At 43.8% G+C, this 72089-nt stretch overlaps 1 protein-coding gene across 1 annotated transcript; it reads left to right on the top strand.

The window, feature by feature from the left end:
• Window positions 1-14982: 14982 nt before the first annotated feature.
• On the top strand, window positions 14983-44696 carry LOC311241280 (uncharacterized protein; the record flags this gene model as incomplete). The annotated part of the gene is made up of 6 exons (XM_084330053.1): window positions 14983-15091; window positions 19666-19950; window positions 31057-31140; window positions 35394-35627; window positions 39647-39707; window positions 40647-44696. 5 exons carry the CDS (start codon window positions 14983-14985, stop codon window positions 39682-39684), a joined length of 750 nt encoding a protein of 249 aa, XP_084186179.1. The 3' UTR covers window positions 39685-39707; window positions 40647-44696.
• Window positions 44697-72089: the final 27393 nt, after the last annotated feature.

Below are 72089 nucleotides of genomic sequence, written 5' to 3'. Positions count from 1 at the left end.
ACAGAAGAAAGCTTGCACCTGCACCATCGAGCAGCACAAAGGCAAGTGTCATGTACATTGACCCCGCCAGCAGCAGCGGCGCCCAAGTGCTCTTAAAGGTAGTCCGTGTAACATTGAGCTACCAAGATAAAGTCATGGACACTTACGCCGTCCTTGATGACGGGTCAGAGAAGACCCTTCTGCTCGCGTCCGCTGCGGCCCAGCTGGGACTGCGGGGGAGCGAGAACCAAATGACGATTCGGACAATAAGAAGAGATTTAAAGACGATAAAAGGCGAGAATGTCTCCTTCACTATCGCAGCAAGCGGGCAGCCAGAGCGACGGTATAGGATTACAAATGCTTTCACCAGCCAAGAAATAGGACTATCACAGTACACCTACCCCATCGCCAAACTGATGGATAAATATGTGCACCTGCGTCAACTACCTATCCCGCTCATAGACGGCGCCACCCCGACCCTGCTGATAGGCTCCGACCATGCAGACCTCATAGTCCCGATAGACCGGGTCCATACAGGACCCAGAGGCTGTCCTGCAGCAGTCGAGACCCGCCTAGGATGGACACTACAAGGCCCCCTCGCTAAATCTCTTAACCGAACAGCAGCCACTAGCTGCCTCCACTCCAGAGTGACAGAAGAAGACACCACTCTCCTGCAGCATGTCGAGAGGCTATGGACACTAGAGACAATGCCCTTTAAGAACGAAAAGAAAGACATTCGTTCTAAAGAAGACATTTACGCCATAAACCTCCTCGAGCAGGGGACAAAGAGAGTCACAGTCAGCGGAGTGATGAGATACGCAACTCCACTCCTGAGGCGAGAGGGAATGCCCACCTTTCACGCAAAGAAAGACGCTACGGAGCGGTATCTATTGAACACAGAGCGGCGCCTAGCCAAAGACCCCGCTCAAGAGAGTGTGTACCGCGCTGAGATTGAGAAGCTAATCACAGCGGGACACGTGACAAAGATTGACATTAAAGAGGCCGATCAGACGACCGAATCATGGTACGTGCCGCACCACAAGGTCCACCACAACGGCAAGGATCGCATTGTGTTTAACTGCAGCTACCAGATCGGATCCCAAAATCTGAATAAAGAGCTCTTGCCCGGCCCCACACTCGGCCCCTCTCTACTAGGCGTGCTACTACGCTTCCGCCAGGACAAGGTGGCTATCAGCGGGGATATCAAAGGGATGTTCCTGCAGGTGAGACTAGTGGAGGAGGACAAGCCCCTGCTGCGGTTCCTATGGAGAGAGAGGATCGGAGATGAGCACCCCGCCATCTATCAATGGGAAGTCCTCCCTTTCGGAACTACATGCAGCCCGTGCTGTGCTACATTTGCACTACAGAAACACGTCGCAGAGGACCCAGCAGCAGATGAAGAGGTCCGACACAGTGTGAAGAACAGTTTCTACGTGGACAACTGTTTACAAAGCGTTTCGACTCAAGAAGAAGCCGAGGCTCTCCTACTCAAGCTACGCGCCTCTCTGATCAAAGGCGGCTTTGATCTCAGGCAGTGGGCCAGCAGCGACCCGCACGTATTGCGCAGCCTCTCCCCCGCGGACAAGGCTGCCAGCAGCGAGACCTGGATGGCGACAATCCCAGGAGAAGCCCAAGAAATGACACTAGGACTAGTCTGGCGCTTCAAAACAGACTCGCTCCACTATAGACACAAACCCCTGACCACGGAGCAGGGAAGGTCGACGGCGATACCGACCACCAGACGGAGTGTGTACAGAACACTCGCCAGACAATATGACCCATTGGGATGTATTCTACCTTACACCACCAGGGCAAAGATGATTGTACGAGCACTATGGGACAAGGACCAGGGCTGGGACGACCCAATACCCGCACCCCTTGCCTCCACATGGAGAGAGTGGGAGACGGAACTCCGCTCACTCCCAGGCGTCAATATACGCCGCAGCTACTTCCCACCCACAGTGAGGCCAGAGACATGCAAGATGGATCTACACGTCTTCAGCGACGCCTCCGAAGTAGCCTATGGATCAGTGGCCTACTTGCGTGCCCAAGAGAAGGGAGGAGAGATACACACCGCCTTCATCCTGGCTCGCTCAAGAATAGCCCCACGAAAGCAACAATCTATCCCGCGTCTAGAGCTCTGCGCAGCCCTAGCAGGAGCGCATCTAGCCACGTTAATCCAACGTGAACTCACCATTCCGGTGCACAGAACAATCTTGTGGTCAGATTCCACGACAGTACTCACATGGATCAAGTCTGATTCATGCAGATACAAGGTCTTCGTGGGAGTCAGAGTCACAGAGATTCAAGAGTTAACAGAAGCAGCGAGCTGGCGGTATGTGGACACCAAACACAACCCAGCTGACGTCATCACCCGGGGAATGTCCCTAGATGACCTCACCCGTCACAACATCTACAGTGACGGACCAGAGTTCCTCAAGCTCCCGGAAGGAGAGTGGCCTACGCCCACCCCACGGGAGGCGAGTAAAGAGGAGGCTGAGAACAAGAAACCTATGTTCTGTGGACTGAGCACAGTCGCCTCCACAGACCCCAACATAGATGATTGCCTCACCCTACAGAGTGCGCAACTAAAGAAATTTCTGTGGCACCACCCAGAGATTCAGCCCACTGCCGACATTTCAGCAGCTGACTACGAAGAAGCAGAACTTCTTCTACTACAACGAGCCCAGAGAGACTCGTTCCCCGACGAGCTAGACTGTCTACAGGGAGGAAAGCCCGTCCCATCAGACAGCAGATTGCTCCACCTGGCACCCGAGAGCGACGCCCATAATCTCATCAGAGTGGGTGGTCGTCTGCGGAGGGCCCCCAATCTACCGGATGACGTTAAGTACCCGATAGTCTTGAACAGCCGACACAAGGTCACAGAGCTGATCATAAAGAAATACGACGAGGATGTACACCACGCAGGAGCAGAGAGAGTCTTCGCGGAGATCAGACGTCGCTATTGGATACTTCAAGGAAGAGAAGCAGTGCGACGCTTCCAGCGAACCTGTCTAGACTGCCGAAAGTGGCGCGCGCAGCCCAGCATACCCCGGATGGCTGACCTACCTCCCTGTCGCCTCCGACTCGGCGACAAGCCATTCCACTCCACAGGCATGGACTGTTTTGGCCCGTTGTATATAAAGAAAGGAAGAGGAACCGAGAAGCGGTGGGGTATTGTATTCAAATGCATGACCACCAGAGCGATACATATCGAACTCCTTCCAACCATGAGCACAGACTCATTCCTTATGGCCTTCCGAAGATTCACATCACGGAAAGGAAAACCGTCTACATTGTTGTCTGATCACGGGACAAACTTCAAAGGCGGAGAAAGAGAGTTGAGAGAGAGCTTCCAAGCTATGGGCCCAGAACTTAAGACCCACCTCGCTCCATCCCAGATTGACTTCCAGTTTAATCCCCCGAACGCACCCCACTTCGGTGGAACCTGGGAACGAGAAGTACGTTCTATAAAGACAGCCCTGTACGCCGTGCTTGGGGCCCAGACTGTAGCGGAAGAAGTCCTAATGACAGTCCTCACGGAGATCGAGGGAGTATTGAACTCCAAGCCCCTCGGCTACGTCTCCAGTGATATAGCAGATGTCGACCCAGTCACCCCCAACACACTCTTGATGGGGCGGCTGGACCCCGCGCTACCCCAGACAATGTACAGGCCTGAAGAAGCGAACGGCCGAAGAATGTGGAGGTACAGTCAAGTACTAGCTGACAAGTTTTGGAACAGCTTTCTACTCCACTACCTACCGTCTCTACAGACCCGCCAGAAGTGGGTAAAAGAGAGAGACAATTTGACAGAAGGAACAGTCGTCATGATTATCGACCAGTCACTACCCAGAGCTATGTGGCCGGCTGGCCGCGTAAGCAAAGTGATCACCGGTGCCGATGGCAAGGTCCGAGGAGCTGAGGTGCTCGTCCAAGGGCGAACTTACACACGACCCGTGGCGAGGCTAATAGAACTGCCCAGACTCCCAGACACTATCGATGACGACCATGACCCCACGACTTTGTGAGTTGACTGACCCTTACAGCGGACCTTGAGTGGTAGACAGTGCGGTTAATCTGTCTCTGCTTAGCTAATTAGGTGGGACTAATTAGGGGGCGGCTGTTGTGAAGGATCAGATTAAACCGAATATATATATTTATTTATGGATATATATTTAATAGTATTTGTATATCGTTTGATATCCCTTGTATATTCCTTGTACATATACACTGAATATCCCTTTAGTCTACTAACAGCCCATAATAGTTTCATTCTCTCATTGGACAAGAACTTGGCGCCAGCAGCCAAGCCCCTTGGTTCAAGTTCAATCGTGCCGACGAACATGTCGTTACTAGCCTGGTTCCGCGTAGGAATACGTCTGGCGAAATACGAATGGTACTATTTGTTCACAGCGCATATATATATGGCGCAAGTAAAGTAGAACTTCTTTTAGTCCCTTAGCCCTTAGTTCTTTACCCTCCAACCTAGTGGCAAGACGTTAAGCCTCACCCACGATACACGTGTGGTGCAGTATGGTCAACTTGGCCTCAGAATGGCATTGAGACATCGTGTGGATTAATAGCTGAATTGTCATAGTTTGGCACTATACCGTCGAGTGGGACGTATTTCTATTAAGTTAATAATAGTCTATTATGTATGGTGCATCGTTCGGTTAGAGTTATACAGTGAGTAGTACCCCCATCGTTTCCTCGCGCTATCTAGAGTCTTAACCAGGCTGGGCAGACCACGTGTGGTGCTTTCATCCGAGGAGTTCTGGGCTAGGACGAGTGGACCTGCACATTGGATTACCTTACCCGGACGACGGCGAGCCCTACACGGCTTGGATTATCTACTTGCTTTGGGTGCTTTGATTTATGCCATGGATAACAGCCAACACTGGTGAGTGTTGGAACTACCCCCCGAGAGGAGTCCAGGTGAGACGGCGCTCTACCCCGAGTGAGGTCGCCTCACGTCTCTTCGTTGTGGACCGGCAGCTACCGTCTACAAGAGGGCCCAACTGTATTCATCTGTGGACCAAGGTTCTGTGGGCACCGTGTTCAGCACTCTGAATTCTCCCAAGAAATCGTTGGCCAGATGGGATATCGCCGGCGGCTCTCCTAACCCCCCCCCCCCTACTGACTTACAACCAGCAGGACCCCCCTTTAGTATATCCAGCTATAATCATTAAGTACCATCGCTATAGTTCCCTAAAGAACCAGGTTGTATACTTGCTTCCTGCGTAACCAGAGATTGGACATTCAATGTTGATTTGCCTACGAATACTCATTTGCCTTACAAGTGCATTCAAATCATAAATGTCATTAAGTGAACGTTGTATATACCCTTTGCTATATATTAAATATTCGACTTATACATTTGTGTGGACTTGGTTTCATGGTGGGAAAGTGTTCATCATATCTATATCATGTACTGTGTGGCCAGTAGTTAAAGTACATAAAGCGGTAGTGGTTTAATGATACCATACTTATCAATACAGTCAGGGAATTGTACCCCTCAGTTACAACAGGCATTTAACTCAATCAGCACCAGAGGGATATGTGTAATGTGTGGTTAAAAGGCCAGCGTTCTAAAGTATAGGAATACGTGGCAGTGTTTGCAGGGCTATAACTCTATAGCTATGGAGTATGGATACAATACTATGGCCCATTTGACATCGAGTATCTATCGTTCAATATGTGAAAAAGAAATAATTTGTTCATCCATACATTCCCGTTTTATACCGTGGTGGTGAATATAAGTATGGTTTTAGAGCGGTCTAGGGTAATTCATGGGAGGCTGGTAATAGCCCGCAACGTGTATTATACTAAATGCATTGGCATTTTTTGATGCTTTGATCGTCGCCAACGGAATATGTTATGGACTAGCGTTACACACATAACGCTCGGATCGCAATGAAGGCATGCTTTGATCAACGCAAGATTGATATCATATAGCCCTTACCTTGACTAGGATGTGCCCCAAAAAGAATATTCCAATTATCTGATCGCGAGTCCCAGTATTGGTGTCGATCGTGTCGCCAACATAATCCGCCACACATCATCCATCTGGAGCATTTGACGCTCCTCAAGTTGATCGGGACAACCGCTCCCCTTGCCCGACATAGAATAATCAGACCGGAGACTTTAGATCGACGCACAGCCCAAGACACAATGCCCAATCCTACCCATGGAACCATGATCCTGCCCTACTCTCTCTTGGCACGGAGTGAGTGTTCACTGTTCAGAATAAAATGCAGATCGGTGTCACTTTTAATGCAGGTCTATATACGCTAGGGCTGACCTTCGATTTTCTTTTGGAATTCGAAGCTTCAGGGCCGAGATTCGATTTTAATTCGAAGCTTCGAAATAAAAAATAAAAAAAATTATTTAAACTTTTAAATTTTTTTTTATGTTGTGGGACTTGTACAGCACTTTGTTCAACTTTGTCAGTGCTGTAAAGTTTAAACCTTTTAAAATCTTAGACAAACTAAACACTTTGCTTCCATGAAATATTGTAAGCCGTCATTTGAGGCTTTATAAAAGCAGCACAATGAACACAAATCTGTCAGTGCTGAGTCCGACCTCATCTTAAATAACAAACAGCATTGCTTGTTGTAGTTAACAAAGAGAGGCAGAGTTGATTTTGCAAAACGTTTTTATTTTTTATTTTTTACATAATCGAATTTTATTTTCATATTCGAATCCCATGCCCATCGAACGAAGCTTCGAAGTATTTAAGACAGCCCTAATATACGCCGAGCAGCCTTTTGTGTGGAATCCGTTCCGCCCTCTTTCTCCTGAACCTCTCCGGAATCCGTTCCGCCCGACTCTGGGAGCCTTAAGAGTGGACGAACTTGTATGGTCACTACTGTACATGACCAAACAGCACAAGCGCACACACACAGCTGGAAAAACCATGTGGTTTCAAATGTGTGCACCCTCTAGTGTAAAAATTATATTGAAATAATATTGAATTTTTGAAAAAATAATTTCTTTTTATTAGGTCTGTCAAAATGAATGCTTTAACTTTGGAGATTTATTTAAAGCATTAAAATAAATTAATGTAGATGAATCTATGGAGTGAAAAATCTTCAATCGTAGCGCCGTGGATATAAGAAAGAGGTCTAGCTGAGTCAATGTTGATGGTTTTGTTGAACATTTGTATTTCACAGGAGAGAAACTGTATTCAAAGAAAGCTATTAAAATAGTATTTGAATCTAAATATACTTTCTTTGTGTTGATTTTACATTAATTCCATGATTTTACTCAAGTAAATATCTGTTACAAGCTTCGGTTTTAAGTAGAAAAATGCTATTTTTTATCTAGATTAATCTAGATTAATTACAGAAAATTGTGAGATTAATTAGTGTGGTAGAAATATGATCATGTCATTATACACCTGTGTTACAATAAGTATTCTATCATAGAGGCCCAGACTATAGGTCACATGATGTGTGTCTCTTCAGAGCCATAACCCAAGGTTATGGGAACTTAGACAAAGCTGTTTTTCCTTCCAGGCTATAGTCATAATATAGTCGTATTATTAATTCCTCTAACCAGCCATTTTGTTCTTCCTCCTCCTTCTACGTTATTTCATGTATTTAATTGTATGTCTGACCAGAGCTTGTTCTCACTTCTTGGTCAGACATTTGTGTTACACTGTTTCTGATTGTGAACTGAGCATTTCCTTGTATGGCCATTCAGGGAATAAATCTCTGAACATTTTTATTCAGCTTTGGGACTCAGAAATAGTTGACTGCCGCTCGATTTCCTGCTCTTATAATATTTTCCATCACATTAGTTAATATTTTTTGTATCTAATATATTAAAATTTTATTTTCCCATTTGAATCCTGTGCCCATCGAACGCAGCTTCGAAGTATTTAAGACGGCCCTACTGACCACACTGTGTCCCACAGCTCCGACGGACACGATATACGTCCGGCTGGGAGGTGAGCTGAAACTGGTACCAGAGATGCTGCCTGGGACCGTCATCACGCGACTGCAGTGGAATCACGGCCCGGATCTGGTCCTTATAAACACACACACACACACTAAGGCTGTACCGAATGTCATTTTTCTTTTTACATTCGAAGCTTCTATTGAAGTATTCGAATGAAGCTTTGAATGTCTGTCGTCATATTTTATGATGTAATCATTATTATTTTTTTATATCTTCAAACTAAATCCTCAATTTGAATAAAGTGATTCATCTGATTAAATTAATCTTATTTGTCTCCCCTCCCAATGTTAGTCGTTATGCCAATTCCCAATCCCCTTTCTGATCGTTGCGCACTCTACCCCCTACCGTCGGTCTGGGAGGGCGGAGACTATCACATGCTCCCTCCGACACATGTGTAGCCAGCCCACCGCTTCTTTTCACCTGGCAGCGCGGAGGTCACACTACCTCCCTCCCGATCCTTCCCTCGCTGTGCAGGCGCCCCGACCGAACTGTAGGAGTCGCTGTTTACAACGACCCGGACCCACCCCACCGGCTTCCCTCCCGCTGACTCTGCCAGTCGAGCCAGTATGACGGCCGGCCAAGCCGGAGGCAGCGCTGACAGCCGGATTCGATACCAGTGTCTCTCGCGTTGGTGACAAGCGCTTAGTCCGCTGCGCCACCCAGCCTCCCAGTCTTTTTTCTTTTTTTATTAAATCAACTTTCTTTAGTGAATATAACTCGTCAGTTTCGTCAACATAAATAATCCAATCAGGGCTCACGGTTGGTACGAAAGTGATGGTGACGTCTTGATGGAGCGCCAAGCGGATGCAGATAGGCTACATCATTTATGATACATGTTTTATTAAAATGTTTATGACGAGTCATATACTATAATAGTATAATACTATAATATTAGTGTGTAGCCTAATCTTTATCTGCAACTGTGAAGAAAAAACCCATTGGTTTAAACAGAATGAATAGACAAAAAAAAAAATTTGATTTCGAATTCAACGTTATGAATGAAGCTTCGAAGCGTCGAACTATTCGGTACAGCCCTAACACACACACACACACACACACACACACACACACACACACACACACACACACCCAGGATTTTCTATTAACACTTTGAGTGCCAGCCACGGCATAATTTGTTAGTTCATGCCAACCGTTGAGTGCCAGCCGACGAGATATCTAGTTTTTAACACTTTAATCGCCAAGGACGCCTCACTCGTCATTCCCCGCCATGCTAATTCTGCCAATGACGCCGTAACACGTCATTGAGATCAATATTTCAAAAATCTGTGATCGCAATCATATTTCTCCCGCAGAGACTTGAGATCTACTGTTGATCCCCTCTCAACTCTCCAACGGTTCAAGAGCGCCATCTGGTGGCCGATCGGCGGATCGCCCAAACCGGAAACCGGAAACGGAAACTGGTGCTCATCCAAATTCGGCTATATGTCCCGGGACTCGAGCTCGACACAATGGATAGCGATCCGTTACCAATAACTCGATAAACAACATGATTTGGACGTATATACTATTATACAACCTGGAGATGGATCGCATATTTCAACATCCCATAATAGGAATATTTTTGCTCCACGCTCATCGCCCAACGGCCCGAGGAGACTGGGGTAAGTTTCAGCGTTTATTTTTACCGTGTTCGATACAAACTGCTCTAATGATCATATCACCTACACCAGTGGTTCCCAAAGTCGGGGTCGCGACCCAAAGGTGGGCCGCGAGCAGCCACGGATGGGCCGCGAGATGATTTAATCGTTATTTTTTTTATTAGCGAGTTCCATTAATATTTCATCAATCTAGCCTCACGTTACCAGTGGGGATCTGTCTGAACTCGAATTGGGAAAATACCGCCCCCTATCGTCTCCCGGATGGTACTGCACCCCTTTGGATTGGATTGAATGAAACGCATGGGGGAAAAAAAGAGTCCGGAATCCGAAATGAGCGTTTTTCAAAATGGTATAAAACGGAAATTAACCGATAAAAAAAACAAAAACAATCCGTTTCGACAATGTTGACTGCAAACAAGTCATTGATAAGCGACGGTCATATTAGACACATAGCCATAATTTAAGATATAGTTTATGCGTTCGCAAATATGAGAGCTCTATCATTGAAGTGGGTGGTGGCATTCAACGTAAATAGGAAACGGAGGCTGGCACTGAAAGTGTTAAGATGGTGCTTAGTCTCAACTAGGGGGTGGTCCTGTGGGTAGGGTTGGGTACCGGTCACATTTGAACCGGTACCTGTGAATCGATACCGGTACCAAACAGTACCTATTTTCGGTACTTTAGTCTCTACAAATGTAATCTATACCTACCTCAGTTGTTAATAATTTGTCCAAACTTCTAATTATTTATTATTATTATTTATTTAGAACAATTTGTTAATATATATATATATAATATATAATATTGCAGCGAGCGTTGTCTGCATCTAGCTTTGTAAAGTGTAACCACGCTTGCGACCGTTTTCGGCTTGCCATTGCCCCCGACTGCTTTGTTGTTGAATCAAGTCAAATCCTAGGTAAGCGTGTATTGTGCCGCGTGTGAATGTTGCCGTGAACGTGCGGCACACTTCATAGGTTTAGTTTCACGGTAAACTAAACGTTGACGTCATCGGACAAAAAAAAAATCATCCCAGAGGCAAAAATATTTGTAAGTAAGAAAGGCGTTTGCTGTTACTTCCAGCAAATAAAAAACATAATTTCAATAAAATTGCAAACACAAGGGTAAGAACAGGTTGCATACGGTTGCACAATACGTTGAACACGAAAACACACGCACGAAAACACACACACACACACACACACACACAGTGGAACAGAGGATATTAGACAATGATGCGTCTGTTTCTAAGCCGACTTTGCAAGCTTTCACTGCAAACGAAAAAGTATGAATTAGGGATGAGATAGAATATTCAAATTTTTGAATAGTCAATGCCAGTCTCCACATTCGGTTTTCATGTCAGTCGATTTTTTTTATATATATACTGTATAATTTAAAGGTGACATGCATTATAAATGTCATTTTTCAGTCTCTAGCATTGTATTATAGTAATAGGAGTTAGTATCAATGTGTTTTAGTGTCTAAATACCATATTGGCGGAATGCTCTGATTCAGCTCAGATCATTTCCTGCTCCAGTAAATGAGGCCATCCTGATTTGAAGGCCTGCGTGACGTTACTCAGGCTCTGGGTAGCAGACAGTGATGTGATTGGCTCTGTGGTTGTAGCTAATGCCCACCCACAATCTACCTAGACTGACTGTACACAGTCCTCATACTCTGCATGCACTCTGGAGGGAGAGAGAGAGAGAGAGATAGAGAGCATTCGGGAGCACTTGGGGGGGGGGGGGGGGGGGGGGGGGACCTGCCGCGCGGCACACGCCTCCGAACGGGAGTGAGGGAGGGAAAAAAAGGAAGAGAGAGGGAGGAAGGGAGGGCCCCCCCCCCACAAGCTGCCGCGCGGCACACCCGAGAGGGAGAGGGAGAGGAAGAGAGAGGGAGGGAGGAAGAGAGGGGGCCTTATCAATAACGGCCTGTCTTTTTTCTCTCTCTCTCTCTCTCTCTCTCTCTCTCTCTCTCTCTCTCTCTCTCTGTCTCTCTCTCTCTCTCTCTCTCCTCTCTCTCTCTCTCTCTCTCTCTGTCTCTGTCTCTGTCTCTGTCTCTGTCTTTGTCTCTGTCTCTGTCTCTGTCTCTGTCTCTGTCTCTGTCTCTCTCTGTCTCTGTCTACCAGTCGCAGACTGTGTGGACTGACTGTCACTCAAAGTGCTTATGGGCGGAGCCAGGCCATAACAGCCTGAAATCTTGAAGCTGAAAAATGATGGTTTTGAGTACCGGTACTTGATTAGAAATATAAAACAATGCATTTTTTTTTTTTTTTTAAAGTACAGATGTCTTCAATAGACTCACAGGAATTGTGCAAAGTTGCCCAAATAGTGCTAGGAATAGCAATGCATGTCCCCTTTAAAAAAAATATTTTTTTATAAAATACTTTTTTTTTTATTGAAGCAAACCATTCTTATTTAATTCCTTTTTATATTTAGAGGCAGCCTAATTTTCATAGCCCAATTGATCTAAAAGATGCATATGCTACTGTTTCTGTTTGTTTATTAAAACCGATTGATAGGCCAATGTAATGCTGTTATTATTATAGGCTACGGTGGTGAATGGTGTCATTTTGATTTATTGTCGGTCAGCTGAGCCGATCAACGTTCTGAAGGATTATCTGAAGTGCCTATTTATGTGCAATACCCTTTGATTTTAATGATCCATTCTATTAAAAAGAATAACTGAATTTAACTGAAACTGAACATTTGAACTGAATTTAAATGGAAACAGAAAATAACAATATATTTTTAATATAATATATTATATAATATTAATATAATATTAGAATATTCTGTCTTAACACATTCAGAGCCGGCCGGATATGACCAAATTAGGGCTTGTAGGCCAGCGTTTTAATCAATGGGAGGACGGGGATATTTGCGAATGCTTAAACTATATCTTAAATTATGGGTCTAATACACCCGTCGCTTATCAATGACTTGCTTGCAGTCAACATGTACGAAACGGATTGTTTTTTCATCTGTACATTTCTGTTTTATACCGTTTTGAATACGAGTATAGTTTTGGAGATTTCTAGTAATTCCAGAGAAAGACGCGATTATAGCCCTTTAGTGGAATACACAAAACATGTTGTCATTTATGAATCGTTTTCAAATAAACGCTAGATTATCGATAGTATATGTGTCCTTATGCACGCTAGAGAAGCGGGCAGAAAAATATTTTATCCGTGCCTTGCTCCGCGCCAACAGCACGCACACACACACGCACACACGTTGTGACCGCTGTGAAAAAAATATCTGATTAACCCAATACTGGTAACATAGATTCCTTACCTCACATCTGATGTTCTGCAAAAAGATGAATCCAATTCCTGATCGCCATTCCAAATATTTTTTTTGTATCCACTTTTTCTCCTTATTTTTCTCCCATCCCAATTTCGCCTCGCCAATTCTCCCTCCAATTCTCCCCTCCCCTGTCTTGAATGTTGCTAGACTATGCCTCCCACTGGTCGGCTGTAGTGAGGATAGAAGCATTGCAACACGTGTCCCCTCCGGTACACGAGGAGGCAGCCTGTCGCATCTTTTCACCAGACAGCTCGAACTCTCAGTGGCGAGGAGTAACGCGTGGGAGGCTCACGCTGCCCCCAATACTTCCTGTTTCTGCTGTACAGGCGTCACCCAACCGACCTGTAGGAGTCGCTGTCCACAACGTCCGATCCCCACCCACCGGCTTTCCCACCCTCTAACACTGCCAATTGTGTTAGTATGACGGCCGGCCAAGCCGGAAGCAACACCGAGAGCTGGGCTTGATACCAGCATCTCCTGCGTTAGTGGCGAGCGCCTTGCCCACTGCGCCACCCAGCCGCCCTTCATTCCAAATATTGATCGCATTTATTGATCCAACGTTATAGTCCAAAACACATAATCCAAGCTGCTCCCAGCCTCCCCAGTCAATGTGGTAACACGATACTGCATGCCCAAGAAGGGAAACCCGGACCGGAGTTTTTTTTCTGATGAACATCCCCAGCCAATCCAATCCAATGATGTGCAATACCGTGACAATTATTAGTATTATCTTATTTGCATATTGTCTCATTATTAGATAGATAGATAGGTTGATACTTTATTGATACCCGGAGGAAAATTTAAGTAGACAGTATTTAATGAAAAACGTCCTAATAGTGGGCTACTCACCTAATGCATGGCTGAACTGAACGTTAGAAGTGTGTCCCCGTCAATCATCACTGCCAGATCCGACTTAATTTAATTGGCTATGGTCTCTTATCATCTCTCCACATCGGACGTGGTTGTCATACGATGGACTGATATCCGCTCCGTTCTTCTTGCAAAGCAAAATTAGCGGCTTAAACTTATTGAAAGGAAGTTCTTCTTTGGCGATGCAATAGCCCATATTATTATTGAAAGGAAGATGCCACATTCAGTTTCGTTTAGATTGTTCGCTAGGAATTATGGGATTTGGTGTTGGATGTATGGACTCTACGCAGACAGGGACATGGTATTTAATCGCACGATAGACTACAACTACCAAGTTGCGTGGCCCAGATTCACTTCACACGCAAATATTTTTTTCACTCAGGCTATCGCAGTAAATTCATTCATTGCCGACAGATTCTTTCATAGCACCACAACATTATGTTGCACTGTACAGCCCTGGTTGTAGGCTAATGTTTTACAATTTTCTTATCCAATTTGTATGGAATAATTTAGGAGTGAAATGCGAATGAAGGGTTGAAATCACTACTCGCAAGGTTGCCCCCAAATATTATTTTCCACTCGCACGGGCCAAATTAAGGGGCAATTCACGATAATCTCGTCGCAGTGTACAGCCCTGCTTATGCCGCTTTTCCACTGCATCGACTCTACTCGCTTTTGGTACCTGGTACTTTGTTCGTTTTCCACTGCAGGTAGAACCCCCCCCCCCCCCCCCCGTCAGTGTAGCTGGTCGTCATAGCGAAGGCGCCGTGACATCATCTTCAACGCGACACACACAGACGATAGACCACTGCACCTCCGTGTTACATTGAGCTCATGGGAGAGAGAGCGGGGGGAGAAAGTGAATGAATGTGGATGAGAGCCTTGCCATTAAGTGGTTGTAGCTACGGCTGTGTGGGGGTGCTGGAGACATGATCCGATAAATCAAATCCTATATTTATGGCTTAAAACCAATTTCCCACAATTAGTTGCACTTTAAATAAAAAAATATCTATTTCTTGATTCCGAAATTCTTTATAATGGATGAACAAAATGTTCAATGCAAATGGTTGATTTGAATTTCAAGGACTTTTTAAGCACCTTTTTAAAATTAGCTTTATAAATGTATTCCATCTGAAGGTCTGTGTTGTTGTGAACTTCTGTGTTGTTCTCAGGCGGCAGCCTGGGGTACATTCGGCGTGTTGCCGGATTACTACAGCCAATTCAAAGGCCATGCAGAATTGAACGAGATGACTGGTGTACTGCGCGTCAAGGATTTGACCACAAAGCACATTGGAGTGTATTGTGTGTGGTTAAACCGCTTCCTGCAGCCTAAGACCTACAGCGTCACATCAATCGGTAAGTAGACATATGATGCTGTCTTGTGCGTGTGTGTGTGGAGTCAGTAATATATCGGTATATCAATATATAATTTGTTTTATTGTACTAGCCGGCGTGGCCGTTCATTGTTTGGTTCCCGGTATGGCTGCTTACAGGGTTGTGGAGACCTGTGGGATGGCTGCTTACAGGGTTGTGGAGACCTGTGGGATGGCTGCTTCTAGTGTTGTGGAGACCTGTGGGATGGCTGCTTCTAGTGTTGTGGAGACCTGTGGGATGGCTGCTTACAGCGTTGTGGAGACCTGTGGGATGGCTGCTTACAGGGTTGTGGAGACCTGTGGGATGGCTGCTTACAGGGTTGTGGAGACCTGTGGGATGGCTGCTTACAGCGTAGTGGAGACCTGTGGGATGGCTGCTTACAGCGTTGTGGAGACCTGTGGGATGGCTGCTTACAGCGTTGTGGACACCTGTGGGATGGCTGCTTACAGCGTTGTGGACACCTGTGGGATGGCTGCTTCTAGTGTTGTGGAGACCTGTGGGATGGCTGCTTCTAGTGTTGTGGAGACCTGTGGGATGGCTGCTTACAGTGTTGTGGAGACCTGTGGGACGGCTGCTTACAGGGTTGTGGAGACCTGTGGCATGGCTGCTTACAGTGTAGTGGAGACCTGTGGGATGGCTGCTTACAGCGTAGTGGAGACCTGTGGGATGGCTGCTTACAGCGTAGTGGAGACCTGTGGGATGGCTGCTTACAGCGTAGTGGAGACCTGTGGGATGGCTGCTTACAGCGTAGTGGAGACCTGTGGGATGGCTGCTTACAGCGTAGTGGAGACCTGTGGGATGGCTGCTTCTAGTGTTGTGGAGACCTGTGGGATGGCTGCTTCTAGTGTTGTGGAGACCTGTGGGATGGCTGCTTACAGTGTTGTGGAGACCTGTGGGATGGCTGCTTACAGTGTTGTGGAGACCTGTGGGATGGCTGCTTACAGCGTTGTGGAGACCTGTGGGACGGCTGCTTACAGGGTTGTGGAGACCTGTGGGATGGCTGCCTCTAGTGTTGTGGAGACCTGTGGGACAGCTGCTTACAGGGTTGTGGAGACCTGTGGGATGGCTGCTTACAGCGTTGTGGAGACCTGTGGGATGGCTGCTTACAGGGTTGTGGAGACCTGTGGGATGGCTGCTTCTAGTGTTGTGGAGACCTGTGGAACGGCTGCTTCTAGTGTTGTGGAGACCTGTGGAACGGCTGCTTCTAGTGTTGTGGAGACCTGTGGAACGGCTGCTTCTAGTGTTGTGGAGACCTGTGGGATGGCTGCTTCTAGTGTTGTGGAGACCTGTGGAACGGCTGCTTCTAGTGTTGTGGAGACCTGTGGGATGGCTGCTTCTAGTGTTGTGGAGACCTGTGGAACGGCTGCTTCTAGTGTTGTGGAGACCTGTGGGATGGCTGCTTCTAGTGTTGTGGAGACCTGTGGGATGGCTGCTTCTAGTGTTGTGGAGACCTGTGGAACGGCTGCTTCTAGTGTTGTGGAGACCTGTGGGATGGCTGCTTCTAGTGTTGTGGAGACCTGTGGGATGGCTGCTTCTAGTGTTGTGGAGACCTGTGGGATGGCTGCTTCTAGTGTTGTGGAGACCTGTGGGATGGCTGCTTACAGCGTAGTGGAGACCTGTGGGATGGCTGCTTACAGCGTAGTGGAGACCTGTGGGATGGCTGCTTACAGCGTTGTGGAGACCTGTGGGATGGCTGCTTCTAGTGTTGTGGAGACCTGTGGGATGGCTGCTTCTAGTGTTGTGGAGACCTGTGGGATGGCTGCTTACAGCGTTGTGGAGACCTGTGGGATGGCTGCTTCTAGTGTTGTGGAGACCTGTGGGATGGCTGCTTCTAGTGTTGTGGAGACCTGTGGGATGGCTGCTTACAGCGTAGTGGAGACCTGTGGGATGGCTGCTTACAGCGTTGTGGAGACCTGTGGGATGGCTGCTTCTAGTGTTGTGGAGACCTGTGGGATGGCTGCTTACAGCGTTGTGGAGACCTGTGGGATGGCTGCTTCTAGTGTTGTGGAGACCTGTGGGATGGCTGCTTACAGCGTTGTGGAGACCTGTGGGATGGCTGCTTCTAGTGTTGTGGAGACCTGTGGGATGGCTGCTTCTAGTGTTGTGGAGACCTGTGGGATGGCTGCTTCTAGTGTTGTGGAGACCTGTGGGATGGCTGCTTCTAGTGTTGTGGAGACCTGTGGGATGGCTGCTTACAGCGTTGTGGAGACCTGTGGGATGGCTGCTTCTAGTGTTGTGGACACCTGTGGGATGGCTGCTTACAGGGTTGTGGAGACCTGTGGGATGGCTGCTTACAGCGTAGTGGAGACCTGTGGGATGGCTGCTTACAGGGTTGTGGAGACCTGTGGGATGGCTGCTTACAGTGTTGTGGACACCTGTGGGATGGCTGCTTGCAGCGTAGTGGAGACCTGTGGGATGGCTGCTTGCAGCGTTCTCAGTAGGGATGCACCGATCCAACTCTTTCAGTCCCGATACCGATACCTGGGCTTTGGGTATCGGCCGATACCGAGCAGGGTTCGAAATTAACGGGGGCTTGGGGCAAAATGCACTTGAAAATGCACCAAATGCCCTCGAAAACCAGTTAAGGGGGGCAAAAAAATCCCCAGACAGTTTACTAATTATATATATAATATATGCTCTACACAGTGCGAGCATTTCACTCGCATTTTCCCATAAACATAATGTGTGTGCGAACCTGAAAAATCATTTACTCGCAGTGTGCGAGTGAAGATTACAAACTCAGTCATGCTTTTTTCCCTCCGCTGCAAATCGTTCAGAAAGTCCCACATTCCACAAGCCGCATAAACGTTCCAATCACAGTAGAGTTTCCTGTGGTGACGCGACTGGTTTCATGCGAGAGAAATGAAACGATAACACAGTACGCGCTGGAAAAGAAAGTCACGGTACCGGCATAGGCAAGTTATACATTCAGAATCAGACAACACTAAAAATTCAGCCAGCCATGAAGTCCATTAATTTTTATTTTGAGCGAAAGAGGAATCCGGCGAGGCAGCTAATGTTACTGAGGCGGATAACGCTAGCAAAGTTAGCACACGCACACTGTGGGCCAGCCAGTGACTTTGGTGGTGTGTGCTATTGCACAGACGTGTGTCCCGTTCCCGTTTGCACATGCACGCACATACACACACACGCACACGCACACAGTAAGCCATCACTGGGAACGGAGGCATAGTGAGGGAAGGGGGGGCTAAGAATATCTGTCTATCTGTGTGTCTCTCTACATCTCTCTCTCCTGAACCTATTTCATTCAAAAGGAAGCTATTGATGCACAGTAGCTATAGTATAAATTATAGCTCAGTAGCCGTAACAGAATAATTGCATTAGCTATTCATTAATTAACTATTATTCAATAGCATTTCAATTATAATTAATTAAATAATTGTATAAATAATTTTCCATGTTCTGTCATCTAATAATATATTTGGTATCGTGACAACACTACAACATACAAAAGGAGCTTGACAACCGATATCCTTTGCGTCTAGTAGGCATGGGCCAATGTGTGATTTTGGTGTTATGTGCTATTTGCACAGATGTTTGGCCCTTACTATACACACGCACAGTATAATATGCATGTAAATGTAATACATAGTTTGTTAATAAACTTACTTGAACAATTTTCACTGTGCTCATACATTTCTTTGTGTGCTCCTAAATTTTGATTGATTTAAATTATATTTAGGAGCACATGTGCTCCTGGGGAAAAAGGTTAGCGTAGAGCAGCGGTTCCCAAACTTTTTTGGCTGTGCACCCCCTGTCACCTCCCGACCTAGCTGACGCACCCCCCAATGGGTTTCCGTTAGAAAAAAATTGTTGCTGGTCTCCGTGCACAGATGAAGCACACCTGTGTCAGACACGCCCGAGACATTATTGTTTATTATTATTATTAAAACCTTTCTTGAATTTCATGATTTACACAGTGAAAATCCCCATTTGAAATAATGTATATTAGTTATATTTATTAGTAAAATAACACCATAGCACCGCCATTAGCCTTTTCATGTCACGCACCACCTAGAGGCCGAGGGCGCTCGCGCACCACAAGGGGTGCGCGCACCACAGTTTGGGAACCACTGGCGTAGAGCCCTATATATGGAGATATTAACGTTACGTTATCAAACATAGGGACGAAGACTGTAAACAAAAATACAGCGCTTTGCTCTCTACAGTAAGTTCTCTCTCTCCTCTCTCTACAGTAAGTTCTCTCTCTCCTCTCTACAGTAAGTTCTCTCTCTCCTCTCTCTACAGTAAGTTATCTCTCTCCTCTCTACAGTAAGTTCTCTCTCTCCTCTCTACAGTAAGTTCTCTCTCTCCTCTACAGTAAGTTATCTCTCTCCTCTCTACAGTAAGTTCTCTCTCTCCTCTCTACAGTAAGTTCTCTCTCTCCTCTACAGTAAGTTCTCTCTCTCCTCTCTACAGTAAGTTCTCTCTCTCCTCTCTCTACAGTAAGTCCTCTCTCTCTCTCTCCTCTCTACAGTAAGTTCTCTCTCTCCTCTCTCTACAGTAAGTTCTCTCTCTCTCTCTCCTCTCTACAGACCCCGTCCCGAAGCCCACGGTGTCCATGAGCCCGCTGGCCTGTGGTCCCGACACGCCCTCCTGTCTCCTGAGCTGCGCCGGAGGCGTCGGCAACGCCGGACCGGTCAAGTCTTTCTGGAGGACGGACGAGGGACAATGGGAGGAGTTTGGGAAGGACAGTCCTCCCAACATCACCAACTCTGGGGCGATGTGGGCCGTGAAGACCGTCTCCTGTAGGCTGACCAACCCGGTGAGCGAGGAGCAGAGCGACCCCATCAGGAACCCCTTCCACCGTTCTGCTGAAGGTTAGTGATGACTTGAGACAGCTCTTCTACTCCACTGCGGATGCCAGTTAGTGATGAGAGAGCTACATACTAGGGATGCACCGATCCGACTTTTTCAGTCCCGATACCGATACCTGGGCTTTGGGTATCGGCCGATACAGAGTACCGATCCGATACCCATTGTTTTTTTTTCATCCACTTTTTCTCCTCATTTTAAATTTTTTTCTCCCATCCCAATTTCGCCTCGCCAATTCTCCCCTCAATTCTCCCCTCCCCTGTCTCGAACGCTGCTAGACTATGCCTCCCACTGGTCGGCTGTAGTGAGGATAGAAGCCTTGCATCACGTGTCCCCTCTGGTACACGAGGAGGCAGCCTGTCGCATCTTTTCACCTGTACAGCGCGATCTCTCAGTGGCGAGGAGTAACGCGTGGGAGGCTCACGCTGCCCCCGATGCTTCCTGATTCTGCTGTACAGGCGTCACCCAACCGACCTGTAGGAGTCGCTGTCCACAACGTCCAATCCCCACCCACCAGCTTTCCCACCCTAACACTGCCAATTGTGTTAGTATGAACGACCAGCCAAGCTGGTAGCAACGCAGAGAGCTGGGCTTGAACCCAGCATATCCTGCGTTAGTGGTGAGAGCCTTGCCCACTGCGCCACTTAGCCACCCGCCCGATACCCATTGTTCAATTAATAAACTGTATGCCTCACTGTGTGGAAGAGACTGGGATCATTCTTTTGTGCAAGGCAACATCAGGCTTGACTTAAAACATTACTTTCCTAACTTAGTGAAACAAAATGTAACAAATTAACACATAGATATAAATGTACTGAATTGTTATTTATTATTTAATAAATTATTATATAATATTATTATATGTCTTTTATGTATTATTGTGTTGTGAGTTGTATGGTTTCATGTTTGAAAAATGAAAAATAAAAAAAGATTTGATCACAAAAAATATATATAATATTATTATAAAAAAAAATGTTATCCGATATTATTATAATTCTTTTACCGATACCCGATCCAGCTATTTTAGTCATATCAGGGCCGTTATCCGATATCAATATCGGATCGGTGCATCCCTACTACATACTCTACCATAATATTATTGCTGGTGATGGTTAGTACAGGGTACAGTACAGGGCAAAAATGGGGCTAGTTTTGCAGAACACGCCTGACGATTGAATACCCAAAGTAAATGTTTCTTTTTTTTTTGCGATTTATTATACTTTATACGTATAGCACATGCATAGAGTCTGGTCTCTTTTGAAAGGAAACATTCTGATCTTTCTTCCACAAAGAAGAATCACCCTGAGTGCTAATGAAATAGAAGAGGTTTGAACACACTGAAGTAAACGTTTTGTGTGTACTCTCATTTCTGTTTACTTGTTGCCAGATGCCTGTTTTTAAGTTCCAGCTGAGAGGTAGGAGCTGGAAAACATAACGGTTCCATAGCCTGAAGTCCTATATAGTACATGTCCAAAGTTTATAACAATCCCACGGGAGATGTTTTACAAAGGTTTTTGTAACGTGTGTACCGGCCTTAATTCGGCGTGGTTATCCAAAATGGCCGTCCGCTTCCATTCGTTCCGAGGCTCTAGTCAAAACAAAGGACTTCCCTGGCTTCTTCTAGCCCTTTCTCGTTGCCATCAGCCCCCGCATGGGATGGCGTTGGCTCCGGAATTTCATTGGCTACAAAGGTGTGGTCAATCATTGTCGCCATCAGCAGTGACTGGGTCCGTTCAGGACCCGACCAAAGCGGACGTGGTCACTTGTCCGAAATGGCTTGTCAAATGACGTCTTGTAACTCGAGACTGGAAGCACGCAATGGGTTGAGTGGGGTGACGATCGAAAGGCGGCAAATACAACTTTCCAACAATGTATTGGTTGATCGGAGAAAACGCAGACCGGCGTCGGCACACGAGGGCAAAGTCGGGGCCGTCCGATGCTTAAGTGGTTAATGAATCTTTAAAACAAATATGTAAATTGTACACCTTTTTAAAAATCTTAAATATGATTTTGATAGGTCTTAGACATGTATTGGATTAGCCAGTAATAAAACAGTAATTTCCTCCCCAACAATTCATATGGAATTCTTTCATAGTCATTTTCCTTTTGTTGACAGTACGGTCGTTAGGGATGGGTACCGAATTAGGCACTTTTAAAGGTACCTGCCGAATCACGTCGGTACTACCGAGTACCGATGCACGTGAGATCCGTCTGTGCCACATTTCGGTACTGCAAAAAATAAAGTGAAAGTGTGGTTATTTGAAGTTTGGATTTATTTTTTCACAACTGAGGTAGGTAGATTCTATTTTTAGAGACTAAAGTACCTAAAAAGAGGTACCGTTGGGTACCGGTATCGAATCAAATGTGAACGGTACCCAACCCTAGCGGTCGTGAAATAGGTATTCAATTCTATTCAAAGTGGTCTTAAAAAGGTCTTAAAAAGTCTTGCATTTAAACCAGCAGAAACCTGTTGTTTATTCTTGAAAAGCGCATGTGAACGCATAAAAAATTGCTACATTTATGCCTTGATCGTTTTATAAATGTGTTATACAGAAACAATTCCGTTTGATAATATTCATTAATTTCATTAATAACATTCTTGTCATTCTTGTAATTCCTACACTACACCGTTAATGATATATAAAATATCATATTATATTATATACCCATTCAATATGCACATGACAGAAAATATTATATGCAATATAATATCTTCTGTCATGTGCATATTGAATGGGTATTATTAATCTACTATTACTACTAATACTAGCCCGAGAGAGTAGGTCAAATTTGGGCTGGTAGCTCTCGTCTAGGTGGCAAATTAAAAAGTAGATCTTGGTTCAAAAAAGGTTGGTCACCCCTGCTGTAGACGGTTCTGGTTTTAAGTAAACAGTCAGAGCCTCTGTATTTGGTTGAGGAGAATTAATGTAGCTTTTCTTCTCTATTGTTGCTGTTTCATGTGTGATATATTGGTATCGGGAATTGTTCTATTTTTTCGAAGATAGGATAACACAAGGAAGTCTGGCGTGTCAATATCATGGACAATGAGAGCTAGTAGCATGGAGGGGGGGGGTTGTTCTGGGCCGCTGGAACTAACTCGAGGTGTCGTGGGTCTAACTTGGTGAAACACCAGTGAAGGGAGGTGCCCACTTGATAACCCTGGTGATATTTAGATTTGATTACGGATCCCCATTAGCTGGTGCCATAGCAACCAGCTGGTCTTCCTGAGGTCCACACAAAAAAAACATACAATTATTATTGCAAAACCAAATTATTAAAAGTCAGTACTCAACACACAATGCATAATGAAACTAACAATTAAGATGGCTAAAATTACATGCAAGCACAGAAAACAAAAACAAAACAAAATACTTTACAGTGTTAACCCATTAATTGCCAATAACGTCGTACGACGGGTTTCAAGTTCATGCGAATTCTGCCAATAACGGCGTGTTTCAAGTTCATATTTCATATTTTCGCCATGGTATTCATATTTCACTCACGGAGGCTGGTCTGATGCTGTTTGAGCCGGCACAACTCTGCAACGCTTCAATACTGCCACCTGGTGGCTGATCGGCGAGTTGCAACCGGAAGTGGATCTCTTGTGACCCCGGTGCGTCTCCCTATTCCGTCCGGCCACTCGTTTATCGTTGCAGGACTCTAGGCATACACCGTGGATATGAATCGTTGCCATAACTCAATAATCTACATAATTTGGGCGTGTATTAGTAATATACAAACCGGAAATGGATCGCCTCGATCCCCACCACATAACTGGGATCTGTTTTTGCTCCACTCTCATCGCCCAACGGTAAGAGGAGACTGACGTGAGTTTCAGCGTTTTTGATTATTATTATCCATACAAACTGCTCTGATATATATATATCACCCATACTACATGAAGCATTTAACGACGATCACGGAATTATAAACGACCCCCCCCCCCCCCCCATTCACCCGCGCATGATCAGTCATAATGTTTAGGACCATGTACAGATGACATTTTTTATATAGCGTCGATCGGTATCAAACGACATTTGATAATCTAATATATGCATTTATGCCTATATCTCACGTTCTAGTAATTACTGCAGAAAACGATAAAAACATCTTTTTTAGATGGTATTTTCGTATGAATGTGTGAATGAAAAAGTAAAACGTTCCTACATCCTGAACGATAGATAATCGATGTTGAATGGGCCATAGTAATGTCAATTTAGCAATACAATTTAAAAAGTTATAGCCCTGCAAAGAAGGTGAACATCTCCATAGACTTACAGCGCTGGCCGAGAGGGGCATTAGATGGTACTTTAAGACTAAAATGTTGAACCATATCATTTACTGAGGAAGATTCAGGTAGGGCGGGCGCACCTACCAGATGACTAGGGAACTCACTGGCTGCTGACGGGCTAAAGAAACGTTTTTTAATAGTATAGTCTGTACTGTTTTTCTCAAGATCAGGGACAGTCATACTAAAACATAGCAGATGGTGGTCAGATAGCTCCGGCCTTTCAATAATTTTGTCGACAGTGATTCTCATACCTCTAGAGATCACCAAGTCCAGGGTGTGGCCGTGTTTATGTGTTGGGCCGACAACATGCTGAATAAAATCAAAAGAGTACAACAACTGTAGGAAGCCCACAGCTTCAGTATCTGATACATTCTCCACATGAAGGTTTCCGTCGCCTGTTATCAGGGTTCTGTCGTAGTTCTGTGGAACAGATAGATAGAAGTTCAGCTATTTCTGTTAAAAATAAGGTTTTACTGAGCTTTGGAGGACGATAAATAGTAATTATTAGCACAGGGGATTTACTCTCAAGTATGGTGGCCTGGTATTCAAATGATGAATATTTGCCAAGAATCAGAAGTTTACATTTTAAAGTGTCTGAGAAAATATTTGCCAGTCCACCTCCTTTCTTGCCCTCACGTATTGAGTGCACAAAACTATAGCCCGCGGGGCAGGCAGCGGCCAAAGTTACCGCTCCATCAGAGCCAAGCCATGTCTCCGTTAGAAAGATAATATCTAATTTCTCATCGCAAATGATGTCACTAACCGATGAGGACTTGTAGAGAAGTGACCTAATGTAATTTGCATATATAAACATAAAACTCAGAAAACTTGTAATATATTTTTTCTTAGTTTATATGTACATAACAAACTGGGAAGTTTCATAGTGATATCTATTCAAGTATTTTTTTTCCCTATTAGGGGGTGCTGTCTCACCTTAACACTTTGGCTGCCTAAGGTTAAATTCATGATATACCATAGATTGCCAGCGCTATTTGTCTATGGAGAAAGTCCCCTTCTTTGCAGGGCTATAACTTTTTAAATTCTATTGCTACATTGCCATTATTAGGGCCCATTCAAAGTCCTATATGTATTGTTCATTGTGTAGCAACGTTAAACTTTTTCATTCACATATTCATAGTAAAGTATGGTCTAATGTATAAGTATGTTTTCATCTCTTTCTGCAGCTTTCTCCAGAACGTGATATATAGCCCCAAATGCATTATATTGATGATGAAATACAGTTTGATGGCAATCAGCGCGATATAAAAAATTCCAACTAGACGTACTTCTAGAAGTTACTACACGTCATCTGATGTTGACCGGATGGGCGAGGGGGCGTTTATAATTCCGTGGGCAGCGTTATACCAATCATCTAATGTGGGTCAAATGTTGATAATAGAAGTTAGTATCGAAGACGGTAACGTTACACACTGAAACTCACCCCAGTCTCCGCGCGCCGTTGGGCGATCATCGTAGAGTAGAAATCTTATCATTATGGGATATATTTTTACCCGGTCCATCTCCAGCTTGTATAATGGTATATACGTCCAAATCATGTTGTTTATCGAGTTATTGCCAATCGATCACCGTGTAGCGTGACGAGCCAGAGTCCCATGACCTATAGCGAGCGCCCGGAAGTACTATGGACGTCTAGGACAACCTCTATGCCACATCCTGTTTGGCGATTGCGCCGATCGGCCACCAGATGGCGCTCCTGAACCGCCAGAGAGCTCAGTGGGTCCTGCTGGTGGATCTCAGGCCAGCGGAGGGGACATATGAATCCGATCGCAGATTTTTGAAATATTGATATAAGGACGACGTAACGCGTCCTCTGGCAACTTTAGCATGGCCAGCAAAGACGTCTAAAGACGGTTCCCGGCAGTCAAAGTGTTAAATACAATTTAAGTTTTTTTTTTTAAAGTGAATCTACTGTAAATGTAGCAGAGGTTTTGAGGCAGGTTATTCCAAAGAGTTAATGCTCTAAAAATAAAAGATCTCCTTAAAGCAGGGGTCTCAAACTCAATTTACCTGGGGGCCGCTAGAGGTAGAGTCTGGGTGAGGCTGGGCTGCATCAAATATTATATACCGGTATGTATATAATTAATATTTTTATTTCTTTTTTTACTTTGATGTCAAGTAGGGGGCCACAAAATATCATCCAGCGGGCCACAATTCTCGAGTTTGAGACCCCTGCCTTAAAGTGTTCCTTTTTGGACCTGGCAATTCAAGCTGCCCACTACTGGTGCTGCTCTCACTGTCTATCTGTCTACACTTTATAACCCTGGTGATATGCTGCTCTCACTGTCTATCTACACTTTATAACCCTGGTGCTATGCTGCTCTCATTGTCTATCTATCTGCACTTGTTAACCCTGGTGATGTGCTGCTCTCATTGTCTATCTATCTACACTTTATAACCCTGGTGATATGCTGCTCTCACTGTCTATCTATCTACACTTGATAACCCTGGTGATATGCTGCTCTCACTGTCTATCTATCTACACGTTATAACCCTGGTGATATGCTGCTCTCACTGTCTATCTATCTACACTTTATAACCCTGGTGATGTGCTGCTCTCACTGTCTATCTATCTACACTTTATAACCCTGGTGATATGCTGCTCTCACTGTCTATCTATCTACACTTGATAACCCTGGTGATATGCTGCTCTCACTGCCTATCTATCTACACTTTATAACCCTGGTGATGTGCTGCTCTCACTGTCTATCTATCTACACTTTATAACCCTGGTGATGTGCTGCTCTCACTGTCTATCTATCTATACTTTATAACCCTGGTGATATGCTGCTCTCACTGCCTATCTATCTACACTTTATAACCCAGTGGTGATATGCTGCTCTCACTGCCTATCTATCTACACTTTATAACCCTGGTGATATGCTGCTCTCACCGTCTATCTATCTACACTTTATAACCCTGGTGATGTGCTGCTCTCACTGTCTATCTATCTACACTTTATAACCCAGTGGTGATATGCTGCTCTCACTGCCTATCTATCTACACTTTATAACCCTGGTGATATGCTGCTCTCACTGTCTATCTATCTACACTTTATAACCCAGTGGTGATATGCTGCTCTCACTGTCTATCTATCTATACTTTATAACCCTGGTGATATGCTGCTCTCACTGTCTATCTATCTACACTTTATAACCCTGGTGCTATGCTGCTCTCACTGTCTATTCAATTCAATTAAATTCAAATAGGCTTTATTGGCATGAAATATTAACATACTTATTGCCAAAGCAAGTTCAACATACAAACAATAACATATATATTAAGCAATAAAATATCATAATATTAGTAATAACAGTAAGGACAATCAACAAGAAACATATTAATTTACAAAATAGTCACTCGATCGGGTAGTCATTTTTCAAGTGTGGCCACTCAGATACATTTACAAAGCTTGTTCTCTTATTTTGTGACAACCGTCTACATATTTTGCAGCTAATGCTGTACACTGACTTTTCTCCCCACACATGTATAGTAGCTTTTGGTGATCAGGGAGATGGATAAACTTTGCATCAATTTTGTTTATTTTATCAAAGAAGACTTCTCTTAGGTCCTTGTATTTCTCACAGTATAGCAGGAAGTGAGGTTCTGTCTCAATGTCCCCCTGATGGCAAAGTGAACACAGCCTGGCCTCTCTGGGCAGCCAGTTCTGCCTGTGACGGCCTGTTTCTATGGCTAGACTGTGTCCACTCAGTCTGTACCGTGTCAATGTTTTTCTTAATTTTATCTCATTCACAGTAGTCAGGTATTCTGCCACCATGTACTCTCTGTTTAGGGTCAAATAGAATTCTAATTTACTTTGAGATTTGGTTGATTTGTTCCAATATTCTATATCATTTTCTTTTTGTTTTGAGATTATTTGGTTGGGCCAGATTTCTTGGTATCTGTCCTGAAGCGTTTGTGGGCAGATATTTCTGACTATCTACACTTGCTAACCCTGGTGATATGCTGCTCTCACTGTCTATCTATCCACACATTGGGTTGTGGTGTCATTGGGGGTCATGTGGTAGGGTATGTATGTAGCATCTATCTATCTACACGTTGGGTTGTGGTGTCATTGGGGGTCATGTGGTAGGGTATGTAGCATCTATCTATCTACACGTTGGGTTGTGGTGTCATTGGGGGTCATGTGGTAGGGTATGTATGTAGCATCTATCTATCTACACGTTGGGTTGTGGTGTCATTGGGGGTCATGTGGTAGGGTATGTATGTAGCATCTATCTATCTACACGTTGGGTTGTGGTGTCATTGGGGGTCATGTGGTAGGGTATGTATGTAGCATCTATCTATCTACACGTTGGGTTGTGGTGTCATTGGGGGTCATGTGGTAGGGTATGTATGTAGCATCTATCTATCTACACGTTGGGTTGTGGTGTCATTGGGGGTCATGTGGTAGGGTATGTAGCATCTATCTATCTACACGTTGGGTTGTGGTGTCATTGGGGGTCATGTGGTAGGGTATGTATGTAGCATCTATCTATCTACACGTTGGGTTGTGGTGGCCAGTCATGTGGTAGGGTATGTATGTAGCATCTATCTATCTACACGTTGGGTTGTGGTGGCCAGTCATGTGGTAGGGTATGTATGTAGCATCTATCTATCTACACGTTGGGTTGTGGTGGCCAGTCATGTGGTAGGGTATGTAGCATCTATCTATCTACACGTTGGGTTGTGGTGGCCAGTCATGTGGTAGGGTATGTATGTAGCACAGGGTTCGAAATTAACAGGAGCTTGGGGCAAAATGCACTCGAAAATGGACCAAATGCCGTTGTTTACGTTTTTTAGGTGATTTGACAAAGTTGTTGTAGAGTTGTGATATGCCATTTTCTTCTGGCATATCTGGCACTCGGCTTTTTGGGCATTGTCTTTGCATATTTTAAAGTGTAACCACACGTCTGATGACTTCTTCATCGACATGTCTGCTGCACATGTCCTTGTTGTTTTCAACACAGATAATCTCCACGTGCTTGTTGTAGAGAGGTGGAGTCGAGGCGCCACTTACTTTCGTTTCATTGGAATGGAGGCACAAGATTTTGGAGAAAAAAAACGTTTACATTTTTTTTTTTTACTTCGAAGCTTGTGCCATTGAACGAAGCTTCGAAGTATTTAAGACAGCCCTAGTTGTCAGCATGAAAATGACAGCCAAACATGGTACTGCAACTAAATAACACAAATACAATAGGCACATTTGTGACTGTTACAAATATAACACGTTTTATACTTGTGCTACAAGATTTTGGCCTGTGCTACAAAACTATCAACCTCTGTAGCACCAGTGCTATGTGCAAAAAAAGTTAACGTACAGCGAGTAGATCAAGCATCTGGGCAAGTATACGTGCCCTGATGCCTCGGTGTATGGCAGTGTAAAAAGGTTGGTTGCCCTATAAATAAATATATATATATATATATATATATATATATATATATATATATATATATATATATATATATATGCGGTAATTAAATATATAAATGTAAATATTATTATTATTAAATGGGTTACAATTACAAATATGTGGAAGTGGAACCATATGGAAGGAGTAAGCCTGACGCTAAAAAGAAAACCCAACACGCCTTTCTCAGACGAAAAAGAAAGTTTCGAGAGGAGTGGAAGTTTGAAGACAGACTAGACTACAATATGATGCGGGGGTGGTGAGGTGTGTGTGTATGTGTGTGTGTGTGTCGACTTCTATGTTTCAATAAATTATTTGCATTTAAAACTATTACCGCTGACTCATTCCTTCAGTCCACTAAAAATTATGCTAATATTCCTTATGTTGTTTATGATATTAATTGAAAATAGCGTATGAGAGTATTATATAGTAATAATAACACATGGCGATATACTAAAAAGCTATTTATAATTTTTGGCTGGTAAAAAATCTGCCTGGCTGGTAGTTTTTAAAATCTACCAGCCGGATGGCTGGCAAGTCAAAAAGTAAATTTTTTTCCCTGCTTCCTTTGCTGAACTCACTCTGATTAAAATGACAATACTCCCCATGCTTGATTATGGTGACATAGTCTACAGATCTGCATGTAAGACCTCACTCCACAAACTTGAGGTCCTCTACCCAGTGTACCCACTCTGCTATCCGGTTTGCCACCAGTGCCCCTTTCAACACTCACCACTGCACCCTTTACTCCTCCGTCAACTGGCCATCCCTGCACACTCGTCGCAATATGCACTGGTTCATGCTTATTTACAAAACCCTCTTTGGGTTGTCCCCCTATGTCACTTGTTGCAAATGACATCTGCCACTTACAACACTCGTTCTGCTCAACACATTCTCCTAAAGAATCCAAAAACATACACTGCACTCGGTCTAACATCCTTCAGGACTGCTGCTGCCAGGGACTGGAACAACCTACAGACATCTCTCAAACTGGTCACCTTTATGCCTATAAGTCAACATTCAAGCGCTCTCTGATGAACATTCTCACTGATTCCTGCAACTGCTTCTCAACCCAGTAACATCCCCAGCCCCCTGTCTGTCATGGTGCCCCCTCTCACTGCTACATTGCTTGTTGTATGTATATTTATATTGTATACTAATAACATATGTATGTCGGAAATGTTTAATCCTGAATTCCAATTTATTATTCAATGTTCCATCTCTGTGTAGATGATCTGGTGTCTAATTTATTATTCAATGTTCTATCTCTGTGTAGGTGATCTGGTGTCTAATTTATTATTCAATGTTCTATCTCTGTAGAATCGATCGGGTGTCCAATACGCTGACACCAGAAGACTCGGTGGTGCTAATGACTGAACCTTGTCTTACAGGTGGTGGGCTCGGCTGGATCGCTGCTGTCGTTGTGGTGGTTCTGATTCTGTTCTGCTGCGGTGCCTTTGCTGTTTATAAACGTGGTGAGTACCGCCTCTACACATTAGACGTGTCACGTTGGAGCTCATTAGTCATCCAGTTAGTTGTTAGCAGACAAATGAATCGGTGAAGGTAGTAGTAGGAGCAGTAGCAGTATTAGTAGCAGTATTAGTAGTAGCAGTAGCAGTAGTATTATTAGTAGCAGTATTAGTAGTAGTAGTAGTAGTAGTAGTAGCAGTATTAGTAGTAGTAGCAGTAGTAGCAGTAGTATTAGTAGTAGTAGTAGTAGTAGTAGTAATAGTAGTAGTAGTAGCAGCAGCAGCAGCAGCAGCAGCAGTAGTAGTAGTAGTAGTAGTAGTAGTATTAGTAGTAGCAGTAGCAGTAGTAGCAGCAGCAGCAGCAGCAGCAGCAGTAGTAATAGTAGTAGCAGTAGTAGCTACTTTTCCTCTCCAAGCCCTCCCAGAGAACAGTCGCCCTCGATCCCCCTGTCCCTGCCCCTCCCCGCTGGACAATCTTTCCACCCTCCCTCCCGCCACCTGGCGCGACGACACTTTGTTGTTGTTGCAGCCGACTATCGCATATGGTGTCTCAGGCTTTCTGTAGTCGACATGTGTCAACAAATGTACATGTCTGTTTGAATTTATGTTGTGCCGTTGTTACTGTAAAAATGTAATGATTGTGATATGATGTTGTTAATGAGATGATGAGCTGTACAGTATGTGTGTGTCACTGGAATTTCCCCAAGGGGATCAATAAAGGAATATCTTATATTATCTTAGTAGTAGCAGTAGTAGTAGTAGTAGTAGTAGTAGTAGTAGTAGTAGTAGTAGTAGCAGTATTAGTAGTAGCAGCAGTAGTAGTAGTAATAGCAGTAGCAGTAGTAGTAGCAGTAGTAGCAGTATTAGTAGTAGTAGTAGTAGTAGTAGTAGTAGTAGTAGTAGTAGTAGTAGTAGTAGTAGCAGTAGCAGCTAACAATATACTCGTTATCACCATACATAACGCTTATATTGAAACACGTTGACATTAGGGCCGTTCTTTCAACCTAAAAGTGCACTTTCTTCAACCTCGCACTTAAATTCCTTAGCAACCCGTGTTACCAAGTAAACAAATCACAGAACGATAGCCAGTTAGCCAGCCAGGTACCGACGTTAGCTCTCAGAACGATTAGCCACGTTAGTTAGCCAGCAACCAGCCAGGTACCGACGTTAGCTCTCAGAACGATTAGCCACGTTAGTTAGCCAGCAACCAGCCAGGTACCGACGTTAGCTCTCAGAACGATTAGCCACGTTAGTTAGCCATGGGTTAAATTCATGATATACCATAGGTTGCCGGCTCTATTTGTCTATGGAGAAGTACCCCTTCTTTGCATGGCTATAACTTTTTAAATTCTATTGCTACATTGCCATTATTAGGGCCCATTCAAAGTCCTATATGTATTGTTCATTGTGTAGCAACGTTAAACTTTTTCATTCACATATTCATAGTAAAGTATGGTCTAATGTATAAGTATGTTTTCATCTCTTTCTGCAGCTTTCTCCAGAACGTGATCTATAGCCCCAAATGCATTATATAGATGATGCAATACAGTTTTATGGCAATCAGCGCGATATAAAAAATTCCAACTAGACGTACTTCTAGAAGTTACTACACATCATCTGATGTTGACCGGATGGGCTAGGGGGCGTTTATAATTCCGTGGTCAGCGTTATACCAATCATCTAATGTGGGTCAAATGTTGATCATAGCAGTTAGTATCGAAGACGGTAATTTTACACGCTAAAACTCACCCCAGTCTCCGCGCGCCGTTGGGCGATCATCGTAGAGTAGACATTTTATCATTATGGGATGTAGATTTACCCGGTCCATTTCCAGCTTGTATAATGGTATATACGTCCAAATCATGTTGTTTATCGAGTTATTGGCAATCGATCGCTATGTATTGTGTCGAGATCGAGTCCCGGTAGCCAAACAGAGTGCCCGGAAGTAATACGGCCGACCAGCACAACCTCCATAGCACTTCCTGTTTGGCGAGTGCGCCGATCGGCCACCAGATGGCGCTCCTGAACCGCCAGAGAGCTCAGTGGGTCCTCCTGGTGGATCTCAGGCCAGCGGAGGGGAAAAATGAATCCGATCGCAGATTTTTGAAATATTGATATAAGGGCAACTTGAGCATGGCCGGGAATGACGCTTTTAAGCGTTTTCCGGGAAACGCTTTACAGCGTCATTCCCGGCCATGCTCAAGTTGCCGGAGGACGCTTTACAGCGTCCTTATATCAATATTTCAAAAATCTGCGACCCACCGCTAGCTTTTAAGCAGTGCTTGGTGGTGCAAATTAACCAGGCTACTACGGAGCCATAAGTGTTCGAGCCCCTGGCTTGCATCGCAGTCATGAAAGGTGCTACAGACGGCCACTGGCTTGCATCGCAGTCATGAAAGGTGCTACAGACGCCCACTGGCTTGCATCGCAGTCATGAAAGGTGCTACAGACGCCCACTGGCTTGCATCGCAGTCATGAAAGGTGCTACAGACGCCCCACTGGCTTGCATCGCAGTCATGAAAGGGGACTACAGACGCCCACTGCTCCTACATAGTTAGGACGGGTTAAATTATGTAAAGCACACAATAAAGAGACTCTCTACTTCTACTTACTGCTTCTACTTCTTCTGCTCGAACCTTCGGGCTCTAACCCGCTCTAAACCTTCAGTCCCCGAGCGCAAAGAGTGGTGGATTTGAAAGACGCCAAGAGGGGTCACGATGAGGGTATATATAATGGGAGAACATAGCTTCTATATCTTGCAGTCCTCCTTCCATTGATCCTCCGCTGTTAGTATTCAGAAAGAACGAACGTGCCAAGAGGCTTTGGAGTGGACCACTGTGGGTGTACTGTACGTACGCATGCATGTATGTATGCGCTGAACTTTATAGCTGGCTGGTCCCTGAGGCTCAATGATGCTTTGTAGGCGTTGGAAGGGAGTCAAATGTAAAAGGCAGTGGTCCTCTCTCCCTAATTGGCTCCCCGCCAGGACAACCAATCCCAACGCGAGGGATGCTAAAGTCAGTGGTCCTCTCTCTTTCTCTCTCTCTAATTGGCTATTCGCCAGGACGTCCCGCCCCCCCCCCCCAACGCGGGGGGTGCTAAAATCAGTGGTGTTTTATCTTTTTCTAGCATTTGCACTTGGGTTTAGTGACAACGTTGCGCTAAGCATTCCTTAACTTTGGGTGGGATTTTATTCCTCGGCAGTGAGATGTTTTACTTCCTGTTAAGAGACAGGTGGCGTATCGACGAAAACAAAAGGTTTTTAGACATCAAGACGTCACCGTGGATCGTATCCATAACCTCCGGTTTGTCCGCTGTGTCTGTTGTCGCGTGTCGTAAATGCGTCAATAAAAAGTAATTATAATTGCGTAATAATAATACTGAGTAATCTCCGACTTGTTATTGAGTAATGTTCCTTCTGAAAGTCCTAAATGGAAATCAATTTCATCGATTGCTTTTTTTTAAGACGCGCGGCCCCTAAACCCAGGGCCACTGGTGCGCTGTTCACATTATGTCACCGTATGAACCGCGTAAGAACAGCGTCCCTTAAGTCCAATTATTAAATGGCAAGAGTAGCTCCCTGGTGTTCACCAGAAATAGAAACCGAAAAGGAAAATGAACGGGTGATAAATATCGGACGGCCTCTTGGGGTGAATGTTGATATTCATCATACGACACATTAATCATTTCCAAATGGCATGAGGGCAAACTATAGGATATTAATTAAGAGCTCCATCCTGGTAGGAATAAGAGTTAAGCATTATGCTTTAGTAGTAGAGAGTATTCCCATCATGGCCTAGTGGCTGTGTGTGTGTGTGCGTGTGTGTGTGTGCATGTGTGTGTGTGTGAAGGGGGGTTATTAACTTATTTGGCACTAACTAAGGTTAAGGGGCATGTAGTGGTTATGGTTTAAGTGGTTAAGGAATTAATGTAAGTCAATGCAGTGTCCTCACAAATATAGTAACACCAACGTGTCTATGTGTTTGTGTTCTGTTTGCATTTCCCATGTGTGTGTGTATGTGTACCGGTATGCGTGTATGCGTGTATGTATGTGTGCATCTGCGTGTGTGCCTGTGTGTGCGTGTGCGTGTGTGTGTGTGTGTGTGTGTGCGTGTGTGCCTGTGTGCGTGTGTGTGTGTGCGTGTGTGTGTGTGTGTGCGTGTGTGCCTGTGTGTGCGTGTGTGTGTGTATGTGTGTGTGTGTGTGTGTGTGCGTGTGTGTGTGTGTGTGTGTGTGTGTGTGTGCGTGTGTGTGTGTAGCTGCCGGCAGCGCGGGTGATTCCGGGCCAGCAGGACGTCCAGAGGAAGGAGGGGCGAGTCAGAGGAACGGGGCCCCCGGCATCGAGGACCAGGAGCCGGTAGCAGTTAGTATCGAAGACGTGTACCAGGCCACTGTGACCAAGGAACCGTTGTCGGTGAAGGAGCGCCTGGCCCTGTACCTCCCCTACATGCCGGCAGTAAGAAGAAGAGAAGGCCAGCAGCTCGTCCGCCGCGGTAAGACGATACTTCCACCAGGATGTTAAGAGAGACGCCACGGACACACACTCTGAATACCAAGCAGGACAGACGGGCGGGCGGGCGGGCGGGCGGGCGGACACACACACACACACACGCACACACACACACACACACACGCACGCACGCACGCACGCACGCACGCACGCACGCACGCACGCACTCACGCACGCACGCACGCACGCACGCACGCACGCACACACGCACACACACACACACGTACACACACGTACACACACGTACACACACACACACACACACACACAGACAATTAGTTAACACACACTTAGTTCAGTTCAGTTCAGAGTTTTTATTTGCCACATGGAATCATACAATCAGAGTTTCTTCATTACACAATCATAAATATCATTCCATGGACAAAAGGAGCAGGAAGAAGAATAAATCTTATAGTTACCTGCCCCTTATTCCTAAACTAAAGAAGTATTTACTTAATGGTCGGCGTACAACCTAATTTACACAAATAATCATTTATACCATTATACAAGAAACACACAATCCACAATTAAACAAGAAAAAATTAAATAATAATAATAATAATAAAGAATAAATAATAAAAGAAATGGGAAAAAAAAGAAAAGATCTCACTATTCAGATCACATTTGATTTTTATACTGACTAAATATTTTTTTTATTTTTTTTGAATTGATAAACACTATTACATCCCTTAAGCTCGCTATGGAGAGAATTCCACAACTTTACACCAATAACTGAAGGACACATCTGTTTAAGTGTGGTACGTGCAAACTGATGTTTAAAATTGTATTTTCTCCTACTAAACTCACTTTCTAAATGAAAAAGATTTTGTAGTTTTTCTGGCAGTGTATTATTTCTTGCCCTAAACATAATTAACATTATTTGAAACTTAACCATGTCTTCAAGTTTAATTATTCTAGATTTAATAAATAATGTATTTGTGTGTTCTCGATAACTCACTTTATGTGTGATTCTTACAGCCCTCTTCTGTAGTATATATAATGGTTTTATATTGGTCCCATAAGTATTCCCCCATACTTCAACACAATAACTGATATAAGGTGAGATGAGTGAGCAGTAGAGTGTTCTCATTGCCTCATACTCTAACACATCCTTTACTTTATTCATAACAAAAATACTCTTGGACATCTTTTTTTTAACGTGTGCTATGTGCGATTTCCATGTTAATTTATCATCCATAATCACACCAAGAAAACGAAATTCATTAACTCTCTCTATATCAACTCCATCTATGGTCAGTACTATATTTTCATCTAGTTTTCGATTGCCAAAAATCATAAATTTATTTTTTTTCAGATTCAGTGATAGCTTATTTACATCAAACCATTTCTTTAGCTTTGTCATTTCATACACAATATATTCAGTCAACACACATATAGTCAACACACAATGGAGAATAGGAGCAATGTTGTACATTGTTAGCTTCATTTAATTTCAAACCTTTGTTTTTACTCGAAAGGCAACTGAGGTTTCCCTCATTTACAGTCACGTTGAGTGTACTGTACATACAGAGTTAAGCAAAACATACAGAGTTAAGCAAAACATACAGAGTTAAGCAAAAGAAAAGGCATATAAAATCACACAGCATATACAATCATAATAATTAGTAAGGATAACAATCTAATGCGATAAAGTCCCAGCCCTACTTATCACTAGATCTGGTAAAGCTGGTCACAGTTGAAGAGTGATTTTCCCCCGTGTTTCACCTGCTCTACCGTTGCACAGGAGTCAGGCATTTTCTTTTGACGGTGGTTGACGGGCAGCCATGTTGGAAGAAAGAGAAAGAACCACACAAATGCTCTACTTCAAGTGCTGGTTTTAGAAAGTATGCGGGCGGCTGGGTGGCGCAGCGGACATTGCGCTCGTCACCAACGCAAGAGACACCGGGTTCGACTCCGGCTGTCGGTGTTGCCTCCGGCTTGGGCCGGCCGCCATACTAACTCATTGGCAGGGTTAGCGGGTGGAAGTCGATGGGTGGGGATTGGACGTTGTGGACAGCGACTCCTACAGGTCGGTTGGGGGACGCCTGCACAGCAGAGACAGGAAATGGCGGGGGGGTAGTGTGAGCCTCCCACACGTTACACCTCGCCACTGAGAGTCCGCGCTGGCAGGTGAAAAGATGTGACAGGCTGCCTCCTCGTGTATCGGAGGGGACACGTGATGCAAGGCTTCTATCCTCCCTACAACCGGCCAGTGGGGGGCATATGTGAGCAACGTTCAAGACAGGGGAGGGGAGAATTGGCACAGTGGAATTGGGATGGGAGAAAAATAGAAAAAAAGGAGAAAAAGTGGACCAAAAAAATAAAAGCAGAAGTATGTCAATGAAAAGGCCGGTAAAGCGAGACCAGGCCTGCTCCTGTGACCTGCATGCGGCTGTGTGTTTGGTTGCATATCTACTAGTTTCTCTTCCTATTTATTTTGGTTGGGTTTGGTTTCGGACAGAATGCAGACTGAGAGCAGTGGAGTAGTTTACCCATTCTGTTCTCTTCTGTTCTGGGGTTTAACCACATGGTCTGTGTTTGTATTACCTTGTGCGGTCCCAAAGTCCCCGCAACAATAGAAAACCAGGAAACGTGTCATCGCTTGTGTCTAGGGACACACGACACACACCGATACCATGTTTTTCCACTGCCGATACTGATAGAAAGTACCAAACGTTCAGTGTCGACTGTTACTGACTACCACCCTTTTAGTATCTGCTGATAGCGACTGCCAAACTTTCAGTATCGACTGATATCGACTGCCAAACTTTCAGTATCGACCGATATCGACTGCCAAACTTTCAGTATCGACTGATATCGACTGCCAAACTTTCAGTATCGACTGATATCGACTGCCAAACTTTTAGTATCGACTGATATCGACTGCCAAACTTTCAGTATCGACTGCCAAACTTTCAGTATCGACTGGTATCGGAGCTGTTTTAGCCTGGTATCAGACCTGTTTCAGCCTGGTATCAGACCTGTTTCAGCCTGGTATCAGACCTGTTTCAGCCTGGTATCAGACCTGTTTTAGCCTGGTATCAGACCTGTTTTAGCCTGGTATCTGACCTGTTTTAGCCTGGTATCTGACCTGTTTCAGCCTGGTATCAGACCTGTTTTAGCCTGGTATCTGACCTGTTTTAGCCTGGTATCTGACCTGTTTCAGCCTGGTATCAGACCTGTTTTAGCCTGGTATCAGATCTGTTTCAGCCTGGTATCAGACCTGTTTTAGCCTGGTATCAGAGCTGTTTTAGCCTGGTATCAGAGCTGTTTTAGCCTGGTATCAGACCTGTCTTAACCTGGTATCAGACCTGTTGTTTTAGCCTGGTATCAGACCTGTTTTAGCCTGGTATCATACTGTTTCAGCCTGGTATCAGACCTGTTTCAGCCTGGTATCAGAGCTGTTTTAGCCTGGTATCAGACCTGTTTTAGCCTGGTATCAGACCTGTTTCAGCCTGGTATCATACCTGTTTTAGCCTGGTATCAGACCTGTTTCAGCCTGGTATCAGACCTGTTTTAGCCTGGTATCAGACCTGTTTTAGCCTGGTATCAGACCTGTTTCAGCCTGGTATCATACTGTTTCAGCCTGGTATCAGACCTGTTTCAGCCTGGTATCAGAGCTGTTTTAGCCTGGTATCAGACCTGTTTTAGCCTGGTATCAGACCTGTTTCAGCCTGGTATCATACCTGTTTTAGCCTGGTATCAGACCTGTTTCAGCCTGGTATCAGACCTGTTTTAGCCTGGTATCAGACCTGTTTTAGCCTGGTATCAGACCTGTTTTAGCCTGGTATCAGACCTGTTTCAGCCTGGTATCATACTGTTTCAGCCTGGTATCAGACCTGTTTCAGCCTGGTATCAGACCTGTTTTAGCCTGGTATCAGACAGATCCAATACTAGTATCATTATCACTGCATCCTCACTTGGCAATGTCATCTTGTGTAATAACTTGTGTGTGTTGTGTGTGTTTTAATGTTTTTTTTTTTTTTTTTTTAACCGGGTCAGACGAGATCGTGCCAATGAAGAAGGCTGGAGGGGAATGAAGAGACTCATCATCATAATTAAAGTATTTCTGTTTTTCTCTTATTTATTACTACTATAGATTGGTCTGTCAGTGTCGAGACTGCTCCTTTCATTATAGATAACTGTGAACAAGCAGGCCTACTGTCATGTTATACATGTTGTCTATTAACAACGGGCATCCATTTTCCAATATTCTTTTAGATAAATAGTTTATGCAAATATCGTTTTGTCTCAAAAAATATATTTCCCCTTGTTTTTACCGACAACTACAATGTGTAGTGTATTGAGAGGGGACCCTATTAACTGTTACACCACTGAACGGCATGCTGGGTACAGGTAGCTAGCTAGCCAGGTAGCATAACTGTTAACCTCTGAACAGGTGGGCAGAAAAGTGTCTTTTTTTTTTTTTTTTTTTTTTAACTTTAACTTGAGGACTGCATACTTTTTTTGCAAAGCTTAGCTTTATACTTTATACTTATAGCACATGCATGAGCCTGGTCTCTTTTGAAAGATAACATTCTAAAGTTACTAATGCAAAAAAAGGATAATCACTTTTAGTGCTAATGAAATAGAGTAACAGAGGTTTGAACTTGAGTTGAACTTGAACTTGTGTACTCGCATTTCTCTTTAGTGGTTGCCAGATTCCATTATTCCAGCATAGAGGTATGAGCTGGAAAACGCTGCGGTTCCATAGCCTGAAGTCGTATGTACTGTAGTACAGGTCCAAATTTGATAAAGATCCGTTCAGAAATGAGTGCTTGAGAGAGGTTTTAATAAACCATGTCCCAAAGAATTCTGGCCGTTGTGTTGTAAGAGGTTAACAGCTGGGAGAACGGAAAAGAAAGATGAAGAAAGAGAGACATGGTAGCAGGGTTTTTAGTAGTGGTCTATCTCCATGCTCTCATGTTCTCTCTCTCTCTCTGTCTCTCTCTCCCTCTCCCTCTCTCTCTCTGTCTGTCTCTCTCTCTCTCCCCTATTCCAGCCAAAGTCTGTGTGTGAAGAGGACCTGTAGCAGACGTCCGTGGACTGGTCTTGAGGTTTTCCACTTGTGTCCAGAGCTTCATGGAGGACGTTTGCCTGTTGCATATCTACACACACAGACACACACACACACACACACACACACGCACACACACACTGGACAAAACATATGGACGGCTGCTTCTATCATCAACTGAATTGACCAGAGTGCCTAAAAGAACAGTCTGCCTAGGGAAAATGTCCTTTTTGTCTTTACAGAATGAGGGGTTGTCCCAACACTGAGAACATGTTAAATTATGTGCTTTTTCTTTTATTATTTTTTTATTGTTTTTACTACCGGGCAGTCCGGTAGAGAGAGAGAGAGAGAGAGAAAGAACGGGAGACAGAGCGGGGGGAAGACATTCGGCAAAGGACGCCGGGTCCGAGAATCAAACATAGGAAGGACATAAGAAAAGAAACGAAAACCTAGTCACCTATTAGCCATGCGACTAAGAGTTAATGCAAAATTTGCAGATATAACTGCCATTAGGAAACAACAAGCTCTAGTAACAGAACCCAAAATAATAAACGATACATTCAAAAAATTCTACTCCGATTTGTATAATTCAGAGACGACCTTTGATCAAGACAAATTAGACACATATCTTAATCAAATTACTCTCCCTAAACTTTCGGAGGACGACGCTAAACAGTTAGAAGCACCGATCACATTAGAAGAAATCAAGAAGGCCATATCCGAAATGAAAAACGGCAAGGCTCCCGGAATTGACGGTATCCCATCAGAAATGTACATTTCTTGCTGGGACATATTTGGACCCTTATTACTAAATATGATCTTATACTCAGTCAAAGAGGGAAGCTTCCATAAACACCAAAATATCGCACTCATTTCAGTTCTTCACAAAAAAGACAAAGACCCCACTGAGTGCGGTAGTTACCGACCTTTAAGCCTCCTCGGAACCGATGTCAAACTGTACTCTAAGATATTAGCCATCAGATTGCAAAAGCATATGACGTCTTTAGTTCACCCGGACCAAACAGGCTTCATAAAAGGTCGCCTGATCAATGATAACATAAGGCGAATACTGCACGTACTAGACGCAGACAAAGAGGACACCACACCTAAGGCGATGCTATCCCTGGATGCTATGAAAGCATTTGACAGGTTGGAATGGTCGTTTCTATGGGCAGTATTAGAAAGGATGGGGTTAGGAAAAGGATTCATTGATATGATTAAAGTACTATACAAGGACCCATCGGCCAGGATTACAACAGGCACATTCATCTCCGATATCTTTCCGGTATCACGCTCAGCCAGACAGGGTTGCCCTCTTAGTCCCGGACTATTCGATCTATCATTAGAACCTTTAGCACAATTTATAAGACAATCCCAACACATAGAACCAATAGTAATCAAGGGCACACAACATAAAATTAGTTTATATGCGGACGACGTAATATTGCTCATGCAAAACCCCAACAACACATTGCCGCATATACTCAAGTTGATAGAGAACTTTGGTGATTTATCGGGATTTAAAATAAATTGGCCTAAGTCGGCTTTTCTTCCTCTTAACATCAGTGCAAAAAAAGACACAACCCTCCCAGGTGCGATACCCATGGTCAAACATTTTAGATGCTTGGGAGTGGAAATATTTCCCACCATAAGACAAACGGTGAAGCACAATTACACAAAAATACAGAACAAAATCAAAGACGACCTGGACAGGTGGGCAAAACTTAAAAACTCAGTACAGGCAAGGGTATCAATAGTTAAGATGGATGTATTACCAAGAATCAATTTCTTCAGCTCAATGCTTCCGTTACCCCCTCCAGAGGGCTACTGGAAAAGGTTACAAACCTCCACATACAAATTTATTTGGAATAACAAACCACCTCGCATAAAAAGATCCACCGCACAGAGAAATAAAGCAGACGGTGGCATGGCAGTTCCAGATTTTTTACAATATTTTAAGGCCTTCACATTAAGACCACTGAAGATATGGTTTGACCCCCAGGCCTTGGTATCTTGGAGAGAATTAGAAGAAAACATAGTAGCCCCACAGAGACTAAAAGACATAGCACACACTAAACTTTCAATCAAGCATTGTGAGCGAGAATTTGGCCCAATAATTACCCATGCAATCAGAACATGGCGGGAAACACAAAAGAAATATCCTAACCCTCAAGAATGGCATAATCACACTCCCATATTCAATAACAATGCACTCTTAATGCGAAAACGCCCTATAAGATTCCCTATATGGGAAGAGCAAGGCATACACTCATTAGGGGATATTTTTAATAACAAGGGCCTTTGTAGTTATGTCGAAATATGCACAAAGTTTAACCTCACCGAGTCCACATGGCTTTTTTACATACAGTTACGACTTAGTCTGAGGTCTCACGGTGTTCCATTACTCATACCAATTGAACACCACAGATACCACAAATTTTTCTATGAAAGAGAAACATTGGGAGGTTTTGTATCAGGTTTTTATTATCAATTACTAACGTCCTCGTATGAAACCCTTCAACTAGACACTGTCTGGAGGAGGGATATACCAGACCTGGAAAATGACTTTGATTGGCAAGGAGCCTGGGCAAATGTCCGACTTACATCAAGGAACCCGGATCATCAACAAATCAATCTGAACTATATTCACAGGACATACTTGACTCCTATAAGGCTGTGCAAAATGGGGCTTAAACAAGACTCCAAATGCTCCCAATGTACAAATGGGGACGAAGGAACATTTATGCACATGTATTGGGACTGCCCACCAGTTAAGGCATTCTGGAAAGATGTGTCCCAACAATTATCAATACTCGTATCTTGGAATATACCTGTACACCCCTCGGTATTACTATTGAATGATGTTTTTGAGTTTGCAGTGAATCCACAACTAAAGAGATTGGTTTTATCGGGTATCACAGTAGCTAAAAAACTGATCGCATCACGTTGGTTTCAACCGGAAAAAATGTGCCGAAAAGTGTGGTTTCTTACATATCTCGATGTGATATATCAAGAAATATCTACAGCAAGAATTCTGGGTCTCAATGAATCCAAAATGTCAATGTGGTTAGAAGTGGTGGAGAGAATAAAAGCTAGCTTATAATGGTAGTGTCTGGTTAGGAGTGAGGGATAATGGAGGTACTATCCAAGAGGGGGTCCGGGAGGGGGGGGGTTAGAGCTGGAGCATATGTGTGTAGGGTTTTAGAAAATAGGTATTAGGCGTATATTATATACTAACATTTATATAATTGTAATTTCGCTGGATATACACTGTATACGGTTAAAATGTTATTATAGACTAATTTTGTTTTATCTTGTTTCTGTACTTGCATATATTTTAACCACCTTTACTGAAAGTTTCATTATGCATTGTGTGTTGAGTACTGACTTTTAATAATTTTTGTTTTGCAATAATAAAAAAAAATATAAAAAAAAAGAAAAGAAACGAAAAAAGAGGGAGGGGAGGGATGGAGGTCAGACTCATGTTAGTGTGTATCCAGGTACAAAGTTACAAGTGACCATCTCTGCATAAACGTATCTTTTTTCAGTTGCAATTGTGCAGTCATTTCTTCCATTGTATACATCTGTCTCAATCTCTTGGTCCATTGTTTGACTGTCGGTGGTTGATTTTGTAACCATGCCATAGTTATCATTTTCCTTGCTGTCATATCAGTTTAACGATGAACTGGCAGTGTGTGCTCGTCCTTCCTCGTGTATGGAAAACAACCCACAAACAAATCCAAGGAGGGGTCCGGGAGGGGGGGGTTCGAGCTGGAGCATATGTGTGTAGGGTTTTAGAAAATAGGTATTAGGGGTATGTCCTATATAAACATTTATATAATTGTTAATTTCGCTGGATATACACTGTATACGGCTAAAATGTTATTATAGACTTTTTTTTTGTCTTGTTTCTGTACTTGCATGTAATTTTAACCACCTTGACTGTTAATTTCATTATGCATTATGTGTTGAGTACTGACTTTTAATAATTTTTGTTTTGCAATAATAAAAAAAATATAATAATAAAAAAAAAAAGGGAAAACAACCCACCAGTGTCATATTTAGCCTATTATTATTATTATTATAGGATAATTATTATGATTAGCCTATAATAATTATTATTATTATTATCATTCTAAAGGCCTGTGTTCAGAATAGCGCTGGGGAGGCTGGGATGAAGCGCTTGCGTTGAGAAAACCAGCCCTACGCTGCGCACAAGTTTTATATTTATGGCAACAATGTAACTATCACTAATTGTCGTCATGAATTGAAAACGGGGGACCCTGAGGTAAACGAGACGAAAGTCTTTCTCTGGTCTGCATCCCCTTAACAATTGTGTGTATTGAGCCGTACTGTATTGTACCCATTCTGCAATCTGTTAATAAAATTTTTCAATCAGACTAACGTCCATAACAAACTAGCATTGTTGCTTTTTATTACATGGCGTTTTCACATTCGCCGAAATGCTTGCTTGTGATTGGTCAATAGCGCGCGTCAGAGGTCAGTTATCACACAATAATGACCGCTGTGGAACAATAATGACCGCTGTGCGCAGCTGTTCGCAATCAAGCCCACTGACATCAGTGCAATCAGACACTGCCGGTGTTCTGCTGCCGGCGATGACAGGGGGCGGAGCGACGAGCGGAGCCAGAACCAGTGTTGCGAGTCGATGTAAAATGAATTAGGTATATTGTTAGTAAGTTAGCCATGTAATAAGCGGGATAATGTATAGCTATACTCGATCATTGTCGCAAAATAATTGACCTTCACTGACGTTTAAAACACCTCGCCGAGGCGGCTCGGTATTTTAAACTCTGTGTCGGTCAATTATTTTGCGACAATGACCTCGTAGCTATACATTATCCCTTATTAACCTTATCTATTTATTATTTTACTTTTATTGTATATTTTTTGCAACCTTTCTTTCTGGATGCAGGTGGTTTGTGTGATTTTTTTATTTTTTTTTATGAATCCCAGCATGTCAACTTGCAGATAATCTTTTTTTTTTTTTTCCCATATTGAATCGTCTCCAACGTTTGGGAATTTTGTCAACTGATGACAGCGACGGGAAATGTCTTGACTGCTTATGGAGTCGTATCTCTATCTAAAGTCATCTACTAGTAAACTAGCAGTCTTACCTCTTATGTAAAGACATCAACTAGTAAACTAGCAGTCTTACCTCTATCTAAAGTCATCTACTAGTAAACTAGCAGTCTTACCTCTATCTAATCACTCACTATAGACCTCTCTATAGACCTCTCACTATAGACCTCTCTCTATAGACCTCTCTCTATAGACCCCTCACTATAGACCTCACTCTATAGATCTCTCACTATAGACCTCTCACTATAGACTCTATAGACCTTTATAAATACTTACTTACTTACTCTCACTATAGACCTCTATAGACTATAGACCTCTCACTATAGACTCTATAGACCTCTCACTATAGACTATAGACCCCTCTCTATAGACCTCCCTCTATAGACCTCTCTCACTATAGACCCCTCTCTATAGACCTCTCACTATAGACTATAGACCCCTCTCTATAGACCTCTCTCACTATAGACCCCTCTCTATAGACCTCTCACTATAGACCTCCCTCTATAGACCTCTCTCACTATAGACCCCTCTCTATAGACCTCTCACTATAGACCTCCCTCTATAGACATCTCACTATAGACCTCCCTCTATAGACATCTCACTATAGACCTCTCACTATAGACCTCTCACTATAGACTCTCACTATAGACCTCTCACTATAGACCTCTCACTATAGACCTCTCTCTATAGACCTCTCACTATAGACCTCTCTCTATAGACTCTCACTATAGACCTCTCACTATAGACCTCTCACTATAGACCTCTCTCTATAGACCTCTCACTATAGACCTCTCTCTATAGACTCTCACTATAGACCTCTCACTATAGACCTCTCTCTATAGACCTCTCTCTATAGACCTCTCTATAGACTCTCACTATAGACCTCTCTCTATAGACCTCTCACTATTATAGACCTCTATAGATGTCTCACAGGTCAGTATTTCCTGTCAACAGTCTCTCACGCAGCTCTAGGAAAATTAATGGACTATTAATAGATCTCTCCTAGCTTCATCTGCTCCATGCAACTGTGGTCTTGTGAACAAAGCCTTCTAATATACATCTCTCTCTCTCTGATGAGATTTTGAATTTAAAAAAGGAAAAGCCGTTAGCCAAAACTAGCTTAGTCAGTTCAGCGAATTCTCTGCAATATCTGGTCATTTGGGGTTTAGTTCACGACTTGACTTTTAGCAATTGGAACATTGACAAAACATTAAATCCGGAATATGAATATGAAATACCACTGAACTTGAATTGGTTCATTTTATTGTCTTGTGTGACAATGCACTATGAATGTGATTTGTATTTAATTTGTATTTTTTTTAATTAATAAATTGTTCTATGAAGTGTCTTTTCTACAGTTTGTCTCCTAGAATGTTATTCTACGTCTGAGAAAGTAAGATCACACACCGTTTTGTTTATTCGTTATTGTGTTGTAGCAGTTGTCTCCTGGGTGATTAAGAAATCACAGGTGTTCTTCCTGTGCCCCAGGACAGTTCAGTCAGTATGTTCTTCCTGTGCCCCAGGACAGTTCAGTCAGTATGTTCTTCCTGTGCCCCAGGACAGTTCAGTCAGTATGTTCTTCCTGTGCCCCAGGACAGTTCAGTCAGTATGTTCTTCCTGTGCCCCAGGACAGTTCAGTCAGTATGTTCTTCCTGTGCCCCAGGACAGTTCAGTCAGTATGTTCTCCCTGTGCCCCAGGACAGTTCAGTCAGTATGTTCTTCCTGTGCCCCAGGACAGTTCAGTCAGTATGTTCTTCCTGTGTCTCGGGACAGTTCAGTCAGTATGTTCTTCCTGTGCTCCAGGACAGTTCAGTCAGTATGTTCTTCCTGTGTCTCGGGACAGTTCAGTCAGTATGTTCTTCCTGTGCTCCAGGACAGTTCAGTCAGTATGTTCTTCCTGTGTCTCGGGACAGTTCAGTCAGTATGTTCTTCCTCTGCCCCAGGACAGTTCAGTCAGTATGTTCTTCCTGTGCCCCAGGACAGTTCAGTCAGTATGTTCTTCCTGTGCCCCAGGACAGTTCAGTCAGTATGTTCTTCCTGTGCCCCAGGACAGTTCAGTCAGTATGTTCTCCCTGTGCCCCAGGACAGTTCAGTCAGTATGTTCTTCCTGTGCCCCAGGACAGTTCAGTCAGTATGTTCTTCCTGTGTCTCGGGACAGTTCAGTCAGTATGTTCTTCCTGTGCTCCAGGACAGTTCAGTCAGTATGTTCTTCCTGTGTCTCGGGACAGTTCAGTCAGTATGTTCTTCCTGTGCTCCAGGACAGTTCAGTCAGTATGTTCTTCCTGTGTCTCGGGACAGTTCAGTCAGTATGTTCTTCCTCTGCCCCAGGACAGTTCAGTCAGTATGTTCTTCCTGTGCCCCAGGACAGTTCAGTCAGTATGTTCTTCCTGTGCCCCAGGACAGTTCAGTCAGTATGTTCTTCCTGTGCCCCAGGACAGTTCAGTCAGTATGTTCTCCCTGTGCCCCAGGACAGTTCAGTCAGTATGTTCTTCCTGTGCCCCAGGACAGTTCAGTCAGTATGTTCTTCCTGTGTCTCGGGACAGTTCAGTCAGTATGTTCTTCCTGTGCTCCAGGACAGTTCAGTCAGTATGTTCTTCCTGTGTCTCGGGACAGTTCAGTCAGTATGTTCTTCCTGTGCTCCAGGACAGTTCAGTCAGTATGTTCTTCCTGTGTCTCGGGACAGTTCAGTCAGTATGTTCTTCCTCTGCCCCAGGACAGTTCAGTCAGTATGTTCTTCCTGTGCTCCAGGACAGTTCAGTCAGTATGTTCTTCCTGTGCTCCAGGACAGTTCAGTCAGTATGTTCTTCCTGTGCCCCAGGACAGTTCAGTCAGTATGTTCTTCCTGTGTCTCGGGACAGTTTTGAATTTCATGTAATTATATAACCAGTCGATCATGGTGTATTTATAGAATGTTTTATGTGTCATTAAAGGAACACGCCAACTTTTTGGGAAATTAGCTTATTTGCCATCTACCCTGGAGTTAGACAGGCAGATACAGATACATACCCTTTTCTTCTCTGTGCATGCATTAGGCTTAGGGAACAGCCGCACCGTTAGCCTAGCTTAGCGTCATTCACTGGAAGTAGGTGTGCCAGTGTAGCCTAGTTCCCAACAGTCACTCCAAATACAACTCCAAAACATTCCTGTAAACATGTTGTGACCTGTGTATTTACCATGTGGAGAAAAAAAATGTATTAAACATTTTCTTTTTCTAAGCAGATATATACTCGGAACTATCTTTGGCCGAACTACTGCTGCCTGGGCGCAGTGATTTCATCACCTCAAAAGCCCAGTTAAAAATAAAAAAAAACAGGGCCTTTGAGGCGATGAAATCTGTGAAGAGTATCTGCTGGATATTAAAAAGTCTTAAGTATTAAATTCATAATTCTAAATTTAAGGCTTTAAAAGGTATTAAAAAGTATTTAGTTTCCATTTGCACATGTATAGAACATTTTGGGGCTGGCTGTCGAGAGATGAAATAATATCTAAATATATTAAATGCTTTTTGAATTCCACGTTTGTTTTGCAGGTCCACCATGAGCTTGGTGCATCTGGCGAGAGCTTATTATTCAGATTCAGAGTTTTATTTGCCACATGGAAGCAATACAATCAGAGTTTTCATACAAAATCATAAATACCATACCATGGGCAAAAGGAGCAGGAAGAAGAATCATTCTTATAGTTACCTGCCCCCTATTCCTAAACTAAACAAGTATTACTTGATGGTCGGCGTACAACCTAATTTACACAAAATAATAATTTATACCATATACAAAGAAACAAACAATCCACAGATTAAATAATAATAAAGAAAAAAAGAAAAGATCTCACTATTCAGATCACATTTGACTTTCATACTGACTAAATATATATTTTTTATAATTATTTTTGTATTGACAAACACTATTACATCCCTTAAGCTTGATATGGAGAGAATTCCACAACTTTACACCAATAACTGAAGGACTCATCTGTTTTAAGTGTGGTACGTGCAAACTGATGTTTAAAATTTAATTTCCTCCTACTAAACTCACTTTCTAAATGAAAAAGATTTTGAAATTTTTCTGGCAGTGTATTATTTCTTGCCCTAAACATAATTAACATTATTTTAAACTTAACCATGTCTTCAAGTTTAATTATTCTAGATTTAATAAATAATGTGTTTGTGTTCTCGATAATTCACTTTATGTGTGATTCTTACAGCCCTTACACGCAAGAATTTAAATTGGCACGCAAGCGCAGCCGCAAGTTTAGTGTCGCTGGTACTACGCTAAGGTCTTAGAAAGTCTTAAACATGTTGAGACCTGCGGATACCCTGCTTTAAACTTATAATCTGTTTGAAATGTTGGTGAAAAATTGTAAATATAAATTTTACCCATTACCTCACACACCGACTGTGCCAACCTGCTCATCGGGAGCAATTAAGCAAGTTAAGTGTCTTGCTCAAAGACACTTCGACAAGCTGCCCCGGGGAGGAGCGGGAATCGAACCGGGAACCTCCGGATTACCAGATGACTGCTCTACCTCCCGAACCACTGTCGCTTAGATCAATCAAAAGTTAGATCAACAAACATGCCTGGTGATGCTAATGTCACAGGGAACACCTTAGTGTTCTTGAATGCCCCCTGACGATGCTAATGTCACAGGGAACACCTTAGTGTTCTTGAATGCTCCCTGACGATGCTAATGTCACAGGGAACACCTTAGTGTTCTTGAATGCCCCCTGATGATGCTAATGTCACAGGGAACACCTTAGTGTTCTTGAATGCTCCCTGACGATGCTAATGTCACAGGGAACACCTTAGTGTTCTTGAATGCCCCCTGATGATGCTAATGTCACAGGGAACACCTTAGTGTTCTTGAATGCCCCCTGATGATGCTAATGTCACAGGGAACACCTTAGTGTTCTTGAATGCCCCCTGATGATGCTAATGTCACAGGGAACACCTTAGTGTTCTTGAATGCCCCCTGATGATGCTAATGTCACAGGGAACACCTTAGTGTTCTTGAATGCTCCCTGACGATGCTAATGTCACAGGGAACATGTTCTTAGTGTTCTTGAATGCTCCCTGACGATGCTAATGTCACAGGGAACACGTTCTTAGTGTTCTTGAATGCCCCCTGATGATGCTAATGTCACAGGGAACACCTTAGTGTTCTTGAATGCCCCCTGACCAATTAAATTACTCCCTGGTCCAATCTTTCAATTGGTCCACTCGGCTGTTTAACCCTTGTGTCTTCAGGGCTGTTTAACCCTTGTGTGTTCAGGGCTGTTTAACCCTTGTGTGTTCAGGGCTGTTTAACCCTTGTGTGTTCAGGGCTGTTTAACCCTTGTGTGTTCAGGGCTGTTTAACCCTTGTGTCTTCAGGGCTGTTTAACCCTTGTGTGTTCAGGGCTGTTTAACCCTTGTGTGTTCAGGGCTGTTTAACCCTTGTGTCTTCAGGGCTGTTTAACCCTTGTGTGTTCAGGGCTGTTTAACCCTTGTGTGTTCAGGGCTGTTTAACCCTTGTGTGTTCAGGGCTGTTTAACCCTTGTGTCTTCAGGGCTGTTTAACCCTTGTGTGTTCAGGGCTGTTTAACCCTTGTGTGTTCAGGGCTGTTTAACCCTTGTGTGTTCAGGGCTGTTTAACCCTTGTGTCTTCAGGGCTGTTTAACCCTTGTGTCTTCAGGGCTGTTTAACCCTTGTGTGTTCAGGGCTGTTTAACCCTTGTGTGTTCAGGGCTGTTTAACCCTTGTGTGTTCAGGGCTGTTTAACCCTTGTGTCTTCAGGGCTGTTTAACCCTTGTGTTCTGTTATGTTGAAACCTTTGTGTTCAGGTCTGCTACAATTAATTATTTCTTCAACCTGAGACTCAGGGCCCTTCATTGGGCCTTGGCTCAATTTCTCTGAAGAAAATGTACACACACCCTGCCCTGGACCCTAAAGTGTGTAAATTGTAGCATTGTCAAGGACGCGTCTATTCGAAGGCCAAACAACTCGTATTTCCACGTTCGAGTTTTGCGCTCTGATTGGCTACTGACCTACGCTATTACGCCCCCTTATCTACGCCAGTTATCTACGCCAGTTCACCTCCAAGAAACTACGCTCTCGCCTGAGTCGCGAAACGCCGCACTGTGAAGAAGCACCTCTGTATTAAATGCCGGTTCATTCATGCTTTGAGGCACAATTCCTGACAGGATTTTATAATATTGTATTTTATAATATTGTAGCTTGACAATTTTAAGAAACTACGCTCTCAGCTGAGAGTCAAGAAACAACGCTCTCAGCTGCACCTCTGTGAGTCTAGAGGACTAGTACAATTACTTTCTCAGTCAGTGCTAAGTTAGTGCAGTCATCTTATGCAGCATCACTTTTCACATCAAAACAAAAGTAGAACTGTAATGTGGACGTTCACATATTATTAACATTGACAAACATATTTACAATTAGCATTTTATAAAGTAGAACTGTAATGTTTACTTTCTCAGTCAGTGCTAAGTGCAGCATCCCTTTTCACATCAAAACAAAAGTAGAACTGTAATGTGGACGTTCGCATATTATTAACATTGACAAACATATTTACAATTAGCATTTTATAAAGTAGAACTGTAATGTTTACTTTCTCAGTCAGTGCTAAGTGCAGCATCCCTTTTCACATCAAAACAAAAGTAGAACTGGAATGTGGACTTTCTCATATTATGTCACAGTGTGCGTAAATATGCCCTGTGGATTATACGTGCCCCATGTAAAATATTTAAACAACCATTAAGCAGTGTTGGGCAAGTTACTCATAATAATAATTTCTTTAATGACCACCCAGCCAGGCTGGTGGAATTTGGTTTCAGTGCATTGCAGTTCCAACATAAAACATAGAACATATAACATCACTTACACCGTACATACTACATGCAGTTAGGAGAAAACACAATTACATAGATTACAGTTCAGAGTTTATGTCCATGTCAGCAGAGGTAAGGGGGGTTGCGGGCAGGCATGCGTTCTTCATGGGACGGGGTTGCAGATAAGTACACTCGCTACTTTGGGGGGGTACTTTGGGGGGGTACTACAGGGAGTTCAGTGTCCGTATGGCAGTGGGGAAGAAGCTGTTTTTAAAGCGGGATGTTTTGGTGGTCAGGGATCTGTAGCGCCTCCCGCGGAGGGCAGCAGCTGGAAGATGTGGTGTGCTGGGTGAGTGGGGTCAGAGATGATTTTTCTGGCTCTCCTGATTGTGATTTGGCGGTGGAGTGATTCGAGAGAAGGGAGGGGGGTGCGGATTATTTTTGAGGATTTATTGATGATTCTTTGAAGTTTGTTTTTCGAGTGAGTGTCCAAATTGCTGTACCAAACAGTTATGGAGAAGGTGAGGATGCTTTGAATGATGGCCTGGTAGAAACGGAGCAGGAGATGTTTTCTGACTCTGTATTTTTTTAGCTGGCGGAGGAAGAAGAGTCTTTGATTGGCTTTTTTGTGGATGTGGTCTGTGTTGGTTTTCCATTTGAGGTTATTGCTTATGTGAGTGCCGAGAAATTTGAAGGAGTCTGTGGTGATAATGGGTTTGCCGGAGATGGATATGGGGGTTTTTGGGTTTGGCTGGCGTCTGAAGTCGATGGTGAGTTCTTGGGTTTTTGATGAGTTGAGGAGGAGGTTATTGTCTGTGCACCAGGTGATTGTGTGGTTGATTTGTGTACGGTATTCTGTTTAATTATTGTCTGTGATGAGGCCTATAAGGGTTGTGTCGTCTAGTTCAAGTTCAAGTTCAAGTTCTTTAATAGTTGTCATACAGAAGTACAGAATACTTTCATACAAAATGCTTCTTACTGTTACGCTCCAGAGACTGTGCTAGACAAGATAGTATCAAATAACATAATAACATAATATAGCATGAATTTAGAAGAAGAAAATGAGGTCACAGTGTTCGGTATAGACATATGTACAATGTTCTGAGTTACCATATAATATACAATACACAATACTATGCAGTGTACTAATGTACAGTACTATCTAGTGCAAAGCAGAAATGGGATGAGGTACAATTTTAGGTACAATTTACAGTAAGGTGTACGAGTTGTAGTGCAATCCTTCATCCATAAATATAAAGTGTGGGGAGTGGGTGCTACAGTGTGTTTGTTTAAAGTGGGTGTGTGCTATAAGTGTGTGGAGTGGGTGCTACAGTGTGTTTGTTTAAAGTGAGTGTGTGCGTGTGGATGTGTGTGCTATGTGCGTTTGGTGGTTGTTGTTGTGTAGTGTTCATTCATTGTTCGTTTAGCAGCCTGATGGCCTGGGGATAGAAGCTTCTTCTGAGTCTTTCTGTGCTCGCCTTGAGACTCCTGTATCGCTTGCCTGACGGCAGCAGTTCAAAGAGGCAGTTGTTCGGGTGACTGGAGTCTTTAATGATTCTCTTAGCCTTGCCCTTGCAACGCTTGTAGTAAATGTTCTGGAGGGTGGGGAGCCCCCCTCCAATTGTGCGTTCGGCTGAACGTGTCACTCTTTGTAGTCTGCTTTGGTCTTGTGCAGTGCTATTCCCAAACCAGGAGGTGATGTTGCCGGTCAAGATGCTCTCTATTGTACATGAGTAGAAGTTCTTAAGGATCTTCTGGCTGACTTGGAACTTCCTTAGGCGCCTGAGGAAGTAGAGGCGTTGTCGTGCCTTCTTCACAACACTGTTAATGTGTGTGGTCCATGTCAAGTCCTCGGATATGTAGGCTCCGAGGTACTTAAAGCTGTTGACTCTCTCAACCGGTGCCCCGTCGATGCTGAGGGGGCTGTAGTCCTTGACCCCCGACCTCCTGAAGTCCACAATCATCTCCTTTGTTTTGCTGACGTTCAGGGAGAGGCTGTTTTCCTGGCACCATCCCGCCAGGACCTTGACCTCTTCCAGGTAGGCCCTCTCGTCGTTGGCAGAGATCAGGCCCACCACCACTGTGTCGTCAGCAAATTTGACGATTGTATTGCTACTCCGCTGAGCCACACAGTCGTGTGTGTACAGGGAGTAGAGGAGGGGACTCAGAACACAGCCCTGGGGGGCCCCTATGTTGAGGGTGATGGATGAGGAGGTGCAGTTGCCTGCTCTCACCACCTGGGGTCTGCCAGTCAGGAAGTCCAAGACCCACTGGCAGAGGTCATAGCCCAAGCCCAGGTCCCTGAGCTTGGCTATGAGTATGGAGGGGACTATGGTATTGAATGCCGAGCTGTAGTCGATGAATAGCATTCTCACATAGTTCCCCTGCCTCTTGTCCAGGTGTGATGCTGCTGTGTGCAGCACATGGGATATGGCGTCCTCCGTGGACCTGTTGGGGCGGTATGCAAATTGCAGGGGGTCCATGTTGATGGGGAGGGAGGAGCAGATGTAGCCCTTTACTAGCTTCTCGAAGCACTTCATGGCTATGGAGGTGAGAGCTACAGGGCGGTATTCGTTGAGGCAAGCAGGCTTGGATTTTTTGGGTACAGGGATAATAGTGGACTTCTTCAGGCAGGTGGGGATGACAGCCTGTTCTAAGGACAGGTTAAATATGTCAGTGAATACTGGGGCCAGTTGGTCGGCACAGACTTTTAGGACGCGGCCGGGGATGCCGTCTGGACCTGCTGCCTTCCTGATATTCACTTTTTTAAAGGTCCGCCTCACCTCATGCTCTGTTACCCTGAACACTGCGCCTCCATCAGCAGCCGACCCCCCCCCCCCCCCATTGCCGAGGCTTGTGAGCTGGTGTTGTTATTACCAGCATCAAACCTCGCATAGAAGGTATTGAGGTCATTTGCTAAGGAGATGTCACTGTTCAGTTTGAGGGAGGCGCCTTTGTAGTCTGTCATCGTTTTGAGCCCCTGCCACATAGCTCTAGAGTCAGCTTGTTCAAACTGGAGTTCAATTTTATCCCTGTAGCGTCGTTTGGCCTCTGACACAGTCCTCCTTACGTTGTATCGCGCCACCTTGTGGTCATTCATGTTGCCTGCCTCTAGGCCGTCGTTGTATGCTTTGGTGCGCTCTCTCAGAGCTTCACGGACGGATTTGTCTACCCAGGGTTTTTGATTTGGGTAAACTTTCATTTTGGTAGTGGGGATTGTTTCTTTCACCCTAGTACAAACATAGTCCAGCACTGTCTCCGTGTAGGCATTAATGTTATCTGTGTCGCGGAACACATTCCAGTCTGTGTTGTGAAACACTGACCGGATCGTATCCTCTGACGTCACATCCCATTTCTGCACCTCTCGCGAGACCACGGGAGTACTTTTAATTCTCTGTCTGTACTTCGGTGTAAGAAAAATTGATGCGTGATCTGACTTACCGAAGCCACTATCAGAATGAGCCTTGTAGCCACCTTTAAATTGCGTGTAACAGTGATCTAGGATGTTACCGCCTCTGGTGTTGCAAGTCACATGCTGATAGAAGTCGGGCAATACCTTTCTCAGATTGGCGCTATTGAAATCTCCCAGAACTAAAATGGCGGCGTTAACATTCGCCTCTTGGATTCTATTTACCTCGTCGTGTAGTCTGGAGAGCGCAACCTTGTTGCTGGCTTCAGCTTGCGGTGGAATATACACTCCGACCAGGACGATCGCCGTTAACTCCCTCGGGAGGAAGAAAGGACGACACTTGATGGTTATATATTCCAGTTCTGGGGAGCAGTGGTTGGATAGTTCCTTCACGTTAGTTGGGTCACTCCAATTTTTGTTCAACATGAAGGCAATACCTCCTCCACGTTGTTTACCGGATTCTGCTGTTCTATCCTTGCGGTGAATGAAGAAATGATCGGCCGGTTGGATGGCGTGGTCTGGGACTTCTGGCGCCAGCCACGTCTCGATGAAGCAGAGAACGTTACAGTCCCTAACGTCTCTCTGGAATTGAATCCTTGCTCGGATGTCGTCTAGTTTATTGTCTATTGATTGTACATTGGCTAGCAATATACTGGGTAGTGGTGTCCTGTGCCGCCTGGTTCTCAGCCTGTTACGGACTCCAGCTCTCTTTCCTCGCCGTCTGGGTCCTTTGTCCCTGGGGGCGAGATCCGGTCCTGATGTCCTCAAGATCTCAACGGGCCATTGTTGCGGTTCAGAGAGCTGATCCAGAGAGTAATCCAGTCTAGACAGGGTCAATTTTCAGAAAATCATAACCCTGAAGGCATTTCGTGTTTATTTTAGGTACACAACATTTCTAGGGGTATTAAGGGGTGCTGAATCCAAATCTGCTGTATACCAAGCTCAAAAATGTCAAACAAGGCCTCAAAATTGAGAAATCCAACATGGCCGCCAGCACCAGGCCCTCTCTCCACAAAAACAGGTGCTAAACCCACATTTCTTATTCTACTGACATGAAACTTTGCACAGAACATCTGCACCTATGGAGGAAGAAGGTATGAATATAGCTGTGGTGCAACCATGAGAGTAACAGGGTGTTTTGACTGTAACTGTAATCTTTGTATAGGCGAGGATACAAAAATGACATTTCTTCAGTGTTTGCAGGAATACTGCAGCAATTTGGTAATAACTATACAGTGTGGGACACCAGCATTGGAATCCCCCAAGTCTTAGCTTTCTTCAGGTACCAAGTTTATGCAAGTAGCTCTTATAAATCTGGATATATAAGCATTTTAATGTAAGCATGCTGTTTTAGGCGAATTTTCAAAAAATAAATGGTGGGGCTTAATGAGTTAAGTGTGACTACACAAGGTACAAACCTGAATTAAATGTGCTTTTGTAAGTTTTCTTACATGGGGGATCCAATGCCATATTCAGATTTATATCTCTGCTGTATACCAGGCTCAACATTTTCAAATAAGGCCTCAAAATTGAGAAACCCAACATGGCCGCCAGCGCCAGTCTGAAATCTATTTAAGTGCATATCTTTTTGACTAAACAAGGTAGAAACATGAATGAAATGTGTTTTTATATGTTTGCATACATGAGGAATTTAAAATCATATCCTGATTTTAGATCAGTTGTGAAAATGTTGCTTGAAACTCATATTTATAGCAGAAACGGTGGTCGTTATTGATGCATAACTCATCAACCAAATAAGAAAGAAAAGCAGGATGATCCCAGGCCATGGATTTATTCATCAAACTCTTTTCTCTTGCATTATTTTAATTAACATGCCATTTATGCAAATGATATAGTCCTTAATATTCGTACAGTAGCTTATGTACAGTAATTTATTGTCAGTCATCAATCGTATTCAGGCAGGTGTTGCAGGTGTCTTGCAGTTGCATGATTCATCCAATGCCACTTTTCCTGAATAGAATAGAATAAAATAAAAAGATTATTTTACCATATCAATATAAGTGAATGTACGTTTGAATACTTGTTACAGTAATCCTTACAGTGACAGCTTATTCACACTCTTCCTCAGTGTTCCGGCAGGTGTTGACTTTCTTACAATTGCATGCTTCGATACATGCCATGTGACTCTTCCTGAATAGAATAGAGTAGAAGAGAATTGAAAGATTATAGCCATCTCTCGTACAAGTATATTCGAACACATGATACAATTGTCCTTACAGTGATTTATTCTGTTCCTTCATTCCTTTTTTTCTCTCTGTTATAGGCATATGTTCACAATTCTGTTAACAACAAACAGTCTAGAGTATACAGTCTTGCAGGTGGATATGCTCTACCACATCATAGTTTTACAATCTAATAACATTGATCACTATCAGCTAATCCTTCATACATACCTGCAGCTGCAGCGTTGGCTGAGGCACTCCTTGGTACACCCACATGAAGTGAACTCCCTGCAGGCTTTAGGCATGGGTGGCAGAGAGAGTAGCTGTGGCACTAGCTGTCCTTCCTTGTGTATCCACCCCATTTCATCAACAGGAGGAAGATCAGGGTGTGGCAGGTGAGCTTGGTTCCAGATGCTTGCTTGATAGTGTGAGCGCATGATGTGGAACTTCACTGCATCCGAGGTTGGTGGCAGAGTCTCTTGTGGACGGCCTTTGCAGAATAACTTGACTCTTGCTTTGTTGCACGTATCCACCTCAGGCACACCATAGATCTTGCAGATGAATCTCTCTGTTGATGTCACAAGATCTTCTGTGAAAGGGCCCTTCCCAAGGCCAGCAAGATCAGTGTGATGGTGCTCGAACACCTGCCAGGCTGTTTTCTTTCCATGACCACTGAACTGGGACACACTGTCACATCCGGTGAGGGCATGGAAGGCAAGGATTGTGTCCAGTTGATCATCAGATAGTAGCTTTCTAATGTCATGTACTGGAAAATATTTTGGATCCTTTGATGTCCCAGCTTTCATGTAGAGATGCGTACATCGGATCCTGTCATAGTGAGCCAAGAGTAGAAGCAGCACATCTGTGTCACGCGCTGACACGACGATTGTTTCCATTGGAGCCTGGATGCAGTGTAAAATCAGTCGCATATCAGCTTCCTCATGGTCAGCACTCAGAGAGGAGACTTCAAGATCTGGATCTGTTGACTTGACGGTTGTCGCTTCAGCAAACCCCCCTGATACTACAACTACAGGTTCATCATCCGGGCTGTGTTCTATCAGGTGGTTTGAGAGTAGTTGAGCGATATCTGATTTGTTGTCTTCAAGGGCCATGAAGCTCGACCAATCGGCAGGAAGTGGAACAGACTTGTTTTTGATTTCACGACGTACTGGTCTGTGGCGCTGTTTGCGTTTCACCCTTGTGCCTGTTTTGATGGATTGGTCATGGTATCTGTCAAAGACGACATCTACCCTCTGGTATTTTGCTCCCATCTTCAACACTGTGTCAGTGAACTTGTTGGCATAGTCACCAAATGTTGTAGTGTCAGGTGGCTTTCCGAGTGCCATTACCAGAGCTTGGCCATCAATGACCAGGCAGCTGGGTCCCTGAAGGGTAAGATCTGCAGGGATTTTAACTTGTTTCGTCAGTATATTTGCTAACACAGACTTGTTGGTGGAATGTAGACTCCCGTTAGTTGTGGCCAGAGATGGCGGGATGGGCATGAGCTCATGCTGGAGAATATTGTCAAGGTCTACCTTACGACCTGCTCTGTAAGCTGTGATGAGCCTTTGTAGAATCTGCCTGTCCACTTTGATGGTGTTTTGCTTGTTCTTAGAAAGTTGCACAACTTCATACAAAGAGGCAAATGTCTTGGCTTTGTTCTTTCGAATGGGTGATTTCAGGTTCAGGTGCTGGTCACTATCTGGAGGTTCACACAAACGTTTGTCCACAAACATGTTCAGTTGTGCCTGTCCAAGGTGTTCTGCGCCAAGTAGGGATTCTTGAATCTCCGGTGTGACTACGTCCTTGTTGATTATGTTTCTCAGTGTGTCACCCCCATCTTGAAACACTCCGTGCTCTTTCAATGACACACAGAGTCTGCTTTCATCAGTGTCGTCTCTCTCCATTCTACTCTTTGTGCACTCGGTGTGTGTGTACACATCGTCTTCTTCGTCTGTTGTCAGTCTCAGCATTGTTGTTGTTGTCTGAGAAGCTATGACTGTTCTCAGATTATATGACAGTGTCCATCTCCTGAGGGATGTTTCTATTCTGGTGATTCCTACCAAGCCTCCACTCTTTTTTCCTGTAGCATTGAGCCACTCTGTACTTTAATCCGCTGAAACCTGATTGAAGTGTCGATCACTGCGTTTTACAACGAAGTTGCCTCTCTGAAACTCAAGGATTTCTGGTGGGAGAGCAGACATCTCAGCCAGGTACACAGTACCCCACCGGGCGTAGTTGATATGATTGTACCTGAAGAAGAAGGGCAGCATACGTTTGAAAGCATACAGGTGGAGATCCCACAATCCATCACGTTGTGCTCGTGTAAAGTAGAGTAGGATGCTGACCATAGTCATGTAGTCCCACCAGAATGCAGCGTTCGGGTCATCAACTACAAGCAATGCAGCAAACTCCTTCATGGGCTGCTGGAATCTGTCTGTAGAAAGTAAGTCGACCATCTGTGCGATGTCATCAGCAACTGTTGATTGGCAGAGATCTGTGAGCTCAGCTCTCAGGGTGACATCAACTCCATCCAGATATGCATAAAGCCGTGGGAGTAGTAGCTGCCAAAGAGCCTGCAGGGTAAGTTTGTGGGTCCTCATGGCACGTGCATACCCCTTTCCTGCCATGACATGCTGAGCAGCATTTGCTCCCAGAAGATCACACTTGACCCATAGCTCGCTCAGGCCAGAATCAGCCATGTGTTGTCCGATCACACCCAGGAAGTTCATGGAAATGTGAAGGCCTCCGAGGCAAGGGATAAGCACATCCTTGTATTCTTCTACTGACCACTTCAGTTCCAATAACTTCGGATAAAGTGCCTCGTCCACTGTGAGAATGACATGTTGTTGTTCCATTGATTTGGCGACATGGAGCACTCGCTTGACGACTGTGTTCAGTGTATCGAGTTCCGATGCAGGAGCCTGGATGATAGGTAGGTACCCTACTGTAGTTTTCTCTGGGTTGACTGTGCTTGCCTTTTCATTGAACAATGTCCAGGAAGGCATTGGTTTCTGAGATGTCCTGGACATGTGGAAAGCCATATCAGTAGCTTGTGCTTTCTGTGCTGCGGGACATTGCTCAGATGACTGTGTGAAACAGTCTGCTGCTATTACACCACTGAATGGGCGCTCTGTGATTCCTCTTTTTGGTGCAGGTATGATATCAGTCATTGCCTGGGGGATGTTGAGGGTTTCTGACTTGGAATGAAGATAAATCCCTTCCAGGAGATCACCTACAGGAGGACCATGTTGCCAGGCAGCCACTTGAGTGGCATGGAATGTCCCTTTTCCATCCAGAGTGTACTCGTTGATGTCGACATTGTCTGTTGAGAAATGAACAAAGCGCCCCCTTACTAGATTTAGTGGAACAACAGCACCGTCATCATCCATGGTCTCCAAGGTCTTCTTAGCCAATGCAGTATCAAGTTTGAGTACATCACGGTAACTCATAACATGACCTGCCTGGTGAAACATGTTTACCAACTCCTTCGAACATGTGGCTTGATGAAGGGTACTGGCCAGTTCTATGTGCTTCGGAGTGAGGAACTTGTCTCCACTGGCTGTGTACATAAGATCCTGTGCAATGCTGCGGACTCTAAACTGTCGTTTGGCTGTGTTCTTATCATCATCAATATTGTCATCCTCCAGAAGGTGCTGACCACCTAGTAACAAGTTGAGGAACATGTAAAGGCTGTTGGGTATGCTGTCTATTGCTCTGTTTTCACTGATGTCTATCCCTTCTTGTTTGGGATGAGAGAGCATGTCCCTTCGGATCTGCAATGCTACATGCACCATGTTTAGGAACATATCTTGATCCTCATGTTGGAATGTAGGAATGACTCTCTCAATGTCTGCAGAGTCGTTTTTCACCATTGCTGATACTGGAATATGCCGGTATTTGGATGGAACCAAGACAGTACGAGGTTCATTTCGGGGCTGATCATGCAGTACAACAAAGTCGTATATGCCCTCAAGATGATCAGCTATTTGTTCCTTGAATGTGTTCCTTCTGCTCAGAAATCTAGATGGTATATCCAGTTGAGCCTCATTAGCGAGTGTATAGTACCGGTCCCACACATGTACAAGATCCAGAATATCCTCTTGCTTTGCTGATTGTTCAAGTTCTTGGCAAAGCCACTCCAATGGCATGTCTGTGCTCGTTAGTGACATTTCTTCCAGGCGTTTGGTCCTACGTTCGAACTTGGTCTTGCAAGTCTGGTGATAGCTCCCTTCTGCAGCAGTAAGATCATTTACACAAGCTAGTCGCACTATTAAGAATGAGTCATACTTTGCTGCTTGTAGTATTCTGCTACTGACTCTCAAATCTTGTATGTCATGTAGTGCTTCTTTACGAACTTCTTGGCAAAAGATACATTGCTTCCAATCCATTGGAGGGATTTTGCTGCGTAGCCTAACATTTTGCATAGTTGCTGTGGATGCACAATTTTGAGAATTTTCTTCGATCCAGCCTTCAACCTTTCAATTTTACCTTTATCCATGTATGGCGCTCGGCAATCCCTATGCCATAAGAAATGGTGAGGCAAGTCTCCTTGAAATATCTCTGTAAGTCGACTAGTTGCATCTCGAAAATTGTCATTATGTAATTTTGACCGGAGTTCTCTGATAGTGTTTGCTGACTGGAGGCCATCCTTACTAACTTCCATGAGCTTTTGCTTTTTGTCTTTCTGACAGATGATGCACAACTGCAGCTCCATTGACACTACACTTTCTGTCGCTTCAGCCATGGTTTCAGTCACCAATTGACTAATTCAAACCTATAAGAAGATTTGAACAATCTTAGGATAAGAATGCAAACTGTAAGACATATGTATTGATTTAGCTTGCTCATTAAGACAGAAACGTTAGCCTGTCGTAGTCTGGCCTCTAAGGCTGAGCCCGAATGTTCGAACGTCCGAACATATTAAAAAAAAAAAAAAAAAAGAAAATGTTTTTTTCCTTTATTTTTTTTATTTATTATTATTAAAAACGAAGGTTCAAACATTTGTTTGAAAAACCCTGACGAAGTTCGAATCCCAAAAACAGGGTTCGGGGACAGCCTTACTGGCCTTGTGAGATCACAGTAACATTAGCTAGTGACTAGCTAATCCCAGCTAAAAACTAGCTGACTAATGTTAGCAGCTAACAGGTAAAGCCAGCCAGCCTCAGCCTCTTCTGTGAGAAGTGTAAGGCTAGGCTTCTTTCTGAGATCTAAATATGATAAAAAGCTACAATTATTTACACATCAGACACTACAATCACTTAACAACATAAAATGTCAAATTATCACATCAAAACAATAGCCATGACTTTACCTAGGTAACAGCTGTTATCTGTCCCATAGCAGAGCAGCCATTCTTTGAGAGGTGAAGGTGAAGTGCATGTTGGGAGGGACATGTGGATGGAGAAGGGGGCAGGGGTTGATAGTGGGGATGCAAAGGTTCCATCACAGCACATCTGCCAAATTCTTTGGGAAATAATAACAATAGCTGAGAAATTATTCATAGTTACAATTATTTTTTCACTATCTATATCATAATGAGATATAAATCTGAATATGGCATCGGATCCCCCATGTAAGAAAACTTACAAAAGCACATTTAATTCAGGTTTGTACCTTGTGTAGTCACACTTAACTCATTAAGCCCCACCATTTATTTTTTGAAAATTCGCCTAAAACAGCATGCTTACATTAAAATGCTTATATATCCAGATTTATAAGAGCTACTTGCATAAACTTGGTACCTGAAGAAAGCTAAGACTTGGGGGATTCCAATGCTGGTGTCCCACACTGTATAGTTATTACCAAATTGCTGCAGTATTCCTGCAAACACTGAAGAAATGTCATTTTTGTATCCTCGCCTATACAAAGATTACAGTTAGACAGTCAAAAACACCCTGTTACTCTCATGGTTGCACCACAGCTATATTCCTACCTTCTTCCTCCATAGGTGCAGATGTTCTGTGCAAAGTTTCATGTCAGTAGAATAAGAAATGTGGGTTTAGCACCTGTTTTTGTGGAGAGAGGGCCTGGTGCTGGCGGCCATGTTGGATTTCTCAATTTTCAGGCCTTGTTTGAAATTTTTGAGCTTGGTATACAGCAGATTTGGATTCAGCACCCCTTAATACCCCTAGACATGTTGTGTACCTAAAATAAACACGAAATGCCTTCAGCACTTTATACAAGCACATTTTCTGAAATTCTGCCTAGTCTAGTCGGTAAGTTTCCCGTAATCCAATGTCTATAAGTGACTGACGGTCATACACATTAAATGCACCTACTGTTGGTACAGACAAAACTCTTAAAACTATAAATATTAACAAAAGTATGCACAGTCTCGACGGAGCGCACAGACAGGCGGCCGGACGTAGCGGCGCCATCTTTAAACTCTGCATATTTATATATTTTTACGGAGTTGTGGAGGGATATGAGCAGGTTGGTGTATAGGGAGAAAAGCCAGGGTGAAAGGACGCAGCCTTGGGGGGCTCCTGTGCTGAGATATAGAGGGTGGGATGTGATGTTATTTATTTTGACCTTCTGTTGTCTGTTGGAGAGGAAGCTATGGATCCAGTGGCAGATGCAGGGGTCAATGTTCATGTCCAGTAGTTTATTGATGAGTTTGGCTGGGATAATTGTGTTGAATGCGGAACTGAAGTCCATAACAAGGAAGTATAGGAGTTTGCTGAAAGCAGGATGAGAGAGCGTAGATTTCAGTGTGTATCATAATTGCATAGTAAGACAAACAACGAACCAAAACATTAAGGCATTCCTTTTGCAATTATTTGAACTGTCGGAAATTGAAAAGGCGGATCGTCTATTGTCACTCAGCGGCCTCGGCGACGGCAAGCCGTCCGAACTGATGAACAGGATGCTGTCCGTTTTGGGCTTGGCAGATCCCTCTTTTTTATTTAAACATGTTTTCATGCGTCAGCTCCCAGCGCCTGTGCGCACCGCTCTGGCCAGCTCTCCCGTCTCCTTCACCAAGGAGTCTTAGGCGGCGGTTACACCTTTCGTATCATCTTCGTATTGTTTTCATATGCGTATCGCCGCGACGTCGTGCGCCTCGAGTCACACTTTCATTTTTTTTCGTTTTTGTCACCCGAGCACACTGATGTAGTACACTGCCAAAGCAGTAGGTGGCAGTAGGTGGCAAACATGAAGGCAATTTCAACCAATCAGAACGAATGTGCCAATACACTTCCTGGAAGCTCCAGCAAAGAAAATGTCAATAAGGCAGGCGCCTATGCCGCGCCACCATCTTGCCTATTTACTCAATGCAGCAATTCTTTTTCAGCAAAGCCTAATAAAAGTGCAATAAACAAAACGGATACATTCACTGTGTGTTCTGCCTGTCATTTGTTGATGAAACAAAACTAACATCAACACAAGTGACCACCAAGAGCGGATAGTTTAGTCTAAAAAACGATCGGTAGCATTGTTAGCTGCATGCTAACGTCAATGGAGTATGCCATTATAACAATATAGCATTGTGGCTAGAAACTAACGTTAGCTCACGTGTTCGAGATGGATTTCGATTCGCCTCGAAAGTAGACGAGAGTAGCCGAGTGAAGCCGGGGGAGGAGTTAAAAAGGCGGACACTTCCGATTTCACGAGAGCCTCTCGCCTAGTCGCGTCTATATTAATCCCAGCCGAAGAGTGCAAGAGCGCTTCCGCATTTTGCCCTGATTGGCCCCCCGGTAACGCCCTCCAAATGCGCATTTCTTTTTCCCCGCTCAGACACCGAAATGGAATACATGTATATTATCGCGACGCGGACCAGATTCACTCGCAACGCCATAACGTTATTTCCCTGTACATTGCAACGTTAACACAACGCAGCTGTCAACTCTACTTCACATATTATCCAAACGAGGACCACATAACGCCATAACACGCCATAACGTTATTTCCCTGTACATTGTAACGTTAACACAATGCAGCTGTCAACTGTACTTTACATGGAGCTAACATGAAGCTAACTACTGAGCTAACATGAGCTAACTGCTGAGCTAACATGGAGCTAACATGAAGCTAACATGAGCTAACTGCTGAGCTAACATGAGCTAACTGCTGAGCTAACTGAGCTAACTACTGAGCTAACATGCAGCTAACTGAGCTAACCATATTAAAGCCTTTGGTTCATATTAGCAACGCTGGTCGCAAGTTGCAACGCTGGTCAATCACATTAACGCTGGTCAATCACATTAATCACAGAAGCCATATTAAAGCGCTAATACGGTTGCTAATATGAACCAAAGGCTTTAATATGGCGCGTTCTGGCATCTGTGATTAACAGTGATGCCACTAACGCGTTACTAAGTAACGCGTTACTGTAATCTGATTACTTTTCCCCGAAAATAGTAATCTAACGCGTTAATCTTTACAAGCCAGTAATCTGATTGCAGTTACTTGTCCAAGTGGCTGTGCGTTACTATTTCGTTACTATCTCATCATAATGCAGGCGGAATGCAGTATTTTCTTTAGTTTTCGACAGTCAAAAATACGTTTGGAGCTGTTTTCCTTGTATTGGGGAGTGACGTCACAGCACGCAACCTCACGTGTTGTACCATGCTGGTGGGCGGTGGCTATTATTGTTATTATCAGGCTGACCTAAACATAGCGAGCTAGCAGGGAGACGCTCGCGCTGGTAACACTTTCTTGCACTGGAAGTTCAGTCACTAGTCTACTTAACGTTTGTGTCAGCTAAGCCGGGTGAAAAAAACATTCACTATGCCGAGGAAACAAAATACTGTCTACCGCATCTGGAATATACAGCACAGCACGACCAAACGGATAGAAAAAAAACCAAAGCAGAAGCATCGACTTCTACAGGACTCGGAGGTGCACCAGCCAAACAGCAAAAGATGGATTTCTTTACTGGATTTAAACTTTACTACCCACACTTGAAGTGCTGATGCACTCTGAAGGACACCCTGCAGGACACGACTGCAGGCCTTCCAGATGCCATAGTGCAGGTATGTTCCACCTTTGAGTTAAACATCTTTTGCATTGCACTATTCATGAACATGGAACACCATACTGCAGTATGTAGGTTGTCAGTAGCACACAATAATAAATAATAATAATAATAGCATAGGAGGAGCAGTACCGTTTAATAGACTGTTTTTTAAGAGCATGAGCTTCAGATACTGGATAGACCTTCAAACATAAAGAACATTTTCTTGAAGTATAACACTCCAACCCATCAAGTGCTCCTGTGGAACGGCTTTTTAGTCTGAGAGGGTTGGTGCTCACGCCTAGAAGGAACAGACTTTCTGACAAGAGGTTTGAGAAGATTCTGTTACTGAGATATAATCACTGGTTTACTCACCCCTCTCCCCTGTTTCACTAGGAACATTAGAACCATATCTGAATAGGGCAGGCCTCAAAGGTAGGCTACATATCAGCCTACATGTGGTGTTATTGACCATTTATCTTTTGTGAAATCTATAGATCTATAGATAGGCCTACCTGCCCTATTAGTACATTTTACTCAAACTGAGTACATTTTACTCAATTGTTTTTTTGTCATTCAGCAGCAGCAGGGGGGACGACTTCGTAACCTAGTTACTTTCAAAGTAACTAAGTTACTCTGATAATCAAGTAATCAGTAAAGTAACTAAGATTACTTTTTAAAGGAGTAATCAGTAATCAGATTACTTGTAAGTAATCTGTGGCATCACTGGTGATTAACCGTGTTGAATGGGGGTCTGAACCAAGCGAGGACCTCATGCACGGCGAGCACCTGGGCGAAAGAAAAGGAAATGCGCATTGCGCACCGGCGAATGGGGAAGAATGCGGAAGCGCTCTTGCACTCTTCGGCTGGGATTAATATAGACGCCGCCTAGTCTCGCATGGCAGATACGCTTTCACGTCACCACACACACATTACACACCTGTCCAGCTCATTATAATGCGATGGCCGTGTGCAAAATTAGATCAGATTCAAATGTACAGCACACCATATACTGCTATAGTGGAATATACTATTCATATACCATAATGTATACCATCTTGTTGCGCGCTCCTGGCCGCACGCACACACAACACACTGCTGAATAATTCTGTTTTGCATCAATATATATATATGTATTGTTGTAGCCAATTTAATGATTTTCTGCCGTTACGTTATTGTATGAAGGCACCGTGTCACCATGAAAGTGTTGACCAATTAGCTGGCAGTGGGCACAGGAGGCGGGGCTCAGATGTGCTCAGGTGCAGTCTATATGTATGTGTTCACAGGTGTGCAGCGGGAGGGGAATTGGGTAATTATCACAGGGAAGCCACACTGTCTTTTTACCGTGCTCGTTTGTTTTGTTTTCAGTTATATTGAGTCACTTTTTGGGTTTACTTTGTAGCAACTATCCTGTGTTTAAAGTCCAGTTTAAACACAGAGTTTACAGTACGCTTATATTTGTCCACACTGCAAGTAAGAATAAAAACTCTCAAAAGTACTCAAGGAGAAGACATCTTTTTATTATCAACAAGCATCACGCGTTGGAAAGAGCTTCACCCAGTATTCCCTCACTGGCATCTTTTCTTGTTAGGTTGCCCTTACATGTATACTGTGTATATTGAGGCAAAACAGAATTATATATACAGTATTGAGGCAAAACAGATGACGCATGTGTGTGTGTGTGTGTGTGTGTCTGACAGCTTGAAGTTTATCATGATGATATGATGATAACGCATAACATAATAAAGTTTTCAATCAATCAATCAATCAAACGTCTCATAACTCCCTGGCTGTCACGTTTGATTGATTGATTGAAAAGTTTATTAACAGATTGCAGAATGGGTACAGTACAGTACAGCTCAATACATACAATTGTTAAGGGGATGCAGACCAGAGAAAGACTTTCGTCTTGTTTACATCAGGGTCCCCCATTTTCAATTCATCATAAACATATATGACATACATGACATACAGATAGACAGTACTGCTACATCTATACATTTATGACATATCAGATTTGCAAATACAGTACTGTTTGTGATACAAAAAGTGTCCAGAAAAAGAGTGTATATACATTTGACGTAGAAACTGTACATTGGAGGAGGTTGGGTGGGTGGGGTGGGGTTGGTGGGTGGGTGGGGGCTGTACATTGGAGGGGGGGGGGGTTGGGGTAGGGGGGGACACACACTGTACACTGTACATTGGAATACTGACAAAGCCATACTTGGTAATTTACTGTACAACTGGGTTAAGACATTTGTAGGGGCCAGTTTCGAATTGCAGTCTCCCGTAGGTGTTCTTTGAGAGTGCTTTTGAAGGTGGGTAGTGATTCACATTCCTTTACAGCTTTGGGTAGGGCGTTCCACATTGATGTGGCATAATTGCGAAACGTGTTTAGTCCCTTGTTTGAGCCGAATCTGGATTTAACATGATTTGTGGAGCTCCCTCTGGTGTTGTGATCGTGGTATTCACTGACCTTTGGGAAGTATTTTGACATGTACATGGGTACCTTGGTCGTGTATCTTGTAGACCAGGCCCATTGCAAGTTGCTGTACTCTGTCATCTACTCTAAGCCATCCTAGGTTGTCAAGGTGGGCCGGGGTGAGGTGGGTTCTAGGAGTCAGGTCAAGCAGTAGTCTGACTAGCTTGTTTTGAGATGTTTGTAATTTGTTTTTTAGTGCCTTTGAGGTGCTTTGGTACCATGAGGTGCAAGCATAGTCGTAGTACCCCTGAATGAGTGCTCCTGCCAGAGTCTTCAGGGTATTCTTGTTTACCAACGTAGCTGGTGACTGACAACTTTTCTGAGCCAATAGGCGCTTTGCGCGACCGTAGCAAGTCGCTTCCCAGCTAACCTCGTTCCCAGCTTTATCTCGAGAACTTCCCAGCCAACAGGCATCCCAATCATGGACTGGTTGCCCTCCTCCCCTCCAGGAGGCGCTATAGGAACCTCCGCTTCAAGTCAAGCAGACTCAGGAACAGCTTTTTTCCCCCTCAGCTGTCAGCCTGTCATCTCTCTGAACTCTGTTCCACGATGACAGCCCCCCCCCCCCATCCATACCATATAAACTCTCAACTCCATTGCCTTCAGCTCTGTTACCCCTACTGTTGCATTTGACAATATGCTCTTAATTAAACTAGCTGCTTATGGTTTTAATAATTTGTCTCTTAACTGGATGAGGAGCTATTTATCAAACAGAACACAAACTGTTTACTTTAGTTTTTTTTTTGACAGTACAGTGTGTGGGGTCCAACAAACTAGATTCTTGTACCGGATCTCCTCTCTGGTAAACAAGAATACCCTGAAGACTCTAACAGGAGCACTCATTCAGGGGTACTACGACTATGCTTGCACCTCATGGTACCAAAGCACCTCAAAGGCGCTAAAAACAAAATTACAAACATCACAAAGCAAACTGGTCAGACTACTGCTTGACCTTACTCCTAGAACCCACCTCACCCCTGCCCACTTTGACAACCTAGGATGGCTTAGAGTAGACGACAGAGTACAGCAACTTGCAATGGGCCTGGTCTACAAGATACACTACACCACTAAGGTACCCATGTACATGTCAAAATACTTCCCAAAGGTCAGTGAATACCACGACCACAACACCAGAGGGAGCTCCACAAATCATGTTAAACCCAGATTTGGCTCAAACAAGGGACTAAACACGTTTCGCAATTATGCCACATCAATGTGGAACGCCCTACCCACAGCTGTAAAGGAATGTGAATCACTACCCACTTTCAAAACCACTCTCAAGGAGCACCTACGGGAGACTGCAATTCGAAACTGGCCACCGTAAATGTCCTAACCCAACCCCCTCCAATGTACAGTTCCCCCCCCCCCCACTCCACCCACCCAACCCCCTCCAATGTACAGTTCCCCCCCCCCCCACTCCACCCACCCAACCACCTCCAATGTACAGTTCCCCCCACCCCACCTACCCAACCACCTCCAATGTACAGTTTCTTCCTCCTCAAATACTCTCTTTTTAGACTGTTTTTGTATCACAAACAGTAGGCTACTCTATTTGTAGATCTGGTATGTCATAAATGTCTAGATGTAACAGTACTGTCTATCTGTATGTCATGTATGTCATATATGTTATGATGAATTGAAAATGGGGGACCCTGATGTAAACAAGACGAATGTCTTTCTCTGGTCTGCATCCCCGATTCCCCTTAACAATTGTGTGTATTGAGCCGTACTGTAGGGCTGGGCGATATGGCCTAAATATGATATCACGATATTTTCTGACCTTTCGGCGATACACGATACGCATCACGATGTTTTTCTTTTTTTCCCCAAACAATTCATTATGAGGCTTACCAAGACAGTATTTGAGTTTGCAAGCTAACATTAAAGACAAAATAAAATACCCATGCATTTAGCATTTTTATATTATATATTAGATTTAGATTATTGGATTATTAGATTATATATTGCATATATTTAGCAATGAGATATTATATGATTTAGATATGAAATATGTTGAATTGAAAATGGGGGACCCTGATGTAAACAAGATGAAAGTCTTTCTCTGGTCTGCATCCCCTTAACAATTGTATGTATTGAGCTGTACTGTACCCATTCTGCAATATGTTAATAAAGTTTTAAATCAATCAATCAATCAATCAATAGGATTTTAGCATTTTTATGAAACTACTGTATATTTGTATGTCTCTAAATGTTTTGATGAATTGAAAATGGAGGACCCTTATGTAAAAAATCCGAAAGTCTTTTTCTGGTCTTCATCCTCCAGTCAGTCCACTGTTGTTGTATTGAGCTGTACTGTATTGTACCCATTCTGCAATCGTTAATAACGTTTTCATTCATTCATTCAATCATTCAGCCGGCAACAGAATAATTTTGATTGACAGTCGAGTCTGCCAATTACGTCACACCGCTTGTACCCGCCCTGCTGTTCTTAGCACCAATCGGCAAGCGCTATTATTT

This window comes from Notolepis coatsorum, assembly GCF_963971535.1.
Source record: "Notolepis coatsorum genome assembly, chromosome: 1".
Taxonomy (NCBI): domain Eukaryota; kingdom Metazoa; phylum Chordata; class Actinopteri; order Aulopiformes; family Paralepididae; genus Notolepis; species Notolepis coatsorum.
This window is presented reverse-complemented; position numbering and strand designations above follow the sequence as displayed.